Source organism: Heterocephalus glaber, unplaced genomic scaffold (genome assembly GCF_053883595.1).
Source record: "Heterocephalus glaber isolate CG9 unplaced genomic scaffold, H.glaber_assembly_v1.0 deba00001547, whole genome shotgun sequence".
Lineage (NCBI taxonomy): Eukaryota > Metazoa > Chordata > Mammalia > Rodentia > Bathyergidae > Heterocephalus > Heterocephalus glaber.
The window spans coordinates 3530232-3602320 of record NW_028258340.1 but is presented as its reverse complement, the minus strand read 5'-3'; the positions used below and the strand labels follow the sequence as shown (position 1 = coordinate 3602320).

Here is a 72089-nt window from a genome sequence, read left to right as displayed (position 1 = left end):
GCAGGCACCCGCGCAGCTAAGCTGGTCGCTGAGGGACAGGGCGTGGGGACAGAAGGGCGCTCCACTTGGCCGAGGTCCTCACTGTCCACCCGCTGGTTGCTGGGGGGTGGGGTGTCTATATAAAACTTTTATTTGTCAGTTATATTTCAATGAAGATAGGTGTATAATGGGTCTAACACAAAGATATCTTTTTTTTTCTTTTTAAGTTATTTATTGGTACATTTTAGGTATACAATACATTTACATTTATCATTGGGTGTTTGTACCTGTACATGATGTATCTTGGTTCTTATTATTTTCCCCATTACCTGTGTGCCCTTCACCCCCTCCGCCCTTCCCTATTTATACACACATCATTTACATTTTTTTTTCTTTTCTCATAATTTTTCCTTTCCCTCCTTTCCTTTCCCCTTCCCCTTCCTTCACCCCTTCGTCTTTGGACCTTTCTTCCTATTTCAAATTGTCAATTATTCATTTTAATCATTTTAACCCTTGTTTGCACTATTAGTTTCTCACACTAGCAAAACTATTCTGTATTTACACGTGTGTCCTATTTATTTCACTTAAGAGTATGGCCTCAATATGCATCCATTTAGCTATAAATGACTAGTTTTTCATTCTTTGTGGCTGAGTAGTACTCCATTTTATAAAAAAAACACATCTTCTTTATCCAGTTTCCAGTTGATGGGCACTTGGGCTGCTTCCAAGTTTTAGCTACTACAAACTGTGATACTATGAACATGGGTACACATATATTGCTGTGGTATGATTCTTATTTTGGGGGGGGAGGGGTACCGGGAATCAAACTTGGGTACTTGCATTTATGCAACAGGCGATGAAACCACTGAGCTAAATCCCCGGCCCTGGTATGATTCTTTTAATTCTTTGGGGACGATATCCAGCAGGGGAATAGCTGGGTCAAATGGGACCTCTAGTCCTAGTTCTTTGAGGTATCTCCATACTGATTTCCATAGATTTGCACCAGTCTACACTTGCACCAGCAATGGAGAAGGGTTCCTTTCTTGCAACATCCCCACCAGCATTTGTTATTGGTTGGTTTCTTGAGAGCAGCCATTCTTTCTGGGGTGAGGTGGAATCTCAGTGTTGTTTTCATCTGCATCTCTCGAATGACCAGTGATGTTGAACATTTTTTCATATATTTGTTTGAACACAAAGATATCTTAACCTTTGTGTACATGGATTTTATTTTCCAATTTTTAACTATAGATAAACATACGGCTTTCGTGGGTTTCTGTTAGGATAGTGATTCTATTCTCACATACAGTGGGTTTTTTTTTTGCTTTAATGCAAATATGAAACTTTTAAAATGTATCATTTACTTAATTTTCTGTTGTAATAGATGGTTTTAGTTTTTTTTAAAAAAAAATGTTAGGGGACAGTTTGGTGATCAATTAAGAAAGTCATTCAAGTGGGATTAAATTGGGGGAATTCAAGATCCAAAAATGGATTGTCCCTAGAATATGTTGCAGCATTATGATCACATAAGTGGTAGTATTCAACATGTACAGAGAAATGAATGAATATCCTGGGCCATTGTATTTTTCGTTTTCCATTGAAGAGCTTTCTGTTGCCTATTCTGCTGTTATTGCGTGGAGTAGTCTATAAATATCAATCAGGTCAAGTTGGACCTTCTATATCAGTGATGGCAAACCTTTTAGAGCTTTCAATGATACAAACAGCACATGTGCCATAGGTTCACCACCACTGTTCTAAATCACTGCAGATTTTGTCTACATACTATAGTGATTACAGAGAGAGGATTGTTGATGTGTAAGTATAAATATATTAGTCCATGTTTTCTTTTTATTATATCAGGTTTTGCTTCATGTATTTGGGGGCTCTATAGTTAAGTACATAAACATTTAGGGTAGTTATGCCTTTTAAAAAAAGACCAAGAGAGGGCCAGGGATTTAGCTCAGTGGTTCTGGCACCTGCCTCACAAGTGCCAAAATCCCGAGTTCGATCCCCAGTACCAAAAAAAAAAAAAAAAAAGAGCAAGAGAATTTCTCCTATCCCATATAGGACCGTATTTCCAAATGCAGGGATAGTGGGTTGTTGAGGGAAGGGAGATTGGATGAGGTGGTGGAAGCAAGAAAGACAGGGCCAAGGCAGTCTTCCAGGGTCTTCCCACATGCAACACAACACAAAAAGAGCTAGGAAGTATTTTTTGTGCAGCTGTGTACAGTGTGGATGAGGCCCCAAGAGCTGGTGACAGTGGAATGACAGGTATGGTATCCAGGATGAAAAGTCTGTGTGGTCCAAGAATAGAAAACAAAGGGGAATACAGCATATTGGCACATGCTCGCATGGACAGTCTGACTTCCCCAAACCCCAAACTGTGGCGCCCCCTGCAGAACTGAAATGCAACAACGAGGATGGACTTTAACTCTGAGTTGACTGTGATAGTTTCTGCCAATCAGCGAATGGGGGCTCTAAATAGAAATTATAAGTTATATCTTTCCTGTGTGCATACCTTTCCGGGCCTTCAAGATGCATATCTACTACTACTACTACAACACACACACAAACATACACACTACAAACAGTAATCAAAAACAGCTGCTGTGGCTATGCTAATACCAGGAAGAGTTGATTTCATAACCAGGAAAGTTGTTAGCAATAAAAAGAGACATTACATAACAAAGATCTTTATTCAGATTTGCCAGTTCCTTACAATTTGCTACATTTGCTTTGTCTCCTTCCCTTTCTGTGTGTGTGTGTATTTGTGTTTTTCTGAATCATTTGAAACTAAAAAAATACTCATAGAAGCATCATTCATAACAGCCAAAAGTTGGACAAAACCAAATGCCCATCAGCTGATGAATGGGTAAATAAATAAATTTATACAATCAGTATTTGGCCATACAAAGGAATGAGGTACTAATAGCTTCCCACAGCATGGACGACCCTTGAAAACATCTTAAGTAAAAGAAGCCAATGACAAGAAACCATATATTGTATGATTCCTTTTATATGAAGTGTCCAAAATAGGTAACACTACAGAGACAGAAAATAGATTATTAGTTGTCTAGGGCAGGGGGAGGGAGGAACGAGGAAATTGGGTAACAGATAAAATGTTTCTTTTGGAACTGATGAAAATATTCTAAAATTGATTGTGGTAAGGGTTGGAGAGCTGTGACATGCAGCTTATCATGACTCAACTTAGAATTTTTTTTGAAACAAGGTTTCACTATGTAGTTCAAGTTGGCCTTGACCTCACTATGTAGCCCAGTCTGGCCTCGAACTCATGGTGATCCTCTTGCCTCAGCCACTCAAGTTCTGGGATGACAGCCATGTGCCACTATGCCTGGCAGAATATTTTTTAGAATGATACAAAAACTGCATTCAGAAATTGTACTTGGAATTTTGAATTTTGATTCTTTCCCACGCTAGCAGTATACCATATAATATTGTAAACAGCAGCTCCCAGTTAGCCACATAATCACAGTGGTAAACAACCAATATTCTATGATATATTGTGTTGCTAAGTTAGGATGTTTGGTAAGTTAGGTTTATTAATGCATTTTGACTTATGATATTTTTAACTTACAATGAATTTTTCAGGAAGTATCTCCATTGTAAGTAAAAGAGCATATGTGTATATAGAGAGATTCATTTTAAAGAATAGGTCCATGCAAATTTGGAGGCTTAGTGAGTTCAAAATATGATATGGTAGGCCAGCAGGCTGGACACTTGGGAAAGAGTTGAAGTTAGACTTCAAAGGCAGTCTGCTGGCAGAATTCCATCTTGCTTATGGGAGGGCAGCCTCTTTTCTACTAAGGCTTTCAACTGATTGGATGAGGCCCACTTCTATGAAGGACAATCTGCTTGACTCAAAGTCCATCAATTAAAATATCAACCTCACCCAAAAATATCTTAGAAATAGAATTATGTTTGACCAAACGTCTATGCACCATGGTACAGTCAAGTTGACACAAAAATATCACACAGCTTATTTTTAAAAACTAAAATTATTTAAAAGGTATATTTAAAGAGTACTGGTCAGGTGTTTTATAGAATGTTTCTCAAGTTGAGTTTATCTGATGTTTTCTCATAATTAGACTTGAGTTATGGATTTGGGGGAAGAACGCTATAGAAGTATAGTGCTCTTTTCATCATATCACAGGGCACATGATAACATAATTCTATCACTGCTGATTTTGTCCTTAATCATTTGTTTAAGGTGGTATCTACGTTTTTTCTACTGAAAAGTTACTATTTTCTCTTTTTATACTTTATTCTTTCCAAACAAGTCACTTAAGACTAGAATACACTCAAAAGGAGGGAGGTAAACTCTATCTCTAGAGAGGATGACATTTTTATCACCAGGAATTCTTCTATAAGGAATATTTATCCCTTTTCTATCATTTAATTTATTATTTTCAATCATATATATCAGTATGGCCTCGTGGATGTTTATTTGGGGGGTTATAATCCATACTATTGTTATTTATTGCTCAAATCATTCTACTTGCTCTTGGGTACTTTAAACATGTCGCCATCCATTGTTTGTTTTCTTTGCTTATTTGTTTTGAATACTTTCTAACTTTCTGGCACCACAAGATGTGCCAGTACCATCTTGTATTTTCTCTGTATTGACCCTAGACTTACCCATTTCTCCTAGGAAACCTGGTTCCTTTTATTGAAAGGTGGCTTTAGAAACCAAGATCTGGATGATGGATATTCTCATTGCTACTGGGATGACATTGCTTTTAGACCCTCTAAAAGGACTGAAGTAGGAAATAATATGTACCCTATGTATGCACATAGATGTATGCACAATTCTAACACATGTATGCACACATATTTATAATTGTTTCTATCTGCATATATATTAAAATAACATGGCCTCATTGACATTAAAATGTATGATATTGATGTAGAAAGTTAAAATTAAGCCTTGTCATCCCAGTCTTTCATAATTATTTCACCTATAACAAAAGCAAACATGTAATTACTTTTAAAAGAATAAAATAAATGAGTTCATATTTACAGCTCTTACTTGAATCCAGCACCAGTTCATTCTAGGTTTTTGTCCTTCCCCATTTGTTTGTATCTAACTACTTACTTTGTTATCATGACTCCTACTATCTACAATTTATTTACTTATTTGTTCAACCATAGACTACATATACAGTAGTTTCAGAACTGCTATACTGTAGTTCTGTGTCTTGCAATAGCTAATTAAAACACTTTTCCAAAGTTTCTTTAGTCAAGTCCTATTTCAATGAGGTGGGGAAGAAATCTCTCAATATGAAAAACATGACTTCATGACCTAATCTTCAACCAGCCTTATGAGAGATCAGAGAGATGACCTTTGTCTATAAATAGAGACCTTGCCAATTGGAGATGAATTGATAAGTGTAGCATTTCTCTTATATGACACTTAATTCAATTGGAAATATTCCATTTGGTATTGTACATCTCTAATTATTTGTGGCATTGGCTTATAGCTTTCATTTGTGTCTGTCTGTCTAGCTTGCTTGCTATTTTTGGCAGGTTTGGGCATAAGAATATTGTTTCTTTTGAAAAATACATTGAAATTAGAATTCTATAAAGACTATAAACTGGACCTCCATATGGCCTACTTCTGGGACTCAGAGGGTCAAATCAGGCTTTGAATTTCATTGGAATTCTACCAGGGAGAAATTGGGTCAAGCATTTTCCTATATGGACTAGCCAAGCATTTGAAACCAGAGTTGGAGAACTCCAGGGAGAGGATTAGAATGAGATAGATATTAGAAAAAGTTCAGGCCACCAATGTATAGATCCAAAGAGGAAGAAAGAGGACTTGAGATTTGATCCCTTATGTATTTTGATTATCTGATCTTGCAAGAGGTGAAAAGGAGCTGAACGAGTAGACAGTGTCCTTCCTATGCCCGAGTCTAGGGAAGTGTGAGTAGGCCTAGGAACAGAAAGGTTTCCTTCTGGGGCCCCAGTAGGGTGATGATAGCCCACTAGCTGCTGTGGGAAGATTATGAGGGGTTAGACAACTTTGTCTTCCACTCTTTTGGGGCCTACTTTCCCTGTACTTTAACAACTGAACCTCAACCACATATAGAACTAATTCATCAAAGGAGCCCAGAAGTTGGAGAAAGAAGTTCAAGGATAACACGTGTCTACCAAAACTTGCTCAAGATAAGCACTTACACAAGATCTGAGGTCAATCCTCATTACCACACCTCCCCCCCGAAAACACTTGAGTCAAAAAATACGAACACTTACAAAGAGTCATATGTAGTGTAAATATTTTCTGAGTCAGTATGCATCTTCATCTTTACCAGAATATGCTAAACTCTTCCAAAGTGATGGCGACAGTTTGTATACCCATCAAGAGTGTATGAGAGTAACTTTTGCTAGGCATCCTCTTCAACATTTAGTATTATCAGACTTCTATATGTTTGCCAATACAATATGTGTCTAATGGTAGATCATGGTTTTAATTTGTATTATGTCTTTAATAATGAGATCTACTTAGATTTTAATTTTTGTTTGTTTGAAATGGTTATTTCAGTGCTTTTCCCTTTTTTATGTTAAGTTGGTTTTTTTTTCCTCCTCACTTATATGTAGGTATTTTTTATATATGCTACATGTGAGTCCTTGGTCAATGAATGTGTTGCAAATATATTCACCCACTCTGTGACATGTCTCTTTATGGAGCCTTTCAATGAGTAAAATTTTTAATTTAGTGGTCAAATGTATCAGTCTTTTGCTTTAAGATTACTACTTTTTGTGCCTTAAGAAACTCCTTGGTCCCACACTGTGAAGATATTATCTTATATTCCATTCTGTCTTAGTTACTTTTCTCATTGCTGCAACAAAATACTTGCCACCTTTCAAAGTTAAAGGAGGAAAGGTTTATCTTGGCTAACAGTTTGTAGAGGTTTCAGTCCATAGTCAGCTGGCTCCAAGGCAAGGTGGCATGGCAGAGGGGCATTGCAGAGGAGAAACAGTTCATGGAATGGCAGGTAGAAGGCGGCAAGCCTACCTTCCCTCTCTCCATTTACATTCCATGCAGGCTATAAGCCTATTGATACCATCCAAACTGAGGATGGGGCTTCCATTATCCATACCTAGAACTATGCTAAACCTATTTAGTTCACACACGTGTAATACTACTCCCAATATCACACACCCTAGATCCAGCCGCCTCCAAAAAGCTCCACCTATGAGCACATAGGGCTTTGGGGGATATCTAAATAGAAGCCATAAGACATTCTAAATAGCTTCAATGTTTTGTCCACACTTAATTTCACAATCCCTTAGAAGAGTGATGGCAAACCTTTTAGAGATTTCAATGATACAAACAGCCTGCACAGGTGTCATAGGTTCACTACCGCTGTCCTAGAGTATTTGTGTAAGATGTGAGGTAGGGATCCAGGTTGTTAGTGTCTTTCAAGCAGCCAAATCTTACATAAATGGTGATCTTTTGTTGTCTCCCCATAGGCCTAATTAAGGACTTCAACTGAGCATTTTCTTGCACTTTTCCACCCTCCCACATTATCATTAAATCAACATAATTCAGATCTTGCCTTTCATGCAGCGTGATTTGTCTGCCTCATGCAAACCACTCTTCATCACAATACCATCAGTCACCTATTCCCAGAGTTCAGAATTCATTATATTAGCCCATTTTTCCTGCCTTACCTATATGCTTCCTATGGCCTTAAGGACAGAATTTTAGCACACTATTGTGTCACTAAGCTCTTGGCAAGCTGGGCTCTTTCCACATTTCTTGCCTCTCTGTCCTTTCACAACCTAATGCCTTTCTATTCTACATAATAGCTTTGACCTTTCTGTCATATTGATCTTTGAATTTCTGATGCTTAGCATTTATTAGGTGCCCCAAAAATGTCTTTTAAAATACAATTATATCCAATCCACACAAAATACAGCCTTTAGTTAGTGGTGCATGATAAATGCTTAATAAATATTTGTCTGTTGAATGAATGAATAGCTCTCCATTTAGTGTCTATATCATTCATTTTCGTATCTAACATGCTGAAGTGAAGTGTCCTTTATTTTGATTTACATATCTCATGTATTTATGTGCTCCACTCCTTGGAGAAATGAAGTTAAGGGTAGTCATATATGACATGTTTTGTAGAGACAGTGAACAAAATAGTGAACGTAGGGCTGATTGTATAATCTGGATAATAAATATAAGAATTTCTTAAAAAGAAACTACTGTTGGAGCAATGCTAACAGCAGAGACCTTTAAGGGAGGATAGATTTTGCTATATTTAGAAGAATACATAGGTCTAAAAATTCCCAAGCAAGCAAAAGAGCAAATGTTGAAGTGGGCTTGGCACGGGGTCTGGTGGGACATTTGAGTTAGTAGCCACTTCTGTAATCTGAGCTTGTGGCTTGGCATGTGAGGATTTGCCTGGGTAGTTCTGGGGCTGGGATCCATCCTGGGAGTTGGTGATAGAACAAGAGCATGAACAAAAATTCTGATACAGTGCCATCTAAGCAGTATAGCATGGTGGTTAAACCCATGGACTCTAGAGTCAGACCTAGGGTCAAATGCCAGATCTACTGGTTACTAGCTATGTGACTACAGGCAAGTTACTGCTATGAACTGAATTATGTCCCCCCAAATTCATACATTGAAACCCTAACCCCTAACATGATGGCATTTGGAGATGGGGCCTGTGGGAAGTAATTAGATAAAGTTTTGAGGGTAGGGCCCACATGAATGGGATTCATGCTAATATATAAAGAGACACCAGAGAGATTGCTTCCTCTCTACCCTGTAAGGACACAGCAATAAGATGGCCTTCTGCAAGCCACAAAAAAGATCCCAACCATGCTGCATCCTGATTTCAGATATCCAGTCTCTAGGACTATGAGAAAATAAATTTCTGTTGCATAAGCCACTTAATTTATAGCATTTTTAAAATGGTAGCCCAAGCTCACTAAGCCACTTACCTTCTGTAAACCTCAGCTTACTCACCACGAAAAGAATCTAATATTTACATACAAGGGCTTATGTGAGTAGTGAATGCAGGCAAAAAACAAGGAGATAAACAAAAGTCAGAACAGTTCCTGGTACACAGTATATACTCAATAAATCTGTTGTGGGAGGCCAGGTGGAGTTTCTCTTAGGGACTGGAATTGAAGGGCAGGGGAAACACCCAGGCATCATTGTGACTGAAGGATACTAAAAGGTCACAATCTCTGTAGTATCATAGATTTTGTGAAGGAGAAGAAATTTGATCTACGTGTTATAGGGAGTAATCAGTAGTCTTTACTCCATGCCCATTACTAAAAGTCCCACCTGAGTTCCATAGGGTAGCTGAGAGATGGCATAAGACAGAGTCATCCATGAAGAGATTGGTTCAAACCCACAGAAGATGTCCAGATTATTCACACTAGACTTGTTAGGCGAGAGTTTAAAGAACCTCAGCCAAACAAAATTGTAATTAAAAATTAAAAACTTGAGCACAATCACCACTCTCCTTGCCATTAAATTTCATTGCCATCAGACCCAGCTGCCTGTGAACTGTTAGAAGCATTAGACAGCTTAATTGACTGGGGCAAAGCAAGGGAACTTCCTTGACATTCTATCCATGAGCTGGGCCACTAGAGATAAGGCCATCCATTCCATGTTCTGTTGCTCTTGAAGTTCTCAGACCCAGACCTCAATGCCTCAGTCTTCCCTAGGAAAAACAGATTCTTCCATAAAATAGGAGAGTGCATGTGTCACACAAAGACCCAGGCAAACACATTTATAATAGCTTTATTCATAACAGCTCCAAACTAGCAGCAACCCAAAAGTCCCTAAATGGATGAATATATAAACAATATATAACCTCTCTGTACAACAGAATTCTACTCAGCTAAATAAATACATAAAATGAAGAGATACACACAAGATGGATAAACCTCAAAAACTTGCTATGTGAAGGGGGCTAGATCCCAAAGAGGAATACTGTACAATGTCATGAAGTTCAAGAACAGGCAAAAATTGATCTGTGGTGAGAATCCAGAATTATGGTTTGTGACAGGTTGAAAGGGGTGTTGACTGGAAGTTGTATGGAGGACACTCTTTTCGAAATAGAAATAGAAATGTTCTCTCTCAATGGTGCTCACATGGGTGTGTGTATATGAAAAAAATCAGATTGTACACTGAAGATGTGTGTCTTCTATGCCAAATTATATTGCAATTAAATACAAGGAAGCACAGGATTGGGAAGCGGGAAATGAAGCCATCAATAAATCCAACAAAACACAAACAAGGTTAACAGGGTCTGCCATGGAGGCATGTCCTTTGGAGGGGGATGCAGGCAGCTGTGACATGGCACCCCTGTGAATGGAGCCAGTGTTCTGGCCCAGCGATGCTGCCTGGCTGCTTCCTGTTGGTGCCTGCTGTGGAGTTGGCCCGAGGTTGGGGTTAGGGAGACTTGACTTGATTTGGAGGCAGAGAACGGTTCTACCAGGCGCAGGCTCCTCATCCTCCAGAAATGGTTATTACAGTCTTTCTGGGAAGACAGATAATTTTGTAAAAATAAAGTAAGTTTTTGCCAACCCATTTCAGCCTCTTAACCTCTTGGCACCTGCTTTAGGAGCATCACAGAGATGGCTAAAACAGTTTCCAGAGTACAACAGAGTGAGCGACAGGCTGCCAAACAGGAAAGAAAAATGACAACTTTGAAAAGGCAAAGAAATTGTAGTTGAAGGCCAAGGCTGCTTTAATAAAGGGCCAGAGTATCTTCCCAAAGCCACAGCTAAATTCCATGTTGGGTGCAGCATCCTTCTGTTCTCAGTGTACTTGGCTCTTACGATTTTCTATACTATAGAACAAGGAAAAAATGATTGTGAACTTAGCTCCTACTCTTTCCCCCCTTCTGCTTCCTCCATCCCTCCACATCCCTAGCTCTCAACAACACTGTTGTGTTAGTTGGAGGTTCTGTGTACACTGAGCTACATTTTCAATTAGCACAGGCCATTGGCTCTCTTTCCATCAGCCTAGAGTTGTCCCTGCTTCTGTTTGATTCCTCCCGCTGTTTCTACCTAGATTTCTCTCTCACTCTCTTTCCTTAGCTCCCATTTTGTGTGTTTCATATATATTTTTTTCATCTGGATGAACAATTACTCTTAATATAACAGAAACCAAATATTAAGCATGTGCAAACTAGACACAATTTTTTTGTTGTTGTTTTTTTGGTACCAGGGATGGAACTCCGGTCCTTATGCTTGCAGGACAGGCAGCAGAACCACTGAGCTAAATCCCTGGTCCTAGACAAAAATTTAAAAATGAATAAGCCTTACCAGTCTTGTCCTCTCACTCCTTTTCTCTGAGTACATGAAGGTACTAGAAACTATGGCTCCCCATACAAGTCATGACTTTAAGAATCAGCACACCATCAAGAAGAAATCCAGAAGAAGCAGGCTGCAGATTTAGGATGGAAGCCAATGGAGCAAAAGGAATGATAAATGTTAAAATCAAGTTTTCCAACTTTCATTGTTTAGTCACTCCATTTCTGGAATTCTTCTGGAACTTCATGTTGGTTTTCTTGAGTTACTTAGACTTAACTTGAAAATAAGCATCAAAACTAGCTTTCTTTCTTTCTTTCTTTCTTTCTTTCTTTCTTTCTTTCTTTCTTTCTTTTTTCACATTTACTTATCACAAAGGCATCCAAAACTCTTCAATCAGGTTTTATCAGTTTTAAAAAATAATGATCTTGGTGCCTCAGATGGACACTGAGTCAAACTCAAAACTAAAGCTCCTGAGCCTTAGTCAAGGGATTCCAGTTGGCTACACTGTCACAGTCATGCCTATTCCCAGGCCACTGAGCATGCATAGGGAGACATTTCCACATTTTCAAAATGTCTGAGTTTTAAAAAATAAATACAGCAATATATCTGGGCCATTTTTATTTTTTCATAGTCCATGTTAAAACTTTCAATTTTTCTATAATGAACATATTAATATTATTGAAAGCACTTTTAAATTACAAAAGAATACATACTAAGTACAGAAAAATAAAAAATATTTTAAAAGAATCTAAAGACATATGATCTTAATCCAACCACTGCTAATATTTTTTAATCTTATTTTTATACATTTTATTAGAAAGAAAAAAAGCCAAACACAAGAAAAAAAAAACCAAGAAAGCCTCAACAAATATAGAATATTTTTTTACCTGTTAATTTCGCTTAACATTGGGTTATAAGTGTTTTCTCATGGCATTATAACTCCTCTCTAAACAGTATTTTAATTTAATTGCACATATACTTGTAACTGTGAGTGTGGCCCAAATTACTTAGCTATTTCTCTACTTTTGTTTATTTAAACAATTCTTTTTCTCTAGAACCATTCCTGGTAACAAAATCTGTGTCAGTCAGTGCTTACTAGAGAAACAGATTTAGTATAAGAGAGATAGATAGATAGATAGATAGATAGATAGATAGATAGATAGACAGATGTGGATTTACAAGGTAGGCTTACAATGGCCACCTGCGGAGTCAGGTGGCAGAGGGCAAAAGGGGTGTCTGTGTGCGGGAGATCCAAAAGATCCAGTCAAAAGTTGAAGGCCTGGAGCTCACTGTAGAGTCCTGTGAAGCTGAAGAGTGTGCTGGAAGCCAGGAGATGACACCCAACGCCAAGACTGAAGCTCCTCCAAAGAAACAGAAGCAAGCCTTCCTTCTCTCTTTTTTATTTCACTCAGGCTACAAGCCTATTGGTTGGTGCCACTCACACCCAGTATGGGTCTTCCATCTTCAGTGGGTCTTCCATCCATTCAGTCACACCCAGAACTATGCTAAGCCAATCAGTTCGGCATTTCTTACTCAAGCTGACACAACAATTAACTATCACAGTCGTCATATGTTAATTTTCTGATTCTGTTATTTCTTCTACATTTATTAGTTGACATCCTTTTGTTAAAAAAAAGAGCTTTTCTTTTTCCCTACTATTTTATTAATACATTTATATGTGTGAACTAATGGATTCTTATTTTAGCCAATGACTTATAATTTATTATCATTTAGTTTAATGCACTGGCATCCCTGAGGAGTCCTGTTATGCTCTTCTCGGTATCCTGGACCTTACAGTGAGGAACTGTGGCTACTCAACAGGGAAACTTAAAGGCAGTGGGTTTAATTGGATCCCAGAGTGGTCCAGTGGCAGCACTAAATTGGCAAATGTGAGATGCACACCCTTCCTGTAATGGACAGCAGAAGCAAAACAATGATTGGAATGGTCTGACATATGAAGATATACGGCATTGGCTGATTAGACACAGTGTTCCCAAAAGTGGAATAGACAGGAAGCCTACTAAATTTTTACTAGATTTATATAATAAAAAAATTAAGGGCAAATTAACAGAAACCAAACTCAAATTGTTAGTAACAGAGAATCACAGCCTGTCAACTAGTTTCTAGATTTGAGCCAGTTTATAGGCCCAGAATCCCTTGAATGAAGAGGAGGCTGGATCCCCTTGAGGAAGGACCCTGGTGCACTGTCAAAAATTTATATGGTCAATCTTTCTCCCACCCTTCTCCAAAGGGACCTAAGGCCTTTTACCAGGGTAACTGCACACTGGGAGAAGGGGGAAATCAGATATTTTGGGGACTACTGAACACTGTTTCTGAACTAATGTTGACTCCAGGGGATTGAAACCATCAATGTGGCTCTTCAGTAAGAGTAGGGGACTACAGAGGTCCGGTAATTAATAGAGTTTTAGCAAAGGCCCAACTCATAATGGGTCTAGTAGTTCTCTGAGTCCATTTTGTAGTTATTTCCCCTGTTCCAAAATGCATAATTTGGATAGATATACTTGGTAGAATCCTCATATTGGTTCCCTAACCTGTAGTGTGAGGGCTATTACAGTTGGAAAGGCAAAATGAAAGCTATTAGAGTTGCCTTTATCTGGGAAAATAGTAAACTAAATACAATACTGCACCCCTGGAGGGATTGCAGAGATTAGTACTATTAAAAGGCTTGAAGGATACAGGGGTGGTGGTTCCCTCCATGTCCCCACTTAATTCTTCCATTTGGCCTGTGCAGAAGATGGATGGGTCTTGGAGAATGACAGTGGATTACCACAAAGTGAATCATGTGGTGGCTCCAATTGCAACTGCTGTACCAGATATATTTCCTTGTTTGAGCAGATTAACACATCTCCTGGTACTTGATATGCAGCTATTGATTTGGCAAATGCCTTCTTCTTCATACCTATCCCTAAGGCCGATAAGAAACAATTTGCTTTCAGCTGGCAAGGCCAGAAATACACCTGCACTGTCCTGCCTCAGGATTATATTAATGCTCTTGCCCTGTGTCTCAACTTAGTTTGCAGGGATCTTGGTCACCTATCTTTCCTACAAGATAGCACACTGATTCATTACATTGATGATATATTGTTGATTGGACCAAGTGAGCAGGAGGTAGCAACCACTGTAGACATATCAGCACAGCATTTGTGAGCCAGAGATTGGGAAATAAATCCAACTGAAATTCAAGGTACTTCTACCTCAGTGAAATATCTTGGAGTCCAGTGTTGTGGGGCACACAGAGATATCCTTTCTAAGGTGAAATATACATTGTTGCATCTGGCTTCTCTTACAACCATACAAGACACAACACCTAGTGGGCCTATTTGGATTTTGGAGGCAACACATTCCTCACTTAGGTGTCTTAATCTGACCCATTTACCAAGTGATTTGGAAAGCTACTAGTTTTCTTTTTTTTTTTTCCTTAAATTCTTTTATTGGTACATTTTAGGTATACAATACATTTACATTTATCATTGGGTGCTTGTACCTGTACATGATGTATCTTGGTTTTCATTTTTTCCCCCATTATCTGTGTGCCCCTCACCCCTTCCACCCTTCCCTATTTACATAGACTTTGTTTCTATTTTTTTTCTTTTCTCATAATTTTTCCTTTCCCTTCTATCCTTTCCTATCCCCTCCCAATTCCCCTACCCCTTTGGAACTTTTCCTATTTCAAAGTATCACTTATTCGTTACTAATCCTTTTAATCCTTATTTACACTTTCAGTTTCTCACACTAGAGAAATTATTCAGTATTTACTCATGTGTGTCCTATTTATTTCACTTAAGAGTATGGCCTCAATACGCATCCATTTGGCTATAAATGACTCTAGTTTCTCATTTGTTATGGCTGAGTAGCACTCCATTTTATAAAAAAACCCCACATCTTCTTTATCCAGTTTCCAGTTGATGGGCACTTGGGCTGTTTCCAAGCTTTAGCTATTACAAACTGTGCCGCTATAAACATGGATGCACATATATCACTGTGGTACGATTCTTTTAATTCTTTTGGGAAGATACCCAACAGGAGAGTAGCTGGGTCAAATGGCACCTCCAGCCGTAGTTCTTTGAGGTATCTCCACACTGATTTCCATAGTGGTTGCACCAGTCTGCACTCCCACCAATAATGAAGAAGGGTTTCTTTCTCTCCACAGCCCCGCCAGCATTTGTTATTGGTTGATTACCTTGAGAGCAGCCCCTCTTTCTGGGGTGAGGTGGAATCTCAGCATTGTTTTCATCTGCGTCTCTTGAATGATGAGTGATGTTGAACATTTTTTCATATGTTTAGTTGCTGCTTTTACTTCTTTGTCTGAGAAATGTCTGTTCATTTCAGATGCCCATTTTTGAATAGGGTCTTTGAATTTGGGGGGTCTGATATTTTTCAATTCTTTATATATTCTAGATAGTAGTACTTCGTCTGAGGTACAGCTGCTAAAATTTTTTTCCCACATTGTAGGTTGTCTGTTATCTCTGTTGGTGGTTTCTTTTGCAGTGCAGAAGCTTTCTAATAAGATGAGATCCCAGTTGTTGATTCTTTCTGCTAGTTCCCATACTATTGAGGTTTTGTTCATGAAGTCTTTTCCTATGCCAATATCTTCAAGAGTTCTACCTAATTTATCTTCAAGCAAGTTTAGTGTTTCTGTCTTAATATTTATATCTTTAATCCACTTCGATCTTAGTTTAGTGCATGGTGATAGGTATGGGTCTAGTTTTAATCTCTGGGAGATTGAAAGCCAGTTTTTCCAACACCATTTATTAAATAGGCTATCTTTCCTCCAATGATGGTGGTTGGCTCCTTTGTCAAAGATGAGGTGGCTGAGCATGTCTGGAGTTGTGTCTGCATCTTCTAATCTATTCCACTGATCCTCAGGTCTGTTCCTTTGCCAATACCATGCTGATTTTATCACAGTAGCTTTGTAGTATAGTTTCAAGTTGGGGATTGTGACACCCCCAGCCATGTCTCTGTCGGTTAGAATTGCTTTAGCTATTCTAGGTCTCTTATGGTTCCAAATGAATTTTTGGATTGTTTTCTCTAGTTCTGTGAAGTATATTGTTGGAATTTCAATTGGCATTGCATTGAATCTATATAGCAGTTTTGGAAGTATGGCCATTTTCACTGTATTGGTTCTTCCTACCCAGGAGCAAGGGATGTCTTTCCATTTTCTTGTACCCTCTTCGATCTCTTTTTTTCAGAGAGCTGTAGTTTTCAGTGTAGAGGTCTTTTGCTTCCTTTGTTAGATTGATTCCTAGATATTTCATTTTTTTGGATGCTATTGTAAACAGAATTGTTTCCCTAATTTCTCTCTCAGTGAGTCTGTTATTTGTGTACAAGAAGGCTCTTGTTTTTTGAGTGTTGACCTTATATCCAGCCACTCTACTGAATCTGTCAATTAAGTCTAGAAGTCTTTTGGCAGAGTTTTTTGGGTTTTCTATGTAAAGTATCATATCATGAGCAAATAATGACAGTTTAACTTCTTCCTTTCCTATCTTTATTCCTTTTATTTCTTTCTCTTTTCTACTTGCTGTGGCTAATGTTTCCAGAACTATATTGAACAGGAGTGGTGATAGTGGGCATCCTTGTCTTGTTCCTGATTTTAGCATGAAGGATTTCAGTTTTTGACCATTTAGTATGATGTTGGTTGTTGGTTTTTCATAGATAGCCTTAATCAGGTTAAGATAAAGACCTTCTATTCCAATTTTCTGCAGGGTTTTTATCATGAATGGGTGCTGGATTTTGTTGAATGCTATTTCTGCATCTATTGAGATGATCATATGGTTTCTGTCCTTGAATCTGTTAATATGGTGTATTACATTTATTGATTTACAAATGTTGAACCATACTTGCATCCCTGTGATAAATCCAACTTGGTCAGCTTGTATGATCTTCTTGATGACACTCTGTATTCTGTTTGCCAGTATCTTGTTGAGGATTTTTGCATCTATGTTCCTTAGGGAGCTTGGCCTGTAGTTCTCTTTTTGAGTTGGGTCTTTCCCTGGTTTTGGAATCAAAGTAACATTTGCTTCCAGGAATGAATTTGGAAGTATTGCTTCCCTTTCAATTTCCTTGATGAGTTTAAAGAGTAATGGCATTAGTTCTTCTTTCAATGTCTTGTAAAATTCAGCAGTGAAGCCATCCGGACCTGGGCTTTTCTTTGTTGGTAAATATTTTATTACATTTTCAATTTCACTCATTGTAATTGGGGTGTTTAGAATTTATATATCTTCTTCATTTAACTTTGGCAATTTGTATGTATCTAGGAATCTGTCCGTTTCTTCCGTGTTTTCCACTTTATTGGAGTACAGGTTCTCGAAGTAGCTACTGATGATCCTCAGGATTTCTGTTGGCTCTGTTGTGACTTCCCCTTTTTCATTCTTAATTGCATGGATTTGTGCCCTTTCTTTCCTTTTTTTGATAAGGTTGGCTAAAGGTTTACCGATTTTATTTATTCTTTCAAAAAACCAACTCTTTGATTCATTGATTTTTTTTGGATTGTTCTCTTAGTCTCCATCGCATTGATTTCTGCTCTGATCTTTATAATTTCCTCTCTTATAAAGCTTTGGGTTTGTTATCCTCTTCTTTTTCTAGGACCTTGAGGTTCTGCATTAGGTTATTTATCTGAGTTCTCTCATTTTCCTAATATGGGCATTCACTGCTATGAATTTCCCGTGTAGAACTGCTGTCATTGTGTCCCATAGATTCCTGTATGTTTTACTTGCATTAACATTTACTTGTAGAAACTGTCTAATTTCTTCTTTGATTTCCTGTGACCCATTGGTTGTTCAGCAGAGTGTTATTCAATTTCCGTGTGTTTCTGGGAGTTTTGTGGTTTCTTATGTTATTGATCTCCAATTGTATTGCACTATGGTCTGATAATATACAGGGAGTAATTTCAATTCTTTTACATTTACTTAGATTTGTCCTATGAGCTAGCATGTGGTCTATTTTGGAGAATGACCCGTGTGCAGCTGAAAAGAATGTGTATTCTGATTTTCTGGGGTGAAATACTCTGTAAATATCTATTAAGTCCATCTGTTCAATAGCTTGGTTCAGTTCTAGAATTTTGTTTTTGACTTTTTGTCTAGATGATCTGTCTATTTGTGATAGTAGGGTATTGAGTTCCCTGACTATAACTGTATTAGTGCTTATTTGGTTTTTCATGTCCATTAATATTTGTTTGGTATAGTTGGGGACATTTGTATTTGGTGTACATATATTTATGAGTGTCATCTCTTCCTCTTGGATTGTTCTATTCACAAGGATGTAGTGACCATCTTTGTTTCTCTTAATTACTGTTGGTTTGAAATTTACATTGTCCATAAATAAGATTGCTACCCCTGCTTTTTTCTGGGGTCCAGTGGTGTGCAGAACTGTTTTCCATTCTTTTACTTTCAGTCTATGAATTTCTGTTTGAGTTAGGTGTGTTTCTTGTATACAGCATATTGCTGGATTTTGCTTCTTTATCCATTCTTTCAGTCTATTTTTTTTGATTGGTGAATTGAGGCCATTAACATTGATAGTTATAATTGATAGATACTGACGCATGCTTGCATGATGTTTTACTGTTGTTGGCTCTTTTATTTCTTGTTTATTTTCCCCCCTTTCCCTTTAGTTTGTTACCTTGTATGGTGGCTTCCCTCTGTTGAGCCTGATGGAGTTGTGACCTTCGTTGCCTTTTGCTAGGATATTGCTTAGAATTGTTTGGAGTGCTGGTTTGGTGTTCATGAAATTTCTCAGGTGTTCTTTGTCATGGCAGTATCTAATTTCCCCATCGGTTTTGAAAGATAATTTTGCAGGATACAATAGTCTAGGTTGGAAGTTATTTTCTTTTAGGGCTTGAAATACTTCACTCCAGGCTCTCCTTGAGTTGAGGGTTTGTGTTGAGAAGTCTGCTGTGATTCTGATGGGCTTTCCTTTGTAGGAGATTTATTTCTTTTCTCTAACTGCTTGTAGGATTTTTTTTTCTTCTGTTGGGTTTCTGGGGTCTTGACTATTATATGTGTAGGTGTAGATTTTTTTGATCATGGGTAGGTGGAGTTCTATATGCCTCACTTATTGGTATGTTCAATTTTCTACCTCTGTCTGGGAAGTTTTCTAATATTACTTCTGTGAACAGTTTTTTATGTCAATTGTACTTTCTCCTTTTTTTTGTGGACTCCTATCAGTCTTATGTTATTCTTCTTTGCATCATCTAGCAGCTGCTGGATTGATTTCTTATGGTCCCTTACTATTTTTAAGAAATCTCTGTTTTCATGGTCCTTCACTGCAATCCTATCTTCTATATCTGATATTCTATCTTCAGATTCTCTTAATTTGCTCTGCATGCTTTCAGTGGAGTTTTTAATCTCCTGAATATCTGTTTGAATCTGTCTCATGGATTCCATTTCTTTCCTATTTTGGCCGATCGTGGTTTCCATTTCTTTCTTATGCTGGGAATTCATGGCTTCCAGCATGTTTCTAAGCTCATCTATTTTTTTTTTTTTATCTGTTTCTGTTCTAGAGCCTCTAATCATGTCTTTCACTCTGCTCACCATCTCCGTAGTTATCTGGGAGATTATTTCTGCTTTGAACTTTTCTAAAGCCTCATGTATCTGTTTTGTTTCTTCCTGTGCTATCAGTTCAGGGTGTCCAGGTGCTTGATTATCTGACTTTTCCACCTCATTTCCCCCAGAATTTGCCTTTTTGGGGTGGAAGTCTGAGTTTGTGCCTTGCTTAAATGTCTTCTCATTTTTGTTTTTGGTACTGTCTTTGGTTTAGTTCCTGGGTTGATAATTTGAAGTTGCTTATTGTAAGTATCTTTGTAGATGTATTTAGAACACGGATGGAATGATTGCTTCTCAGAGGTGTTTTCCAGATATAGCTAGTCTTTAGGATTTGAGTCTATAATGGCTCTAAGGCTATCTCCTTTTCATTATACCAGGAAGGACAACTGATTAGATCAATCACAACACCTTAGCCCAAGTCATACAATCAGTAACACCATAGCATCAAGTATATCTTTAATAATTTGTGGTAGTTATTAATCTATCATCTTTAAAAATGAAGGGCCTCCTTCAGGGTATGTCTCTGCTGTCACAATAGACAACGTGGGTAGCAGTGTGCAGTTATAAGTCAATGAGTCTCAGTAAGCTAGTCCCAGAACTGTGAGATTCTGGCAGATTTCTGGCTGTAAGTCCCAAGTTGAGCTCCCTGTTCTCCCGCAGGGTTGCACTCTGCAAGGTTCTATTGAAGGTTTCAGCTGCCTTTCCCTGAAGGAAGTCCAGGTTCTGATGGGAGTTGATGATCCCTCCAACTTACCAAGCATGGTGGTCTGGTGTGCCTTTATTGCGGAGATTCTCTTCGCCTTTCCAGTGGGCTTGTTTTCTTCAGGGAGCCTGACAGAGGACCTCTTTCTGTATTTCACTTCTGCAGCTCAGTACAATGGCTTTTATGTCCCTCTGTGCCTCTGTGGTGTGGAACCAAGTAGCCTGTCTTGGTTGCAAGCTGGTGGAGCAAGGCATAGAAGCAGGTCCCAGCCAGCCTGCAACCACTTGGCCCTACTTGGCCCCGCTCGGCCAAGCTGGTGGCTGGTTGCTGCTAATTTTCAATGAGCCCCGGAATAAGAGAAGGCTCTGCAACTGGTCCAGGCTGCTGGGCAGGCTGCTCTGCCACTTAGACCATATGATCCAACAGATCTAATGGTACTTGAAGTGTGAGTGGCAGGTAGGGATGCTGTTTGGAGTCTTTAGTAGACCCCCATAGATAAACTGCAGCAGAGGCCTTTAGGATTATGGAGCAAGGCTCTGTCATCATCTGTACACAACTATTTTCCTTTTGGAAAACAGCTCCTGGTGCTCTACCCAAGCGAGTTAGAGCAATAGAGTTGCACCACACTGCATCAGATTTGAGTTTGTTTATTTAAGCCGGCGACGGAGAGCAGGCTAGTGCCTGGAAAGTTCTCTCAGTACTGGGAAGCTGTTTGGTTTCTCCTTTTAAACCATGCTTTCAGTTGGGGAGGGCTCAAGGGAAGAGAAAGCAGAATTTTACAGAAGCCGAACCATGCCAGGTTAGTTGGGGGGGGGGGCACAAGGAAGTTTCACACACTAGGTGAGCTACAAAACATCCTGCAACTGCAGCAAGTTTATTGCCAAACAGGATGTGGGTTTTGGGTGCTTTGTCCAAGTGCAAGCACACAATGGTGGTAAGGCTCAAGATGGAGTTGGGTTGGTTAGCACACTGGCCTGCTACTGGGCCTTACTGGAAACTGATCATTTGACCATGGGACACCAGGTTACCATGTGAACTGAGTTGCCTATCATGAGTTGGGTATTATCTGACCCACCAAGTCATAAAGTTGAACAAGCACAACAACAGTCCATCATTAAATGGAAATGTTATATACATGATAGAGCCAAAGCAGGTCCAGAGACCATGAATAAGTTGCAGAACAAATTGCTCAAATTCTCATGGCTCCTACTCCTTCTATATTGTTTTCTGTCTCCCGTCAAGCACCTATAGCCTTATGAGGTGTACCATATGATCAACTGACAGAGGAAGAGATGGCTGGGGCCAGGTTTACAGATGGCTCTGAACATTATGCAGGCACCACCTGCAAGTGGACAGCTGCAGCATTACAATCCCTTTCTAGGACATCCCTGAAGGGTGGTTGTGAAGGGAAATCTTCATGGTGGGGAGAACTTTGGGCAGTTCACCTGGTAGTACATTCTTCCTGGAAGGAAACATGGCCAGATGTGTGACTATATTGATTCATGGGATGTAGCCAATAGTCTGGCCAATAGTCAGGAACTTGGAAGAAACATGACCGAAAAATAGGTGACAAAGATATCTGGGGAAGAGGTATGTGGATAGACCTCCAGATATGGGCAAAGGACGTAAAGATATTTGTATCCCATGTAAATGCTCACCAAAAAGTGACCTCAGCAGAAGAGGACTTTAATAATCAAGGGGATAGGATGACCCATTCTGTAGATAGCAGTCAACCCTTTTCTTCAGCCACCCCTGAAGCCTACTGGGGCTCATAAACAAAGTGGTCATGGTAGCAGAGATGGAGGTTATGCATGGGCTCAGCAACATGAACTCCAACTTATCAAGGCTGATCTGTCTACAGTCTCTGCTGAATGCCTAGTATGACAGCAGCAGAGACCAACACTGAGTCTCTGATATAGCACCATTCCCCAGGGCAATCTGCCTGTGATCTGGTGGCAGGTTGATTATATTGGGCTACTTTCATCATGGAAAGGGAAATGTTTTATCCTTACTGTCATAGACACTTATAGTGGCTATAGATTTGTCTTCCCTGCATGTAATGCTTCTGTCAAAACTACCATCCATGAACTTATAGAAAGTCTTATCCACTTTCATGAAATTCCATACGGTATAGTCTCTGGCCAAGGGACATATTTTATAGCCAAAGAAGTGAGGCAATAGGCTCATACACGTGGAATTCACTGGTCTTACCATGTTCCTCGCCATCCAGAAGCAGCTGTATTGATAGAAAGGTGGAATGGCTTTTTGAAGATGCAGTTACAATACCAGCTAGGTGTCAATAGTTTGCAGGGCTAGGGCAAAATTCTTCAAAAGTCTATATATGCTTTGAATCAGCATCCACTGTATGATACTGTGTCTCCCATAGCCAGGATTCATGGGTCCAGGAATCAAGGGGTGGAAGTGGGAATGGTACCACTCATCATTACCCCTAGTGATTGACTAGCAAAATTTTTCTTTCCTGTTCCCAAGACCTTATGCTCTGCTGGCCTAGAAGTCTTAGTTCCAGAGGGAGAAGGCTTGTACCAGGAAGCACAACAATGATTCCAACTGAACTGAAAACTAAGACTTCTCCCTAATCATGTTGGGCTCCTCGTACCTCTGAGTAAGCAATCTAAAAAGGGAGTTATGGTGTTGCCAGGGGTGATCGATCCAGACTGTCAAGGGGAAATTGGACTATTACTCTACAATGGAGAAAAGGAAGAATAAACTTGGAGTGCAAAGAGATCCCTTAGAATGCCTCCTTGTATTACCATACCTTGTTATTAAGGCCAATGGGAAACTACAACAACCCAATCCAGGCAGGATTACAAATAGCCCAGAACCTTCAAGAATGAAGATATGAGTCGTCTCACCAGGGAAAGAACCAAGACCTGCTGGGGTGCTTGCTGAAGGCCAAGGGAATACAGAATGGGTAAAGGAAGAAGGTAGTTATAAATACCAGCTAGGATCCCATGCTTCCTATGTAACATAATGTTGATAGACTTAATATTGGCCCTTAAGTATTGTTAAACCTATGTTATAATGTTCAAGTTATGAATTGTTAGGAATAAGTATCATCCAAACAAAAACTTGCCTTCTATTCTGGGGAAGGAATTAGTGCATTTCCACTTGTATGCAGGGTAGTTGTACAGTGTTAAGCATAATTATGTGTTTGTCTTTGTAGCTAGAGACTAATTACAGTGATACCTCAGTTCACAAACTTAGTTCTTTCCATGATTGTGGTCACAGAATTTGTTCCATGATTCTAGTTGCAACTGAATTTCAATGCTTGCAACCAGAATCATGGAAAAAATTGAGTGATTGTCAAGTTGACAAGGGGTAGATTGTGATCATTAACTGTGTGTCAACTTGAGTAAGAAACACCCAGATGACTGGCTTAGCATAGTGCTGAATGTGACTGAATGGATTTACTGAAGATGGAAGGCTCACCCTGGGTGTGAGATGCACTAACCAATAGGCTTGTAGCTTGAATGGAATAAAAAAAGTGAAAGAAGAAGGAAGGCTCACTTCTGTTTCTTTGGAGAGGCTTCAGTCTTTGCCTTCACCTTGGATGTCATCTCCTGGTTTCTAGCACAGACCCTTCAGCCTTCCAATGCAGAACCTTCTTGGCTTCCTGATACGAGCTTGCATGGGACTCTACAGTGAGCTCCAGGCCTTTAACTTTTGACTGGATCCTTTGGATCTCCATCACACAGACAGCCCTTTTGCCCTCTTCCACACCTGACTCTATAGGCCACCATTGTGAGCCTACTATGTCAAATCAAATCTGTTTCTCTAGTGAGCACTGACTGATACAACAATCATCATCATAACAGCTGATTCAGGTAAGAACTACACATAAGTGGATGTTAAAATGAGTAGGTGGAGATTTGATGACTAGAGAATATTTACATAGTTTCTAATTTATTCCTCTTCAGTTATGTATTAACTTTACAGCAGAGGTTTCCCAATAGCCTTCACCTTAACCAAGTACACATCACCAACAATGGAACAAACTGACTTCAGCTGTCCTCTGATAGAATGCAAGAAAGAGATCACACATTCCTACCCAAAATGAAAACCTTAAATTGAATCACAAGGAAATATCAGACAAACTCAAACTGAAGAACATTTTGCAAAATAAGTGGCCCTTTTACTTTGAGGACATCAAAGTGATAAAACACACACACAAACACACACACACACACACACACACACACAGAAGTTACTCCAAATTAAAGGAGACCAAAGAGATACAACAGCTAAATGTAATATGCAGTCCTGGAAATGTAAACATTATGTACTGTAAATGTGTACATGCTCATGGGATGGGTAGAGGAGGGGTGGAGGGAAGGGAAAGAGGATGAAAAAGGAATTAAGATGTGTTATGTACATGTATCAACTTCCCACAAGGAATGTAAACATTATGTACTACACTCATGCACTAATAAATTAAAACAAAAAGAATGTGAAGTCCTGAATTGAGTTCTAGGACAGAAAAAAATTTTGAAGAAAATTTTTGGGCAAATTGACAAAATTTGAATAAGGACTGTAGTTTGATAATAGCACTGCACCAGTGTTAATCTTCGCATCTTGATCATCATTCTATGGTCATGTAAATTTTTATTTGTTTTTAAGATATATATTCAAGTATTTAGGGGTAAATCTGTAACTTTCGTAAAATGGCTGAGAAAATGGGGGTGCAGAAGTGGGGGAGAGCACGAGGCATCAGAGTGACATGGGTGGGAGGAGTGGTGGAGAGGGAGGGAGAAAATGATAATGCAAACATGAGAAAAAACAAATAATTAGGAATACAGATGCAAAGTATGCGGGAGTTATTTGTACTTTTCTTTGAGCTTTTCTGAAGACTTGAGATAATTTCAAAATAATTTTAGAGAAAAAAACCCCACAGAAAATAATAGGAATGGGGAACTGAAAAAAATGACTGAACACTCTGAACAGCTAGTGGGGTTTGCCTAATGTGACCTTTGCTGTAGGAACCTGGCTGGGGTAGGGGCTGTTGAAAGACTCCAGATGTTAAGTCTTTTGATCTTTTCCCTTGGGGTTTCACTCATGCATTCATCTGCAGGAAAGGGTGGTGAGCTCACAGCCACTGTGCACATGAGCCCTTGATCCCTCTGTTTTCAGTGTGACTTGCCACTTTAGTCTTGGCACACTGTCCCTGAAGTTCCTTTGATTGCCTGTCTCCAGGGAAGGGACTTCCGGTCTTAGGTTGGTCTTGGAGGGCCATTTCTTGGCTGTGAAGGGTGGAGAGGATCAGACATCCAATTGCTTCTGAAAACAGTCATTTAAACCTCATCCGTATTTCAGCTACTCTCCTCCCCTCACTTCCTGAAGGATCTAGTGCCATCAATTCCTTCACCTTTTGAAGGATTTTGTGGTATAAATTGGGTTAGTTCTTGGCAGTTTGCTGCCAGTTTAGGATTCAGTTCTTTGGGTCCTAAGTTATTTGCTTTCCAGCTTTCAAAATTGTGTTTTTATTTTTTTCCTGTCTCATTTTTCCTTGTCTTATAATTTATGCCTATTAAAAATCTCACTCTTGTTCAGTAGGGGGTTACAAATGTTCAACGCATGATTTTTAATAGCCAATCTTCTCATAAATCTCTCTGCATTCTTGATTACTTCCTTTGGATAGTGTCCCAGAGGTGGAATTGCTGGGTAGAATGTGCCATCCTTTTTGAGGCTCTTGATGAACTTTGCCAAGTTGCTTTTCAATAGGATTATGTTCTCATCAAGTTTCCATGACTTGCCTCTTTTCCTGAATTTTTGCCTGCCTTGAGTAGGATCATTAAAAAATAAAATATTAAAATATTTGTTATTTTGACAAATGGAATACTAACTCACTTTTGGCACAATTCTCAAAGAATGATTTTTCAGGAAAGACATATAAAAAGAATTAAGATGTGTTATGTACATGTCCCAACTTCCCTTGATGAATGTAAATAATCATTAGGTACTGCAAATATGTACTAATAAAAATTTTGAAAAGAAAAATTTCAGACTGAAGCTCTAAATAGTGACAGGAAGCAGAAAGACGGACTCAGCTTAATGGAGACAGGGTGGGGATGGCAGGATGGGGAGACGAGGTGAGTGGACTTCAGCCCATGCTCAGTGCCTGCTCTTCAAGAAGCACTGTGGTTTGTGGGTTGAAGGGAAGAAATTAGATCTGAGCATGGGGAAGCCCCAGGTCTCTGCTGCCTTCCTGGGCAGTAGAAGCAGCCATGGCCCTGATATGGGCACATTTGCCTTAGAAAAGTAAATAAGAGAGAGGAAGAGAAGATTGGTAACAATGGATATAGTGCAGGCATGCTTCAACTCAATGAGCATTACCTTAGAGTACATCTCAAATGGAGACCTGAATCTTCTTTTGAATTCAAGTCAGTGTCCATGGGTCTCTCGTAATCAAGACCATCTTGTGTAGGCAATGCTTTGATGTTTTGAGATATGTATTTTGTTTTATACAGCACAGTCCCAATATGCAAGCCATCCTGTTCATATGGTGCTAAACTTATGCTCTGTGCAATGAGGGTTTTTTTAAAAAGAAATTTTTATTTTTGGAATAAAGTTCCAAAATAGTAAACAGAATTCCTCTATGCCTTCACCCAACTTTCCTTACATAACTATCGTACAATTATAAATATTAAGAAATGAACACTGATAAAATGCTATTTACTAATCTATAGGCCTTATTTGAATTTCACTAGTTCTCCTACTGAGAAAGAAAAGCAACCCATGACAGCTGGGAACGGCTTGGCATTGTCAGTTAGTCCTGACCCTTGCTGTTGTTCCCAGCTGGGCTGGCCTTCACAGCTCAGCCTTGGTGTTCTCCTTGAACATAAACAATTTCTCAGAATTCCAACATCAAACAAGGCCACTCTGTACTCATGTCTGAGTACAAACAACAACATAAAAATTATTCAAATAAAATGACCAAACAAGCTGGGCGTGGTGGTGCACGCCTATAATCTCAACACTCTGGAAGCCTGAAGCAGGAGAATCATAAGTTTGAGCCCAACCTGGGCAATTGAGCAACTTAGTGAGACCCTATCTCAAAACAAGAAACTAAAAAGCTCTGGGGATGTATCTCAATGCGAGGGGCCTGAGTTCAAAACCCAGTACCACCACCAAAAAAAAAGAGAGAAACAAAGATCATCCTGGGTAATAGGAGGGTATGAGTGACTGCCACTGCTTTACTAACTGTAGCTTTAACCACTCCTCATTCCTCTTGGGCTTTAGTTAAAATTTATTGAGAGAGGTAATTACAGAATTACTCCCTAGTTATTGACAGCATCCAATTCAGAGCAGCCTCATCCTATAAGTATCCTTTGGTGCTTTGCTTCATTCTCACTTACTATATCCTGCCAGTCACTCCGTATCAGTTCATAGAGTGTTTCTTCATTCACTTGTACAGTGGCATGGCACTCCAATGTAGTTTATCCAACCTTTGTCCTATGTACAGACATTTAGATAGTTTCCAATATTTTGAAATGACAATGAATAACTTTGCTTATCCATAGTAAATTATTGGCTTATTCATTACTGAATTGCAGTGAATACTATTACTGCAATGAATCACTCTGAAGCACTGACTTTTGCAAGAAGGACTGTGCAGTGCCCAAAAGTAGACATGTGTGCTTCCAGAGCTTATGTTCCCTCTGCAATGACACACTGACCCTCGGGTCGTGGTCCAGGCCTCAGGCTATTACCTGGTCACACAGTGCGACAGAGGTGCTCCTGTCTCTATCTGACCCTTCAGAGAGCTCTAATGAGTGAGCCACTTGCATAGGTTGAAGCCCATCTTTGTTGGTCAATTCCTTTTGCCTCCTTGGTATTTGCAAATGCAGGAGCCCCTACATGTGTGTTGATCCTCCCACGTGGCCTAAAACTGTCCTAATGCCATCAAGAGCTGCAGACATGTTATCTAAACAGGATGACATCCCTGCAAGGGTTAATCTTTTTCGTCCCATTTAGTGGATGTGGGAAGCAAGGCTCAGAAAGGTTAGTTAACCTGTCAAAGGTCCCACAGTAACCAGCACAGCCATGATTTGAATCAAGTCTGTCTGATTCCAGAGCTCTAGACCTTTCTGAAAATAATGGGATAACCATTATGGAAAGCAGTATAGAGATTCCTCAAAAAACTAAAACTAGAGGTTCCATTTGACCCAGCTATTCCTCTTCTAGTTATCTTCTTGAAAGAGTTAAAGGCATCATATTACAGTGACACATGCATATTCATATTTATAGCAGAACAATTTATAATAGCTAAATCTTGGAAGCAGCCTATATGCCCATCAACAGATGAATGGATAAAGAAAATGTGGTATTTATATACAATGAAGTACTACTCTGCCATAAAGAAGGATAGACTTGAGATAATTTTAGGTAAATGGGTGCACCTTGAGACTATAATCTTAAGTGAAATAAATCAGACACAGAAGTTTAAATATTGCATTATTTTTATTGTGTGAGAAACCCAAAGTATAAATAAGGAACAAAATGGAGGATAGATATTAGGACATAGGAAGAACTTTTGCAAATGGGAAGGGGGAACAAGTGGTGGGGGAGGAGAGGGGAGGAAGGGAAAAGAGATTTAAAGAAAAAAAGAATTGAAGGAAAAAATGTAAATAAAGCTTTTGTAAATGCAGAGGGGAAAAAGGGTTGGAGGGAGGGAAGGGGAAGGGAAAAAAAAGAATTAAGATGTGGTATGCACATGTACACATTCCTTATGATGATGTACTCATTATGTACTGCAAACATGTACTGATAAAAACATTTTTTCAAACAAAACAAAAAAAGAATACAAATCCAACAAAGTATTTGTTTAAATTTCCCGAAGAGGAAATGTTCATGGAATCGCTTATAGGCAGAAGTCAGATGCTACAGGGGAGGACTGAGAAAGCAAGAAACCTAAAAATTGTCACTTTAAGCACATCACTGAAACTAGCTTCCTCCTGTGAAAAGGCAGATTTGCCCATGGGGCTGTGGTTTGACCTTTCTGATAGTCGTAGCCACCAGAGTCTGTTCTCATAGGTCTTTGCCACGGTGGTTATTAAATATTTTATATATCACCCCTGGTCCCACACCTGCTACCCTTGGGCACAGAGGTCAAATAAGACACCAGAAAATGCCAAGAACATTCAATACCAAGTGCTGGCTGTGTGGGCTGCGACCTACGCAGTTGCATAGGGCTACTTAGCTCCGTGCAAATCTTAATAATTTTGAGTAGGAGACTTACATTGTTATTTTGCTCTGAGCCCCATAGGTCATGTAGTCAGTCCTGCAGGCTAAAAGGCAGTAGCTGATGTAACTCAGCAAAATAGTCTACACGCTGGGAGGCTGAGGTAAGAGGATTACAACTTCAACCTCAGCCTGTGCAACTTAGTGACAGTGAGATCCTCTCACAGACTAATAAATAAAGAGGACTGGGGATGCATCTCAGTGCAAAGGCCCTGGGGTTCAATCCCCAGGGCTGTTAGAGAGAGAGAGAGAGAGAGAGAGGGAAGGAGGGAGGGAAGAAGGGAGGGAGGGAGGGAAAAATGATAACTCTAAGCTAGGCTTAGTGGAGCTTGCCTATAATCTCAGCTATTTGGAAGGCTAAGGCAGGACTGCAAGTTTGAGGCCAGACTGGGTAACTTAGCAAGACTGTGCTTCAAAATTTAAAAAAAATTTTTTAAAGCTGAGGCTGTTGCTTAGGGGTAGAGTGTCCAAGGGTTCAGTCCTCAGTATTGTACTGAAAAGAAAGAAAGAAAACAGAAAGAAAGAAATTTTAATGCCTCCAATCAAATTCTAGGGGACTGAGAATACATGACAATAATTTTGTTCTGGCTGAAGTCACTGGAGTGTTCACTCCCCTGTCTCCTGGCTGGTGACAGGCAGGCACTATTTTTGGGGAAGTGGCGCTGTCCTTCCTACACATGGCCAGTATGGTGTATGAACAGCACTAAGTGAAAAGGGCTGAAGAATAGTTATTGTCCTCAGTAAGAACATTTTCCTAGCATCTGCTTTGTGTCCTGCCCTGCATTACTATGGGAATACAAAGAGCCCCATGTCACCACCACATTTGAGAAGTTTCCAACTGGATGGGAGGGTGGGACATGGATCTTTCTGGGTTACCCTTGGGATTAGCTTCAAATGGGATACAGACCTGTGGCCCAGGAATTCAGAGAAAAGATTCAGAAAGTGATCTCTGAGGGTTGGCCTGTTAAGCAAAACTTAGGATCAGGATAGGACCCAGTCAGGGTCTTCAATGGTGCATGGAACCTTGTCAATGCAGGAAAGAAACTCAGCTCTGGATATGGATGCATCTTGTACTCTCCCATGTGAATGAAACACAGTAGACTGGAGTTGAGAAGTGTTGCAGGTTGGGTTCTCCAGAAGAGGATACTAAGATGGACATTGGGGTATGTATCAATTTCTTGTGAGTGCTATAACAAATTATAACAAAGTGTGTGGCTCAAAACAGTAGAAGTTTATTTTCTCACAGTTCTGGAGGCCAAAAGTCTGAAGTTAGTTTCAGTGGGCTGAAATCAAAGTGTTGTGAAATCCAGCTGGAAAGACAGAGGATATACTGCATTCAGGGCCACATTCCTCTGGGGGCTCTGGAGGAGACTCTGTACCTTGCCTCTCCCAGCTTCTGGTGGCTGTCAGGGTTCCCTGGCTTGTGGGCACATCACCCTAATCTTGGCCTCCACCTTTACATCACTCCTCTTCTGTCTTCAAACTCCCTCTGCCTCTCTCTTGTAAGGACACATGAGATGGCATTGAGGGTCTACCTGGTCTGCTCAAGGCAAATTCCCTCCCTTATAATCGTTGAGTTAGTCACATCTCTTCCCATGTCAGGTAATCGTCACAGGTTCTGGGGAGTAGGATGTGGACATATCTTTCTGTAGGAGGGTCACCATTCAGCTCGCTACAGGACATAAGATGCTTAAGAGGGATCAACACCTGTAAGAAGAACACAGAGGAAGTAGAATGGGCAGGGGAAGGTTAGACTCTGGTATAGGCCCAGCAGAGTCCTGATTGGCTCAATGGGAATTTCTGGAATGAGAACTGCCTGTCAGAGTTGTAACTTCGTGGGCCAAACAGCCCCTGGCCAAGCCCAATCACTAGATATGGGTATGTCCTAGGAAGGGTGTGACCTTGAGCCAAGGCCACAGAATGGCTGAGGCAGAGGCTCAAGGGGCTGACAGCTGCCTACTGACTGCAGCCCCATGCTGGAGAGAGAGTTGTTACTTAAAGAGGGATCTGAATGGCTCTGCTCTGGGTCTACCACAGGGAGGGAGTGTCAGAGAGAGTCAGCAGATGGTGGGGTTTGGGGAGAAGGTCCCCTGAAGACAGTACCTGAATGGGGCCTGTGATTTTCAGCCATGCTGACAAGAGCAACACATCTGCTCTGACGTGAAAGTGTATGAGAAAAGGGACTCTGTGCCCTTCATAGTCCATGAAAAGCCACTAGCTGGGGAGCCATTTTTAGACCATTTCTAAGCGTATGTGGGCCCTGCCTGACATCTATCTGGCCTTCCTTAACTCTTGGCCTGCACTGCGGATGTGAACACAGCTGTGCAAATAGAATTTGATTATAATTTATACTAAAAACAAATCTCTTAGCAGCCCCCTGGGGGTTGCTTGGGTGGTTTTCTTCTTTGCTTTCTCCCAGGACTCTGGCAAGCGGAACATAAGATCTCTTTGTCCTGACTCAGGAGGGGCCTGGAGCTGCATTTCCTGTCTAGATGGAGCAGCTCCAGGTTACATGATGGTTTTGAAAGAACATTCCTCAGAGTCTCAGGGGACCAGTCTGGAGTAGAGGTCTGGAGGTCTATGCAGGTGTACAGACAGTGGGGGGTTTAGAGGAGGGTTAGCTCAAGTCCCATGAAAGGACCATTTCTGGACTCCCCAGGGTGGGACCTCACTCAAAAGTCACTCACTGTATGGAAGCATCCTGCAATGGAAAAACACCCAAACCTATAGAGATGCACTGGGGCCCGGCTCAACCCTCATTCCCCTGTGGAGCTCTGGAAGGTCTGCAGGCTGTGACCTACTTCCTTTGGCCAGCTGGAAGGCCTGAGGACACACTACATTCAGGCCAAAGGAAAGACTGTGACTGTGCAGGTGGGAAGGGTGGTCAAACCAAACCAGAAGGCAGCCATTTCAATGATTCACAGGGAACTGAAACCTGCTCTTCCACAAGCTTGACCTGTCATCCTCACTGTCACTGATGCCATAGGGCAGTGTCTGGAGCAATCAAAAGGCAAACCCAAAAGGCAACCCAGTACACCACAAAATAAGACTTTTGGGGGGAGGGGTGTCCATCTTTAAATGTGAGTGAAGAAACTAGAACTGGACAATAGAGGGTGAGAGTCAGAGGCTGATGGAGAAGAAAAGAAGAGCATGGTCTGGTAGTGGGAGTTCTTGGACTATCCCAGGAAATCTCTACCTCCCTGGGTCTTGGTTTTCTCATCTGCATAATGAGGTCTGTTAAGCCAGGTGTTCTGACCTTAAAGATGCTGATTCAGAGGTAGAAAAGAGGAGGTAGACTGAAAGGTTCCTGGGAGTAGAGGGCTGGCAGGGAGGCTGGCGAAAGACCTAGAAGAGTCCCCCACTGCTGCTCACAGAGCAGATAAGAGCATGCATGGAGGCCCACAGCCCATGTGGCCACATACTTAATATAAAAGGTATAAAGCAAACTAACTATTGAGTAGCATATGTTCTATTGGCTGACCTTGAAAAAATATTTTTACAGTGACCTGTGAGGCCAAATTTGAATGAAAATTCTCACAGACTCTAAGGAGTTGTGCACTGCAGCATATGGTGTGGGCAGAGCCGAGCCCTGGTCCAAGTCTGTGGCTACAACGAGAGTGTTCTGCCACTCAGGGAGCAGAACTGACTGTGTCCTAGGGGCTGGGCTCTGAAATCCATCTCTGTGAGGCCACATTTCCCACAGCCTGGTCCCACTGATGACTGAGTGCAGCCAGTACACTAAGAGGAGTCCTCTGGTGGCAGGCTTTGCCTCGAAGACACCCTGGAAACCTCTCTTCCACAGCCTCCTCCCCTTCCCTGGAGTCAGATTGCAGCATGCTTTGGTAGTCCCCCGGGCCTTTGCTTGCCTGCTCTTTGTCTTTCTTATAGTTGTTTCCCCTAAGAACACTCATACATGTGCACACCTGGCTTGACACCCACTTTGTAGATGACCTGGACTAACAACCTGGCTCTTGCTGACTCCTCTTCTCTTAGCTCTGGCTCTTTCCTGCGCCCTGAGGGGTCTCCTACCTTGGCAGGGGGTAGAGAGCCTGTGTGCTAGGCCCCTCACATTGCTCTCTTCTTTCACCATCCTGAGAGTCTGGTGGCAAACAGGAGAAACAGAGGCTCAAAGACATAAGTGAGTGTTCATACAGGGTCTTCTGATACCCAGCCTTGGGCTCTGCCATGAAGTTCCCGGCCAATGGGGGAAATCATGTAATGTCACACAATTTCTCTTCCTAGTTCAAGTGTTCCTCAGTCCCTGAGAAATGAATGTGCTTCTCCTAATGTTTGGAATGGAACTGCTGCTTTTAAACTGGTGTGTGGGGGTTAGGGGGAGGAAGGATCAAGGGCATTATCCTCTCAGGTCAGCTAGGGCTCCAGACCCTCAGAACCTATCATTGTACTTGCAGTCTGGGTAGCGGTAGGCAAATCTTGGGTCACAGGTTCTCAGGGGCCTCAAGATGTCCTTCAGTTGGCTAGCAGCCTGGAGAACCTCTGGGTCTGGGCGGGAGCTCTCACCACAGTGAGTGAGAGCTGAGTCTATTTCCTCTTGCACTGGGGAAGGGAACCTCCCCTGGAGAAGTCGAGGCAGCAACTGCTGACATACCAACACCAGGCTATGCTTCTCGGGGATGGTGTCACAGGAGGGCAGCTGGGCCTGGCAACCAGAAACCAGGCAACTGAAAACATCTTGGTTCTCTCTGGTCGTGGTGGCTGTTTGGCTGCCTGGAAAAGAAATGGAAAATATCACACACCCTATAACCTGTTCTCCTTAGGAAAAGGCACCACTAATTAGACTTGCTAGGGGAAGCAGATCGGTCTCCTCACATTTCTTTGTCACCAGGAGATTAAGGGTCCAAGGACACAACAGTCCCTTCTGACAGCAACATGGAAAGAACTCTCTCTGCTGTAATAGGTTGAGGCCTGAACTTGGAAAATCCACTTATTCCTACTAGAAGCCAGGCATATAATTATAGGAATCATATTCATATTGTTATTCGGCCATCATTACTAAATTAGGGAACTCAGGAAATTATTAGGACTAATTTCATTTGCCCATTTAAAATATAAAATCAGGAAAAAAACCCCCAGGTAATCCAGAATATGCATTTAGCAGGTTGGCATAAATACTCATTTAGCTATAAATGTCTCTAGTTTCTCATTCTTTATGGCCGAGTAATACTCCATTTTATAAAAAACTCCCACATATTCTTTATCCAGTCTCCAGTTGATGGGCAATTGGGCTGTTTCCAAGTTTAGCTATCACAAATTGTGCTGCTATGAACATGGGTGCACATATATTACTGTGGTATGATTCGTTTAATTATTTGGGGAAGATACCCAGTAGGGGAATAGCTGTGTCAAATGGGACTTCCAGTCCTAGTTCTTCGAGGTATCTCCATACTGATTTCCACAGTGGTTGCACCAGTCTATGTTCCCACCAGCAATGGAGTAGGGGTCCTCTTTCCCCACAGCCCCCCTAGCATTTGTTATTGGTTGATTTCTGGATGCACATTGAGGCAATACTCTTAAGTGAAATAAATAGGACACACATGTGTAAATACCGAATCGTTTTCTAGTGTGAGAAACTGAAAGTGTAAATAAGGACTAAAAGGTATAATAGATAATGTGAAATAGGAAGAAAAGGGGCAAAGGGGAAGGGGAAATAGGAGGGGTAGGGGAAAAGAAAAAAGGAAATGGTATTAATATGAGAAAAAGAAAAAATAGAAACAAAGTCTTTGTAGATAGGGAGAGGTAGAGGGGTTGAAGGGAGGGCAGGGGAATGGGGAAAAATAAGAACAAAGATGGATTATGTTAAGGTTCTAATTTCCATTGATGAATGTCATTATATTGTATACCTTAAATGTACCAATATAATTAATAAAAAAATAAAAATCACAAAGCCTGGTTTAAAAACAAAACAAAACAGGGCCAGCGATATAGCTCAGTGACACTGCACCTGCCTCGTAAACACAAGGTCCTGAGTTTGATCCCTGGTACCAAAAACAAAACAAAACAAACCTGATACTCAGTGATTTATATAGCCTGAATGTTCTGGAATCAGCCTGATATTTTTCTTACTTGATTCTTCTTAATAAAGGAAAAATCAGGAAATGAGTAAGTGTGGTTTAATTTTTCTATCTTTGTGGACTTCCTTATATAAACAAAATCAGAAATAGGAAAAGAAAATCCTTTGTCCTATTATTGAGCCTAGAAAATTTGATCACCATGAGAAATGGGGATGTTTAAAGGGTTCTAAATGCTGGATAAGCCTTTGCACATAGCAAGAAACATGATTCACACACCTCATTTGGTTCCATGTTTTTACACAACAGCACTGCCTTGGGAGGGTGCAGTGGGGGATGAGCCACTACGGACAATGCCCTTTGTGGAAAAGGACAAATTCACTTCTCCTTTGGAGCTGGAGCTGGAGCTAGAGCAGAAATTCAGATGGGGATGAGGGATATTTTAAAGGGCATCGAACACTCCCTGAATTTGGGTTGTTCTCATGGTGAGATACAGAAACTGGAAAGGCCCTATAGTGTGACCCCATGTCACCCTGACATCCCCCTTGACAGCTAAGCCAGGCCCATGCTGGGTACCTTCCTGCTTGTCGATGACACCCAGTGCGCTGGCATCCCGGATGAACAGATGCCCGTTGTTAAAGATGCCAAACATGCCTGCATTGACATGGGTGAAGTAGAAGAAATAGTTCAAATCGTTGCTCCTCAGGGACTCCAGGACACCAAGGAGTTGGTAGGCGAGATCAGCTGCCTGGTCTGGAGGTGCACCGAAGAATTCCTGCAGAGGCCTGGTGCTGGTGCTGATGAGGAGTCTGCCACAGGAGCCCAGGTACTTGGGCAGTGGCCAGCCCTCTACCCCGGGGAAGATCTGCCAAGCCAGAAGGAGCAGGCATTAGAGAATATGTAAGAAAAATCTCAGGGAGACAGCTCTCCCTCTACCTCTCCTGGAATGCGCACAGGAAAATCAGCATTCACTGGCATCCTGGTTTCAAAAAAACATTGGCAAATACCTTTTGGAACATGGCAATACCCGCCCCCCTCTTCCCCATATTTTTATTGTTGTGGATGGAAAGATTCAGGAGGAGACTGCTCTCATTTCTATGCACTGGATTGTATTTCAACATTTTCAAGAAGGGTATGAAAATATTAACGGACCTGCTATGATTTTCAATGATATCCAGGCTTCAGGGAAATATGTTTATTTAAGTGTTGAACCATTGAACAAAACAGCACTAGTCTTTTCGATTTCACAGACATCACTGCTTAGGAAGAAACTAAGGGAAAAACTTACTGATTGAAAGAAAAAATACTTTTAAAGAATAATAGTGCAAGCTGGGTGCAGTGGCATGTGCCTGTGGTCCAAGGTGCTCAGGAGGCTGAGACAGAAGGATCCCTTGAGCCCAGGAGTTTGAGACCAGTCTGGGCAGCATAGCAAGACCTCCCTTCCTCAGTCTCAAAAAAAAAAAAAATTAAAGTAACAGTGCAGTTTTTTGGTTCTTGGATAGGACAAAAATCATGAAGGTGACCCTTGGGCAATTCAAGGCTCTAAATCTCTAAATCTTTCTCCTGCCAGCCTTGGGCAAACCTGTCTGGCTGGGGCAACTACATATTCACAGATTGGAACCTCGCAGAGGGCCCAACACTGCTGGCCTAGGGAAGCACAGCCTGGCTTGACTCCTTGTCAGAGCCCCAAACTTTTGAGTTTGTGACACCAAAAAGGGGGTAGGGAATCCTGACTGGTCTTTTCTTGGCCACTGATTAAAGTAGCTGTATCTAGTATAGTGTTTCTTTCAACTATGGGGAAAATAGCAAAATCTATAAATACCCGGCAGTCTCCCTTGTTCTCCTTCTTATAGAAAGAAAGTTGGGCTGAGGGTGTAGTTCAGTGGTAGAGTGCTTGCCTATCATGAAAAAGGCACTGTGTTCCATACCTAGCACTGTGAAAACAAAGCAAAACAAAACAAAGTCATCTTTCTTTGATAATTTTCTGTGGTCTTCTGCCCATTTTAACTTCCATTATGAAGAACCCATGCCCATTTGCTCTTTGAGTTTCCCCTGACCAGAGGAGAACCTTTCCTGCTATGTGCCTTGAAGGGAGATCCCACACCTGCTGTCACTGTCTAAATGTGCAGCCTCAGCTGAGTGTGGTGGTGCATGCCTGTGATTCCCATACTCTTTGAGGCTGAGGCAAGAAGATTGCAAGTTCGAGCACAGCCTGGACACCTTAGCAACTTGGTGAAACCCTGTCACAAAATCAATCAATAAAACAGGCTGGGGATGAAGCTCAGAGAAAGGCCCAGGTTCAATCCTCAGTACCTCAAAAGTAAATAAATGAATAAATAAACAGATATGCAATTGCTCCACACTATGCCCTTTGTGGGTGGAGCCCAGGGTTGAGTGTAGTATCCCAGCCCCCTGGTCCTAGCCCAGGACTCTCAGGAGCTGTAGCCATGATCTGCTACTGCCAAACAAAGTTACAACAACTGGAAAAAGACTTCCGTGAAAGCTGGGGATTTGGCTCAGTGGTTCTGCTGCCTGCCTCAAAAGCACAAGAGCCGGAGTTCTATTCCCGGCACCAAAAACCAAACAAACAAAAAATGCAAACAAAAAAACACCTCTGTGAGTGCAGGACAAAGAGTAATTCCTTCTCTGCTGCTAGTATTGCAAATGCCAATGTTCCAGGCAGGATTTAGCATGTATAGCTCGGACATCGGACAGTTCTGGCTTTGGGTTCCATCCATAACATTAAGTGACTTTAGCCAAGTCATTTCATATCTCTTGAGTCCCATTTAACCTCTAGAAAAGGGGACAATAATATTTCCAGAGGGTCACTGTGAGCGTTAACTGACATAATGGTATCAGCACTCAACACAATACCAGGCACATAGCCAGTGCTCAATAAATGAGAGTCATTGCTTACGTATTCAGCTATCATCCCTTAGGCCAATATTTATGAACTGTCTTTGGTGGCTCCTTTCTCCTCTACCTGCACCATTCCCCTTCTCCTTCTGTCTCTTCTCCTCCTTCCTCTCCCTCTCCTTTCTCTTCTTCTTTTTCTGTTTCCTGCATCTCCTTCCTACTTCATAGTTTCCTTTGTGTCCATTATGTGATCTCTGTGTCCTGAGTGTTGGGGTCAGGGGGATTGGGTTCTTATCTTACACCAATGTTTGTTTACATGTTAAGTGTCTGTCTCTGACACTAACTTCCACCCTAGTGGAAGACAGGACCACCATGCCTGTATCCCCGGGCCCTAACACATACTCATTTGTTTGACCATTCCCCTATTGATAGACATTTAGATTACTTCCATTTTTTTCTCCTTTCCAAGCACAGCTATCGGCACAGCTCTGAGTGAGTCATTCTTTGGCTATTTTCCCATTTCCTGAGCTTGCTCAAATTTGATATTTGAGCCACTGACCAAAGTTGCCTTCCTTCACACCTTTCTGCTACCACAGGGAGTGAAGGTGAACCTTTCTACATTGTTGATGGGAGTGTAAACTGGTACAACCACTATGGAAATCAGTATGGAAATTCTGCAAAAAACCAAAACTAGAGGTTCCATTTGACCCAGCTATTCCCCTTCTAGGTATCATCCCAAAAGAGTAAAGGTATTATATTACAGTGATACATGCATACCCATGTTTATAGCAGCACAATTCACAATAGTTAAATCTTGGAAGCAGCATGTGTCCATCAACAGATGAATGGATAAAGAGAAGGTGGTATTTATACATAGTGGAGTACTACTCAGCCTTAAAGAAAGATAAATTTGAGTCACTTGTAGGACAATGGATGCATTTTGAGACCATCATGATATGCAAAATAAATTAGATATAGCATGTTAAATATTGCATGGTTTCTCTTATATGAAAAACTCAAAGTATACATTTATAATTTAAAGACTAAAATAAAAGATAGATGATCAGAAACAGGGAGACAGACTTTGTGGAGATGGGAAGGGGATCTGGGAATGGGGAAGATGGGATGAAGTGCAGGAGAGTGGAAGGAGAAGTAAAAAGGTTTAAGATGCAGAAATACCAATCCTCCAAGATTTATTATGCTTGGCAAACAGATACTAATAAAAATATTTTTTAAAAAGCAGTAAAGGTGGCTATGATCTCTTCCTACCCACAACCTCATCTTTTTGCTTCCACATCTCTTTCCTCTGCAGCAGCCATAGCGCTTTCACATAGCAGAAACCAACAAATACTCACTGAATGCCATAAGGTACCAACACAGGCCAGTGGCCTCAAGGTGTGCAGTAAAGAGGGGGACAGAAACGGCCAGAAATGGCCAGCCCCTGGGAACCCGAGATGAGCCCTCAACCTGGAGGGCTTGCAGGGTCTCTGTACCTGTAGGAGGATTGGGTGCGTGTTGACAGCCAGGGTGTAGAGCAGACGCAACTTGTCTCGGTCGGTGAAGTGGTCCATGAAGATGCTGCCAGCGTCAGCCACCTCAGCGTAGCGCCGGACTACGCGGTCCAGAAGTCTCTGTGTTGGGCAGCGCAGGAGGGGGCTGGGCAGGCCCTGTGAGCACGTGGGAGAGAACCCGGAGAGGAAATGGGTGCTGAGCGATAGTAGGCTCTCCTGTTGGGTGGAGACCTCGGGACCGGAGGAGCCCTTCGGTGCGGGGGAAAGACGCTGGAGATGGGGGAATGTGTTGAGCAGGAGGAGGAGGAGCAGGGACCCCTGAGTAGGGACAGGGGACTGAGCAGAGAGTTTTTTTGGGGGGGGGGCAGGAAAGGAAAGAGCAGGCTATGGCTGGAATGTGTGTAGGGGTGACGGGTGGAGGTGAGGAGGTGGGGTGAAGGGGTGAGGTGTTTGGAGAGAAAGGAGTCCAGAAGGAGAAAATGGCACATCTAAGGCACCACAGTGTGACAAGAGAGTGGAGGCTTTGGAGCTGATTACTGTGATGGGAAGTAGCCAACTGCCCATGGTCTTAGGGTTGGTAAGTTCTGTAGGGTGGCAGGAACTGCATGTACAGGGCAGGCACAGAAGCCTCTGTAGGGATTACTATGTGACACAGTTGGGAGAAGGAGGTGGCTAACACTTTCTGAAAGTTCCCAGCCCCAGGCCCTCTGCTAGGCCTTTGCCTAAGCATTATCTCTCACAGAGACTTGCAGCCCTTACTTCTCACTTGCCCCGGGGACTCTCCTGAAAAAAGGCTTCAAAAATGGTGGAACATATTGTCACAATTAATTTTCAGGGCCCATGCTGCCAAATGCAAATGGTAGACTGTATTATCAAGTGATCTAGTAAAACACTTCAATTTTCCAGATGAGAATAAGGACCCAAACAGGAAGTGGCTTGATTAACATCATATTGTTTACTGGGGCCCAAGCTTGTCTACATACTGAAACCCTAGGAGGTAGAGAGAGATTTAATTGGCAGAGAAAGAGGGGGGGATCAATGATTTTAAAATGGGCAGTGTGTCCCAAACTTGAATGGTGATCAAAGTTTTCAGAGTGCTATAAAAATATAGGTCCTTAGGCCCCTGTCTAAAAATTCTGGATAGGCAAGTCTAGTAGGGACCTAGGACTATGCATTTTTGGCAGGTGTCCTGGGTCATTCTTGTTATCAGACAAGTATGAGGAACATAGGCAAGGAGCACGGAGATAAGGAACTGGATGCGATTCAGCCTTCCTATCTTAGGAGCAAACTGCTTCCTTCATTTTGGACAAACACAATAGGTTGTACATTTTCAATGGTTGAGTAAGGACACTTGGTAGAATAAAGACATCATTCCTCAGATAGTTATCATCTTTCCCTGAAAGGTTTTGACTGATGAAACCCAATGAATTATCCTTTAGAAAGGGGTATGCACCTTATGATAAGGTTGATCTAGAAACACAGACAACCTGGGGGGAATGGTGCGCACCTATAGTCTAGCAACTTAGGAGCCCGAGATGAGAGGATTGCTTGAGTTTTATTTGCTTGATTTGCACAAGTTTGAGGCCAGCCTAGACAACATAGTGAGGCACCATCTCAAAACTCAACCAACCAATAAATCAATCAATCAAACAAACAACCTAAAGAACAAAGAATGAATCTCTCAGAAGGGAGAGATGGGGTTGCTGATCCCTAAAATCACATCAGGGAGCTAGCTCCGCTTTCTCAGAAGGCTTAAACTCTATTCCAGACTGCAAGAATAGTTTCAAGAAGAATCAAGAGTACAGACGGCCTTTGTCTGGGCATTGACAATCCAAGGACCACATACGGAGTCCATTTGGGCATATTCCTTTCTATCCTTCAGGGTGACAAGAACAAAGGAGAGCTGAATCCTTGCTGCCTCCCTATAGACTTCTTATTTTGGGTCAGGGATGGGAGAGGATACTATGATTACTCTTTTGGTTATTTTAGCTAGGAAAAGATGCAAGAAGTTATGCTACTGAATTTTAGCATGGTGGATGGACGGGAGAAGTTGTTGGAATTTTCTACTACTGCCTGTCTTGCTACCTCTTCAGAATTGAACAGATTTAGTTCACAAGCCTTGCAGAACATGCATGCAAAAGGCTTGGCAAGGTAGGAGGCACATGCTTTGCACTCAGTATATTGCATAGGTCATTGTCTCCATCATGATCAACAGCATCCCTGCTATTACTGATGACCCTGCTATAACGAGCCCTCTGTAACTTTCTAGCTGAAGCTCCCACGTGCTTAGGGATGGATGAGGGTGCTGGGTGTGAAAGGCTCTACCCAATGGGCTGGTAGTGAAGAATTAAGCCAAGTATTCTGACTTCTTTTGGAATTTAGATTTGGGATCTAAATCCCAAATTAGAAATTGGGATTCCCAAATTGGGATCTAATCCCAAATTAGATTTTGGGATCTAGCTGGGAAAAGAGGATAAAGAAGAAACACTGAAAGAAGTAGAGTTACTATGAGCCATGGTGGTTGGGGGCCCATGAAAGAGAGGCAGAAGCAACTGATTTAGCTCAGTGGCGCCACTCCTGTCTCGCAAGTGCAAGGTCCTGAGTTCAATCCTAGGTATAAAGAATAAAAAAGGGAGAGAGGCAGAAGCAACAGATATATCTTTGCTGAATACTAGACTTCAGGTCCTGGAAGGTTTCATACCAAGTTTTGGACCAGGGATGGTGCTATGGTTTTAAAGTGTCCCTCAAAAGTTCATGGTTGGGCCAAGCATGGTGGCATATATCTGTAATCCCAACTACTTTGGAGGCTGAGACAAGAGGATCACAAATTCAAGGCCAGCCTGGGCAATTTAGCAAGATCCTATTGCAAAACCAAAAGGGATAGGAATGTAGTTCAGTAGTAGAGTGCCCCTGGGATCAATCCCCAGTACCACCAAAACAAAAACAAAAGAAAGAAAGAGAGAAAGAAAGAAAGAAAGAAAGAAAGAAAGAAAAGTTCATGGTTGAAAATTTAATACCTACATTCATGTTAATGGTATTTGGGGGTGGAGCCTTTAGGAAGTAAGTAGGATTAGATGAGATCATGAGGGTGGGGCCCCCATGATGGCATTAGTGGCTTTACAATAAGAGAGAGACTCAAGTTAGCAGCTTGCCTGTCTTGTCATATGATGCCTCCCACCATATCATGATGCAGCAGAAATACCCTCACCAGATGCCACCGCCAGGCTTTTTCGACTTCCCAGACTCTAGAACTGTGAGCTAAATAAACCTCTATTCTTTATACATTGGTCTGCAGTATTCAGGGATAGCAACAGAACACAGACTAAGATAGATGACATAACCACAAATTCCTTTCCCAGAAAGTGGGCTCATGGAGTCTTTGCTCTTTGTCCCCCCAGAAGTAAAGCAGCCCCCCAAACCAGACAAATGTAGCTTTATTGAGGCATGAGGGAAGGGTAGTAGGTTAGAATTAGAAGTCCTGGACCTACTGAAACTCAACTTCTGACTCTGCAATGTATGTGTCCCCCTGCCCTTTTTGTAAAGCATTCAACATCCCAGGACCCTGTATATGCATATTTTATTCAAGCTCATTCCTCATATTAATCATCCAACTTTCCTCTGAATGACTTTTGGTTGTTTCCAAAAGAAAATATTACTCAAAACACAAAGATTTATCACTGCTGAACATATTTGAACATTTGCTCTGAAGGACATATAAGTGTGTGGAAGAAAAGAGCATGAACTGCTCTTAGAAAGAAAACCTAGAAAGAATTGAGGCCTTTCCCTCTATTACGGCTTGTATCTAGATGTGCCCCCAGAGCCTCACATGCTCATAGGTAGTGCTTTTCAGAGGTGGCTGGATCTAGGATGTGTGATGCTGGGATTGATTCATGGTGCTATGCTAGGATTAAGGGTGCCCCACCCTGGGTGTGAGTGCTGCCTGCCCTAAGGGCGGATAGCCTGAATAAAATATAAGGGACAGAAAGAGGCCTGCTGTTGTCACTTGGTGCTTGGCTGGCTGCTTCCATACTTTGTTGCTTTGCTGCCTTCTGCCTGCCCTGCTTTGTCACAAACTGTCTGTCCTTTGCAATGTCCCTCTTCCATGCCACCTTGCCTTGGAGCCAGCTGACTATGGATTGAAACCTCTACAAACTGTGAGCTGAAATAAGCCTTTCCTCTGGTAGCTTTGGGTGACAGGTATTTTGTCTCAGCAATGAGAAAAGTAACTAAGACACCCTCTAAGATTGGAAGTCAGCTTCCAATCAGTAGGAAGGTCATCCTCACCAGCTAGATTTGGAAAGCTGAGGGAAATTTTGAACAAATAGTTTTACTTTGAGTGAACTTGACTCTTCTGAAGCTCTCCTTGCACCCAGGGAAAAGAAGAGAAAGTTCTAGTGCTAATAAAATTACTTCCAGGTCACATATCCAAACACCTTTTACATGATTTAGTTGTTAAATATGCTTGTGAAACAAGGCTGAGGTTCATCATGTATCACAATTAATCAAAATTAATTAAAACAATGACAATTCAATAACTGTCTCAGTTGTTATGGATAATTAAGCCAAAAGTTACTGAACATTTCTTCAAACCTTGTATTCAAAACCGTGAAAACTCCCATTCAATTTGTTGTTCACAGAAACATCTCACAGTTCTTTCCTACTCTAATAGGAGATTTTTTTTCCTTTTAGTAAAGTTCTTTCTGATTATTTTTTCCTCTGAAATTCAGACACAATGCAAGACATTTTGGTATGTTGGATTCTATTCTACAAGTGTCTGCCATCACTGTGATTATTTTGGAGAAAGCACTTGGATGGTTTTAATAGTTTAGACATCCCAAAATGTCCTTGTATCTTGCAGTCATGTTACTTTACAGCCAGAACTCCTCTTTTAGCTCACCATTGCAGGTACTAGTGGAGGGAGGGGAAGCTACAGATAGTTCCTAAATCACTTCAAATTTGCTTTGAAATCTGTAATTATGGCAGGTTTAGGATAGATTCCTTCTCCCTTTAGGAAGTTTCTCTCTGCTACCATTTGTCTGGGCCGATCAACTCAGGTTTCCTAAAACTCAGTCACTGAGAAACTCACTGATAGAAAGTCAGGCACAAAGGGTAGAAGTAGATAGAGAAAAATGAGCCAAGGGAGAGAATAGCATTTGGAGTTTTCCTTGGATCACATCACAGTGAATTAGCATACCCACACTAAATTGAAAACTGAACAGACTCGTTGGGATTGGGCAAGAGATATGGAAGGTTTCCCTTGCACCAGAAGTTCTGTCTCTCACAGAGCTAGTTTCTGTGTAAGACAGGTCTTCTAGCTTTCAGTGACATCCTTTCCTCAGGCAGGGCTTCTGTTTGTTTAGATTTTGATACTCTGCAGAGGTTCTGGATTGAGCCCTGATGGAATATTCTCTCAGGAGCAGAGGGGCTGAGAAAAGCTCTGTTTCAACTTGAAAGAGGGGTTCCCTGTAGAGGAGTAATGAAGAGGCACCCCGAGTGCATGGTTTTCCATAGGTGGCCTTAGCCATTCTTCTGCGTCTACTGGTGCCGCTGACATACCTCTGTGTCTCACCTTTCAAAGCCAACTTCTTGCTTCCCTTTTCTCTTTTCTTTTCTTTTTTTTATGGGGGGACGGAGTCTTGCTTTGTAGTGCAGGCTGGCCTTGAGGTCACTATGTAGCCCAGCATGGCCAAGCTTGTGGTGATCCTCCTGCTTCAGCCTCTCGAGTGCTGGGATTACAGGCATGCACCACCACACCTGGCACCTTTCCCTTTTTTCTACCTTGTATTCCATTGGCTGAAGGAGTGGTCTCTGCCTGAATGGATGGACAGCTTTCATCCCAAAGTCTGATGGGAGAAAAAATTCTCTTTCACACTCTCTTCAGCCAGCAGTATGATGAAGTAGTTCCAAGTATGTCCTTCACATTCAAGCTGCCAATTCTAGCTCTATCATAGGACAAGTGCATAACTTGGGGTAAGTTCTTTAATTTCTCTATGCCTCAGTTTCCCCATGTATAATCAAGGGATAATAATAATTATTATTAATAATGATTAAGGGAATCCTATCACTGGTTATCACTTAATCCAAGATATTTCTGAGAGTAAAAGGAGTAGTTTCAATAATCAAATCAACAGAGCAGGCATACACTGGGACTACATCAGGCAAACCTGAATAGATTGCTACCCTCATAATCATGGTGCTTGCTCATAAGAGTGTTGAGAAGGTCAAATGTGTGAAAAGTTGCTACGTATTATGAACTTTGATATGATGATAACGAAAACAAGAACTAATATTGTTGTCTGCTTGCTCTGTTGGGGTATGGTGCTCTGTGGCATGTGATGCCTTGTTAATTCTCACACTTTCAAGGGGGCCATAGTCCACAATCAAGATTCTGCATGCCATGGGCTGAGGAACACGTTCAGGGCATTGTACAGAGTGGTAGATTCAAGATATGAACCCAGATTTACTTGAGTCCCAACCAGGCCACCCTACCTCCTTACATCGATCTCCCAGCCTTCTTAATGGGCCTTCTTTCTCTCCAGTACTGATAGGTTGTTGTGCCTCAAGTATAGGAAGTGGATCCCATGTGGTCTCATTTCTCTGGCCATCGTCTGGTCTACAACAGATGCCATACCTCTTAGATGGGCCCTTCTCTTCCTACATTCTCCATTGGCCTGTGTCAGCGTGGCTTTGCCCTACTTTTGCTACAAACCCTCCTGGACCCCTCTGTGGAGCCTTGCCTGTCTACCCTGCATACTACTTTTAGACCTGTTGCAGACAGATCCACTGTTCTCAAGTCATTTAGAAATACAAATTCTCAGACTCTGCCCCAGACCAGCTGAATGAGAACTTCTGAGGCTCAGGCCCCGTGATGTGTGGGTTAAGAAGTCCACCTGGGAATCAAGTTTGAGAATCATTGTCTTGCAGAATGCAGTTTAGCTTTCACTCTGAGCTCCAGTCCTGCCATTTCAAACTTTACCCGATCGCTCTCTGACACCATAATCACATCTCATGACACTACTTCCTACAACCCCACCTTATTCTTACTTCCATGTCTATGGTTGCCTGTGGAAGATCCACCATTGACATCCTTCCTCTCCCGGTGCAGGTTCCATATCCTCCAAGGAGCTCTTGTGGCCCTTCCAGCCCTCATTTGTTCCCCTTTCCTGCAGTCTGCCACACAGGCCTTATGCTGTGTGCATCAGATCTCTCCTCTATTCTGTGCCTGTGAACAGCAACTCTGAAACACCACACTTCTGTAATCCACAGCAACTACTAGGGGTGGGCCCCTGGGAGGTGCTTAAGAAGCAAATCCTTGTCCACAGACTAAATGATGTGCTGCAGCACACTTGGGATGTGTGACCCAAGCCCCAGTTCCTGAGAGGTGGAGTCAGGCAGCTGGTGGTATGCCCAGGAACTGCAATATCAGGTAGTGTTGGAGGAACGGGGAGCAAAACTAACTAGAGACATCCAGTCTGCCCAGAAATGTGGAGGAGACTTCCAGAAGGAGCAGAGCTGAGAAACAAAGGGGCCCTGGAGACAAAGGTAGACTGAGGAGGTGTCTCCTAGTCTCCTAGTTGCCAGGGTAGATGTACTTCTGGCAATGCCCACTCTCCGCCCTAGATTTTAATTGGTCTGATGAGGTTTCTGATCCTTGCAACTACTGAACCCTGATTAAGACCCAAGCACATGGTTGCTTTTGGAGACATGCCTTGACATAGCTATGCAGGTAGCTATCCTAGCTAAACACCCCATAATGACTTGTATATTGTCTATGTAGCAGCATCCTGGTCAGACCTACTTCTTGTTGCCTTTCTGTGCCCTTGCTGTCAGACCTTTGGCACCCAGAGACTCACTTGGTGGCAATCATGTTCCCCTCTTCCATGGGGTAGCTGACATCTTGAATAAGCCTGCTGGTGGAAGCAGAAACTGGCTTTCTCTTCCTATTGGAGGCTCCTTCTTTCCTCCTATCTCCAACTTTGCTTTACATTTTCCTCTTTTCCAAGACCCCTGGAACTTTGCCACTAAAGCATTTGTGGGTTGCTCAAAGATTTTCACCTTGGCAGATGAAATAATTATTGTGGCAGGCAATTCAGCTGATAGTTGGAGCAGGCAGGGCAGCTGATGCAGAGTAAAACACATTATTTCATGGTCTGTTATTTTGATTCAGGTATGCTAAGGCTGGTCACAATTCTCTACTGGCCATTTATTTCTATGGGCTGCTGGTTCTCTCTCTCTCTCTCTCTCTCTCTCTCTCTCTCTCTCTCTCACTTCTGACAGCTAATTTGTGTATCCAAGCTTGTAGAAATATCCACAGGAGCTCAATGACTTCTGCTGTGCAAAGGTCCTGTGGTCCAGGAGGCTCAGAGAGAATTTTGATTGTCAGGAGAACCCTCATGCTGGCCTGGGAGAGGGGCTGCTGGGATTCTTCTTCCCCCTGGTCTTTCCATTGAGGTTGTACTATGTGTATCCGTCAGGTTTCAAAGAAGTAGAATCACAAGATTTTGTTTTTGTGTCGATGTTGGAGATTGAAAGCAGGGCCTCGCTCATGCTAATCACATGCTCTAACACAGAACTACATCCGCAGCCCAGGATATTTAAAAAATTCCATGGGGTCTTGACTTCCTACAGCTGTGGGAGCTGGCTATGCAGTCTCCATAAGGCTGCTCTCCTCCCACTTGATGCTGGAGCTTAAGTCCACAGGACAGACAATGGGAAAGAGAAGGTGGACACAAACTGGGGTAAGAGCAAGGACAAGATTGAACCCACAAGCACAAGCTGGAGCCTATGAGGACTGACTGAAGTCCAGCTCAGTTCTTTAGGGCTCTTGATTTGTATGGTGCACTGTCCTGTAGCCGGCCTCTTTGGGTATGGTGCTCACTCTGGTCCAATAGATTAGAGAAGAAAAAGGAGGAGCCAGAGGAAAAGAGAATAGCTGCAGGCCAAGCCACAGCTTCCTGGCAAGGTGAGCCAGCAGGTAAGCTACAATGTGTGTGAGCTAACAAAGGATTGTAGTTTCACTTCCGCCTTCCTGAGCCTACAAGAGAATATCTCTGTGGTCTACTGGAGGGGGAAACACACAGGAAAGGGAATTCTGGGAAATGTAGTTTGGCCTGGCCAAGTTTACATATCAGGAAGCCACAGCATCATTTTTGGCTTTCTTTGCATCTCTCATGGTGGCTTTTCTCTTCTTTGACCTGACTGAGATACCTCACTAGAGCCTAAATGCCCTCAGTGTTTATTTGTGGCATGGAGGTTTACTGTCCTGAGAAAAGCCTGGATGGAAGAACAGACCTGTATAGACAATTTCTGGGCCAGGGTTGCAGGTGTGGAGCTCCAAGCAGACAGACATAGTGCAGACAAAGCTCACAGAGGAGCCAGTGATGCATTCTCTAGATACTTGAGAAGAGCTCCTGGTGGTCTGAATCTCCTTTCTTCTTCTCTTTGTTCTTTTTTTCATGGTGCTGGGAATGAACCTCCAGGCCTTGTGCATGCTAGGGAAGCTCTCTACCACTAAGCTACATCCCCACCCAGGACCTCCTTTCTATATCTTAACCATATTCTACTCTTCTTTGTAGTTCCCAACTCTACTGCATCCTGGGTGGCTTCACATCTACTTGATCCTTTCTGTGGTAGAGGGAATGTAAATGTATTTCAAGCTGAAATGTCAGAATTGAGCAGAGACAAGAAGCAGAGTTAAAGACCGTCTGGCCTACGGGATATAGACTAGCCTATGGATGCACTAGAGGAGAAGACTGGAAGAAGTAAATTGGAACCAAATTCTGGGACTCTTGAATACCATATTTAGGAATTTAGCTTTTATTCTCTAGAGACAAAATTATTACTCACAAGGATGCCATAAGCATCCTCCAAACTTTCTGATGAAAGTTAAATTCATTTTGGCAATATGTATTCAAAGATGTAAAAACCTTTATATCCTTTTATCTAGTCGTTTCACCGTAGGAAAGTAAGGAAGCAACAAACATGGTATGTAAGAATGTGATTTCAGGAGGCAGGAGACAGGCCTGTGTTCAAATCTCAGTTTCAAAATTTAGTAGTTGCATGACCTACAGCAAGGTATGTTCATCTCTCTAAGCCTAAGATTCCCCATCAGCAAAATGGAAGCAAGACTATCTCACAGGGTTCTGAAGATGAGCTGTGATAAATGTGTATGAAGCATGCCTGGCCCATAGCAAGTAGTAAGTAGGTGGTATTTTTGAAAAGGAAATTTGTCTCAAGGACATAATATAAAATTCAGAGAGACCTTTTTTCAAAAAAATGTTAGTCAAAGCATTATTTATGATAATTGAAAATCAAACAACATATTCAAGAATAGCGAATAAAATTGTGTTATATCCATGAAATGAAACATTGCTTATGAAGATTTCAATGATATGGGAGATAGTATGAGATATGATATTAAGCCACAGAGAAATATGCAACATTACATATACAACTTATTTGTAACAAGTGAAGTATAACTAGAAAAAAACTAGAAGGAAAAACTTCAGTTTATTAACAGCAATTTTCTCATTATAAGTGATTTCTCTTCCTTTTCTTTTTTTTTCTTTTCTTTCTCCTCCAACCCCCATGCTGGAGATGGAACCCAGGGCCTCATGCTTGCTAGGAGAGTGCTCTATCATCATGTCCCTTAGTATCCACGGGGATTGGTTCCAGATCCCCCCAGCAGACAGTATTTACATAGAACCTATAAATGGCACAGCATTTGCATAGAACCTACAGACATCCTGCTGTATAATTTAAATCCTCTCTAGATGACTTATACTACTTAATACAATGTAAATGCTATGTAAATAGTTATTATACTCTATTGTTTATGACAAGAATGAACAAGAAACAAGTTAATGAAAAGAAACAAGTCTCTACGTGTTCAGTACAGATACAACTTTTTTAGAATGTTTTCAGTCTGTGCTTGATTGAATTCACGATGTAGGACTTATGGATACAGAAGGCAGACTGTATATGTTACTTTGATAACAAAAAAAAACAACAGAAGAAAAGAGTTTTTGAACTGGAAAGAGAAAAGATTTGTTTGGGGGGAGGGTAGTAGGTGACCAGGTTGAGGATATGTTTGAGAAAGGAAAGGTGAGAGGCAAGGAGATGAGTCACAGGCTCTTTGAAGTGGTCCAGAAATGGGCAATGAGGGTGCTTTGTAAGAGCAGCACATGATTGGATGAATTCTCTGTGCATGTCAAGGTGGTTTACACAGAGGGAAGGAGGTCTGCAATGGGGACTGGGAGAAGATCTTTGTAATAAGTGTATCTGACAAAGAACATATATCCAGAAGATAAATATAACTTGTACAAATCAATAATAAAGACAGACAAACCAATAAGACATGGACAAACTTCAGATAGCACTTTCCCAAAGATGAGATCAAAGAAGCCAATAAGTACTGTATATGGAAAAAGACTCTACATTATTAATTATCAGAAAAATGTAAATGAGACCACACAATGAGATTGCCAGCCACCCATTAAAATAAAACTTATTACCAATAACTTATTAACAATAATAAGTATTGATGGAGATAGGAAACCACAGAATTCTCTCTTCCACTGCATATGAGAGAAAATCAGAACAAGTACTCTGTAAAACTGTTTGGTAGTGTCTACTAAACCTCTCTCTATATACATGCCATAATCCAGAAGTTACTCTTTGGTGTGCTTATGTTCAGAAACAGATATGAGCAAGAATGTTTGTGGCAATTTCGATTCACAGTAGCCCAAACTAAACATGACTCAAATGATCATTAACAATAGAATGTATAAACTGTGGCAGCATTACACACTGGAATATTATATGGCCATGAAAAGAAAACTAACTACCGATTAATGCAACAACATGGCATGGCAACATAGCAACAACAAATGCCATGACTTGTTGATGATATAGTATTACAATATTATAATATTGTATGATTCAATTTAAGTGAAGTTCAAAAGAAGCAAAGTACTCTGTGATGATTTAGCCTAGAATACCTTTAGGAGATAGGCTGACTTATTACTTTGATTGGCCTGGGACTGAGAGATTTCTTGTGATGTGGGACTTTCTGTGCTAAAACTGTGATAGTCTCAAGAACATTAGGAGGTGCCTTCTTTGAGAGGGGACTGAAAGAGCATTCTGAAGGGCCAGAAATGTTCAGGATCTTGATATAGGTGGTAGCTATGAATGAATGCATGTGTGAAATTTTATCCAGCTATACATTTCAGATTTATGTATTTAAGGATATAATTTACATTTGCCAAAGTAAGAAGACAAAGAAAGCAAAGACTTGTCTAATAGGGTCATAGAGAAAATTTTGGCGCATAACAAAATGAAAACCCATTAATCTTTTCTATTGCTTGCTTGTCTTATTTATCAGGGGTTGGGACTTTGATCTGAAAAGGGAAGAGCAAAATGCGGTGAACAGAAATGGAAATCAAGATGTATAAAGGAAAGGTTCATTTTTCAGAGTGAGTTCCCCAGCCGGTAAGATTCACAAAGACCTTGCACACGCTACTGCTGAACCACAGGGCGTGAGCGTAGAGAACAGAAAAGAATGAGAATCCATTTGTGACATTCAAAAGGAGCAAGAGAGTAGATCAGACAAATTGGTGATTAATGGGTTGATCCTGAATCATAGAAAATATTCTGAAACAGGTTATTAGTAGGATGATTTTTGAACCTCTAGAAGGAGAACTGATGATCCTTTGGAGCCACTAAGGATTCTTTTAATCAAATCATTCCAGACGAACTTAATTTTTTCTTTGACCTGGCTATTTTATTTTTATTCAGAAAAATGCAATAGACTCAGAATATATGGATTTTAGTGAGGTATTCAGCAGTCATTCTCAGGACAAACCTGTAAAGGAGACTGGGGAAGCAAGATTTTGGCTGCTAGAAAATTAAGATGATTAGTAATTGGTTAACTGAGTTTGCCTAACAATTAATGGATTCACCCTCATAGAGAAATAAGGCTTTCTCTTTGGCCCTGTTCTGTTTAACATTTTTATTAACAACTAGGGCACTGATAAAATTTTTGTTTATCAAAACTGAAGATGATATGTATAGAGTAATAGTGGTTATGATTCATATTATTTGATAGGCTAGAGTAAAAGATTTAATCTAATATCATATTTAATGGGATAAATCAAAGGTTCTGTTCTGTAAACTAAAATCTAGCCATAGAGGGGGTTTCAGTTAACATAATGTTTAGTATGTTTCAATAGGAAGGGAATGACCAGGTGGGAAAGAGAACTGGGGATGTGGAGGGGGTACAAATATTTTGAAAGTTTGAATTGGTGAGGTTTCAAGTTTATTTCAAGGCTCTATAACATATGTATGGTTTGGTTAGTAGAAATCTAATTTAATCTTTAGCAAGTTGATATATTGCTCTGTGGTCAGTGCTCATATATAAACTAGGAATATATGTACTATATACTTAATTCAAGGAAAGGGTTTATAAATCATATTTTCCATAAAACTGTTGATAATCCTTTGAGAGATGAGCTAACACAATGTGAAAAATTATAACTACTATAAATGACCCCAAGTTAGGGCCAAATTAATATGCATTTTAATATTTTTGTATTATTTTTCCACATTGTTGACTGAACTTTATTGATGGTGGCTTAATACATTGGATTGCTTTCCATGTTTCCTCTGAGCAGTGATTTGGCAAAAGCTAAATCACAGATTGGGGGAAATGTAAGTTTTCATCCTTGTTATTTTCTTGGTGTATTATTACAATGTCAGTTATTTCTCTGTTATTCAAAAAACAATCTTTTAAAATTCCTGGTTTGGTAATTTTTTCCTTTGCTTCAGTTATTATTAATATCCAATATTATTGCCTTCTGATTAGAGAAAAATAGTCTTTACTATTTCCAAATTAAAATATTTGTTGGGGTGTTTATGGCCTAACTAAATAAATTTTGGAACATAACACATAAATTAGTTCTATCATTAATTCTTACATGTGATGTTCTTTAGAGATAAATATTATATAATTATATAGTTTAACCTCAGATTATTTCACATTATGTGGACATATGGAAAGGCATAGCCAATCCAGGCCTCTGAGCCAAGCCATATTTACAGCAGAAGCATTTGTCCCAGAGTACAGTAGCCCCCCCTTATATGAAGGGGATATATTCCAAGATCTTCTGCAAATGCCTGAAACCACGGAGAGTATGAAATTCTATACATGCTATGTTTTTCCTATACATAACTATGAGAAAGTTTAACTTATGAACTAGGCACAGTAAAAAATTAGCAGCAATAACTAATAATAAAATAAAACATTTATAATATACTATAATAAAAGTTATTTAAAATTTATGAATCGATATTTATTAAATTTTCCATTTAATATTTTTGTACCATATTTGACTGTGGATAACTAAAAGTATGTTAAGTGAAAGTAGAGAAAAGGGGGGCGGACTGTTGTACATCATAATAGGGATAGTGAGATTTTTTTTTTTTTTTTGTACCGGGGATCGAACTGGGGACCTTGCGCTTGGGAAGCAGGCGGCAGAACCACTGAACCAAATCCCTGGCATGGGATAGTAAGATATTAAAGGTATAATTTCACAGCAAGAACAATGGAGGGTTTGATTCTTTAAAAGGTGCTCTGTTGACTAACATCTAAGTTCAGGGCAAGCTGAGAGCCCTATAAAAATGAAGACTGCATTGGATGGTCTGTCTTGATGACTGTTTAGGCTACAGTTACATTTTGGCTGGGGTTCATTTCTTATTCTGTATTTGAGCATATCCTCTGGATTGGGTCCCTGGTGGCCCATCCCATGCCTGCATTTCCCCTAGTCTTCTCTCGCCTCCTTTTTCTTTCTCAACTTGACTTTATCAAGACTGGGGAAGCCTTTAACTGTCTCCTTTTCATTTATGAGGTCTATCAAGAATGATTTAGGAGTCAGTTTAGTGGACAGACTAAGTGGCTTGACAGTCTTTTTTCTATGAGTCTATGATGATACAATGGAGGCCAGGAAATCAATAGGTAAAGTTCCTGTCTTTCCAAATAACCATGTTGCCACAAATGGAGAGGTAAAATGTCTCAGTGATTCTACCTCTAAACAAATTCCAGTACTTAAAATCTTAGTTGCTTCAACTCTTCCAAGTTCTATGATTAGAAAGAGAAAGCAGAGTTGTGGGGACACTGGCATCCATCTCATACCATCTCTCCAGTTGGTTCTCGAAATTCCTATGGACAGCAGGCACTGCACAGTGACTACTTCCCAAGGGGCATAGGAAGCAAGGTCTCATGATCTCATAGCTACCATATATCTGTGATGGGGCTGTGATCCCTAAGACTGTTCACCAGAGGACATGAAAGGAATATTGCCCTATGTGGTACTGGCCAGGCAATTTTGATTGCTTAAATTTCCTTTTCCACTATTACTCATATCATCTTTGACTCCCATGTTATATAAGCAGAAAAATGATACAGTCATCAATCAGCTGTTTTTCTTTGACAGCATCAATACACTCATGTTATTTTCTAAAAATTTAATGCAATATTTTTGGATGGTTGGTAGCTTGTGAGGGATTAAAATATTTATAGCCTGAAACATAGCTATGAATCCAATATACAATTTCTATCTTCATTAAGCACTTTATCATAACCTGTCTTCTGTCAGATTGAGTCTGGGAAGGTCTCTCTCCTCACTGGGATGTCATCTTCCAGAGGGCACAGACCTTGTTTTAGTACCCTTCTGCCCTCCTTGAAGTGCCAAGAATAGGTCCAATAAAAGCCCTTTACATATTTTCGAGTTACATTTAAGCAAAAATGAATTTCCCTTGGTTAGTAGCTACATATATACCTATATTTTGATTGCATTATTGAGTGAATTTTGGTTAATTTGCTTACTTCTCCGATTCTATATATTTAAAAAATAATGGAGATTTAGGAAGTAAAATTTCCAGCTGTCCTTGTTTAAACAAAGCTGCTGGAGTACTCTATATCGCCATCTAGTGGGAGGAAAGGCTCCGCGGCCACCTAGTTCATTCCTTTGGGAGGAATAGGATCTGTGTTTAGGACAAAGTCAGAATCAGGTGGGATTGTACTACAGGGGACAAGAGGAGTACGCCATGGAGGATATATGTTTTCCTCTCATTAGCCACGAGCTGACTTGGCTGCTCACGCCTTTGTGCTTGGCATAACAGCGGAGGAAGCCCTCTTTGTGGTTTTGCAAACAAGCACATCATGAGAAACTCTGAGTGGTGCTTTTGGCTGTGGTACTATTTGTGGAGTAGTAATTTAGGCTGTGGGGTATTCCCAGCCGTAACAACGCAGCTTTCTGGGGAGACAAAGCATGGTTTTATTAGCATAAGTGCTACCCCTCACCCCCCAACGCACACTGTGTACACACACTGCATTGTTTTTTCCTCTTCTTCCTGTCCTCCTTTTTGGCAGCTCCTGCTGTAGCCTCCTGTCTATGGCTCAAGAGGGAGTGTCCTTAAGACAAAGCCACACTTGGCCCTGCAGGAGAGGGGGGGTCCCAGACAGCCACTGATGACGACTACTGGGGCTTTTGTCCAAGCTGACTTTATTTATTCATAAACAGGACGATAGTCAAGGTTCCAAGGCCCCTGAACCACTCAAACCCCTCCTCCCTTCAGTTTACTTTCATTTCTTTGATATTTTTTTCCTCTCATCTTGGCCCTGTCAGTTCTCTGAGCAAAGCATGTTAGTTCATGGTGGCTTCTTTTTCTTCCCCAAACAAAAGCCCCCCCCCCACCACAGATGCACACAATTGGGGGCTCTGTCCTAGATCTCTGTTGGAAAGTGGCTCTTGAGAAAATCAGGGAAAACATACTTCAGTCAGACACTGAGAAAATCCCCAGGGGCTGGCCTGACTGGTCGACTGGGCTGGCATGGGGCCATTTGGTATAAGTGGAAGGAAGAGGCATGTCTTCGTACCATTTGTCCATCCTATAATAGCTCTCCAGTTGGCACCTGAAACTACCATATAAGTATAAAAAGATCATGATTTCCAAACTAGAAATTAGGACTCATGTCTGATTAATTATCAGAAAAATAGGGCAGAGCTGTTCAGCCAAAGCTAGGATAAATGGTCAGTCTTATTCCAGCTGAGATCAAAGACAGAGGCTGCTTGCTTGGAAAATAACTGCAGGATTCTGGGGCCACATCTGGGTTTAGTAGGAGAAGAACACAGGGCTGTGCAGTTGTTTCTCAGTAACCACAGGGGACTGGTTTCAGTGTCCTCCGGGGATACCAAAATACACATATGACCGAGTCCCTTGTGTATAATAGTATCCTATTTGCATAGAACCCATGTACATCCATCTACATACTTGAAATCATCTCTAGATTACTTATAATAACCTGAATGCTATGCAAATAGTTGTTATACTGTATTGTTCAGGGAATAGTGACAGGGGAAAAAAGTCTGTACATGTTAGGTACAGACACAGTTTTTTAAAGAATATTTTTGATTGGTTGTTGGTTGAATTCACAGTTGCAGAGCCCATGCATGCAGAGACGGCAGTATTGGGAAGGTCCAAGACAATCATTGATGTGCTAGTGGAAACTTTGCAATATTGGCTTTATATTCAGATGGTTTCTTAGAGAGCCAATGGTTAAATGCTACTAGTTCTTGGCATCTTGGCATAAACTAAATTATTAGGTTAGCTGCTCATCACATGGCTCTAAGAGAATAGAGTCACAGGATAGGTTGTTTTTCAAATGACTTATTCTTTGTTTTTTTATTGAGCTAAAATTCATATAACACAACATTCACCACTTTTACCATTTTAAAGTGCACAATTTAGTGACTTTTAGTACATTCATAATGCTGCGCAACCAGCATCACTCTCTAATTCCAGATCTTTTTCATCACCCCCTGAAGGAACCCTGCACCAATTCTCCCTTCTCCTCCACTCCTAGAAAGCACTAATCTATTTTTTGTCTCTGTGAATTTGTCTATTCTGGATATTTCCTGTAAATGGGATCATGTGTGGCTGTTTTGTGTCTGGCTTATTTTGCTGAGCATGTTTGCAAGTTTCATCCATGTTGTAGCATGAATCAATATGTATTTTCTTTTTTATGGCTGAATAATATTCCATCATCTGGATACAATCCATTTTGTTTATGCACTCATTATTTGATGGACGTTTGGGTTGTTGCCACCTTTTGGCTATTATGAATAATGCTGGTTTGATTATTCAGTTAAAACGTTTTTCTTGAACACTTGTTTCCAGTCCCCTTGGGTGGATAAAGGAGGGGTTTTTTCCTGCTTTTGGCAAAGACAGATCCATTTGAAACTGTTTAATGGGTGAGCTTTGTTAAGAAGAAAAGAGCAGAAGTTTGGGTGCTGCTAGATGAGGCCTGGTGGGGATGAAAAGATGGGTTAATGATTATAGATTGGGCTGTCTTCACAGGCTGTTTTTAATGGATGCTGTTTGGGCAGGAAGAAGGAGACTTGTTTAGCTGGATGTAAAGCAAGATGCTAAAATAGGTAGAATGCATTTTAGCACAATAAAGAAAGGGGCTCACTTATTACAAGCATGCTGCTTGCTGTGCATTTCTATTATACATCTTCATATCTATACACTCATTAGGATGAATGAATTAGGCAAAGCAGTTACCATTTGCTACCAGTTGAGAAACAAGCAAATCCAAGGGCCTAGCACAGCATCTGGTGACAGGGGACATTCAGTCAGAATTTGCTATATAAATGAAGCACAGTCATATCCAGTGAAAGAATGTCAGAGCTAAGAGAGTCTTTGAGATTATCCCTAGGCCAGTAATGATGAACCTATTAGAGACTGAGTGACAAAACTGCAACCCACCCACTTACTTGTCACAAAGTGCCAACACTGCAATTAAACCTGAATACTGAGGTTTCATTTTAGAAAAAACAACTTTTATCTGATGCTCAGCTGTTGGGGGAACTTGGCTCATGTGCCGACAGAGAGGGCTTTATGTGCCCACTGCAGCTTGCTTGCCATAGGTTCGCCACCACTGTCCTAGGCCCTCTTCCTAAGACACTTTTGGAACAGGAATCTGTCAGAGCAGAGTAGGGAAGTCCTGGGCTTAAATTCAAGGTCAACTGGTCAGTAAATGAAAGACCCAAGTCAGTAGTCTGTTCTTTGTCCCCATATGGACTGTCATAACATCAACTACATTGCTTTGTGGTAATGTGTACTCTTGCCTGTTTCTACACTGAGCCATAAGCTCCTGGGAGTGGAGCTTGTGTCTGACTCATCATCGAGTCCCCAGGATGCAGCACAGTTGTTGAAACTTGTTGAATAGATGAACAGGAATGAGAAGTTCTCTGTTCTTCCTGATCTTTGCTCCTTCTCATTTTGCCGCAGCTTTCAGTGGCAGATCTAGAATTTAACCATAGTTCCCAGGCCCCAAGGATCTTTTCCCTACACTCTAATATTTATATCCACCAAGATAAATGACATTAGATGTATCTGGCAGGTTCTTTTGGACTTGTCAGGTCCCTTGGAATAATTCCTACTCTATTTTATTACGGAAGTGTCTAGAAGGCAAGTCAAACATTTTTCCTTATTTCAAAGCCTAAGGCCATCTTATGTAGAATCATAAGAATATCTTGGGCAGCAGGAAGTTCCTTTCTTTGCTATGTTGTCCAGGTCCCAGGTGGAGGTAGTCTTTTCTTGGGGATTGTATTTGCCATATGAGACTTGACAACATGGAGGCAGGAACAGGGAAAGATATTTTCAAGAAGTTCTGAAACAAGAAGTTCTCTGTTCTTCCCAGATTCCTTTTCTATCTTCTTATAGTCCTCAGCACATATTGTGGCAAACAGTCTCATGGAAACAGTCTCATGGTGGAAACAGTGGAAACAGTCTCATGGTGGTCTTTCCAAAGCCTCAGAACTAGCTGTGGAATGGCATATGGCCTTCACGGGAACACTGAGAATACTGTTTGACTCAGGACACTGGGCATTCTATGTTCACATCAAGTTAACACATAAAAGTGCCCACCATGCCACACAACCTAAGAGCAAAGCCAGTCTTGTTACATGGGTGAGATATCCAGGAACCAGCGAATCTTCTTGCTGTATGTCCTTCATCTTGAAGGAGCCAGGGGAGGGTCTGTTAATGCTCAGAACCCATCCACTCAGGCAGCTTTAGGTGTCCATGTGAAGGAGGTACTGGGCCAGGGACTGTGGGAAGCAGTCAGTGTCCCCATGACAAGGTCAGTTCAAGTCCTCTAGCCTTGTCATGGCAGGGAGGTTTCGGCCAGCCTCTTGTGTCCCATCTTTGCTGAAGGTGAGCCATTGCTCAATCTTTAGAGGTGGCGTGTTCCAACCGAAGGTCTCAACTGGATGTGTGTGGAGGTCCATGGCTATGCTGGTCTGAACAAAGAAGACAATAGTGCAGGCGGGAACTGATGTAGAATATGATGGCACCAGCCATTTGCTGAAGTTCACAGGGCTCCAGGAGTAGATTAATGGGAATGTGTGGAGAGCACTCAAGAGGGAAGAGGGTGCTGTATTACCAGAGTCTGCCTCTGTGATGACAGAGGTTTGGTTCTTCCTTATAGTGGGAGATAGAAGAGGAAGCTGATTTTTAAAGTGGTCTCTGTACTGTGAAAGAGGATATATATGGGAACTTCTGTGGGAGGATGATCACCCATCCTGGGGTTTGGTGGAGGCTGCCAGGGGACTGCTGCAGGTGAGTTATACCCTGTCTGGGAGGTGGGCTGCTAAAAGTCATCCTGTGAGATCTTCAGCCTGGAGGTGGTAGCTGGGAACTATTTCTCAATCTCTGAGGGTCACATCAAAAAGAATGGTGGATGACAATGGGACAGAGCCTTAGAAATAAATCTTGTTACCTTTCTGTATTGTCACAAGCCACTCTGTTTTATTATAGTTTAGACAAGCCAGAATGCCTCCTTTTCTTCAGATGAGATGTGAGATTGGAATGGATCTCTCCCTCCCTCCCTCCCTCCCTCTCTTTCTCTGTCTCTGCCTCTGCCCACCCACACACCTATAGCCTACACACTCACCTGCACCAGGTCCGGCGTGAGGCGCTTGGCCTGCAGCCATTTCTGGAACCTCTGTGTTTTCCTCAGGACACGCTCAATGCTGCAGGTCTTTGGGGCTGATATGGAGGCACAGATTCTCCTGTCTGAGACCTCATTTTGGTATTTGCTGATCAGCCTAGAGATCTCCACAGTGCGCCAGGTTTTAGAATCATCTGAGTAATTTGCGGGGTAAGAAGGCAAGTAGTGAGAAGGCAATTCAAGGTTGGAAGCCAGCAAGTCGTCAAACCTGTTGGAAAAAAATAGCCCTTTTAGGATTAACTTGTGAACTGGAGGCCAGTAGAGCCCAGGGTCAGGGAGACAGGGAACAACAGCCCATCTGATCCATTTCTCTTAGACTAAAGTATCCAAACTCTTCTTATGAGAGGAATCTTTTCATTTCCTCAAACTCTAAGAAGTGTTTATATGATGTCAGAAAAGATGAGAGAGGTATGGGTGAGACAGAAATTATCCTCTTCACTCGACTGATATAGAAGGGCTAGCTGCAGTCTCCTGAATTTCTACTCCATGTAAAGATAGTAACTTTACACATGCTGACACTTTCGCTTCTTCTCACACCCCACCCTCACTTTACAGGTTTGGAAATCAAAGCTCATAGGGCCTGAGCACCTTGCCAAAGGTCAGACAGTATATTGCAGGAGTACAAACCCCGGGCTGCCGGTCAGCAAACTCCACCATCTTTTCCCTACCTTCTTTTGGTTGCCCAAACTACCCATCCTCTGACCAATGCCTGGATCTTGGAAACATTGTTCTTGAAGAGGCTCTTGGGCCTGCACTAGGGAGACCAGTGCCTCCCCGCATCCAACTTGAAGGAGCCCCTTCAATTTTTCTTTCAGTACAAAGATTTAAGTCATCAACACCAATTAAGTCTCAGACAACCATGGTTGCTAAGTGGTCACCAAAACTGCAAGTTATCTGGCCTCCAGGAGATATTCAATTGTACACAATGCTCTGGTCAGTCTTTAATCCTCCTCAGGGTAGAGGCACAGGCTTATTATCATTTGCTAATTTTCTCAGCCTCATGGGCACATTTTTTCCCTACTCATTTCTTCAACTGTGTGCTAGCATTTCCATTAGAGTAGAATTTCAAATCTCCTTTTGATTTATGTATAAAAAACTACCCCAAAAAGTTTACCTTCATTATTATTAATAACTGAGGGTCATACAGTAAGTGAAAATTGGGCTATATAATACATTAATTTAATGTAAATGAGAATCTTTAAATTCTTATTATTAGGCATTATTGAGTAACCCCATGATAATGAGATTTGGATAATACGTTTTGGAAGAGAGAGCATTTTAATGAGCCCCAAACCCTACATTGTTTTGTTTTCTCACTTGTATGATGCAGCCTTACCTCAGAGACCACAAGATTTTCCTATTGTTTTGATGGCAAAGAAAGGCACACAGAAAAACTTGCAAGGGCAAAGAGGTCATGGGACTTGTCCAGGGAGCTGGAGAGCACAGACCTCTGAGTCCCTGGAGAATGCACGAGAGCTCTGGACCTCTCACATTTGGGAAGGCAGGCATCCAACAGAAATGGTCAGGGAGCAACTTCGACAGTGCAAATCACAAAGGAAATAGGCACCAGGAATTCTATTTAAGAACATTGCCACAAGGATATTTAAAAAGATGAAACATGGTAAACTTGTGACAAGTTGATTTTACTGAAAGTTTCAGGACTATCATGGGAATTGACCCACCCAACTGGGAGAATCAACTAGGGCCCAAGCCCCCAAGGCAGGCCTATCTGCCTGCGTTCTGCAGCTGCTCTTGCTTGTGGAATTTCAACCTTACCATAGGTCCTGGGTTTAAGTATTTACAACTGGGTGTGTCTTTTGGTTAATGATAATAGTAACATACATTTATGAAATACTTAAGCATGCCGGTCACTTTGCTAAGCACTTTATGTGTGTGAATTAATTTAATTCTTTCAATAAACCTATAAGGTTGATATTATTATTAACCATACAGATGAAGAAACTGAGGCACAGAATGATTACATCATTTGTCCAAGGTTATATGACCAGGAGTCAGAGGAAGTGGCATTCAAGGCTGCAGAGCTTGCAGTCTTCACCACTTCACCACGCTGCTTATTTCTCTTTCATCCATTTTCTGAATTAGCTCATGGAAATAGATTGATAACATTGCTAAGGCTTAGAGCTGGCAGGGTCCTGAAAGTTTGTTTTGTCCTTGCTCTCATTCCTATTTTGTTTTTTGGATGAGAAAACTGAAGCCAGAATGTACAAATATATGTGACTTGTGTGAAGAGCTGCAGATAATTAATAGGGAGGGAGCTCTCAGGCTTCTGTTCACCCATTTGGTGGGTTGGGGAGAGAGACTTTTCTGTCCTTTTCTTTTGTTCCCTCCTCCTGAGGAGCCTCTGTTGAGACGATGGCAGTGACTTGGTAGGGGACCTGCAGTGAGTGCCTGTGCAGATTCAGCAATGGCTCAGGGCATTCCACGAGGACTGAGACAGATAGGTTTCCAAGCCTCACTTCCATCAAATGGGAAAAATGTATATTCTTCCAATACTGATCACCTACTTTACTGAGCAAAAGAATGTCAGTGAAAAAATGGGTCCTACTTTTTATTCACTAAGTTGTTAATGTCCTGGAATTTGGAAAACCACAAAACAGAGGCAGCTTCCTAATTTTTCTTCTGCATTGAGATCATGGACATAATTGATGTGAGGCTGGCCAGGTTCCTTACTGGGCTAAAAGATAGACAAGCAGAGCCAGGTATGGTGGTGCATACCTATAATCCTAGCACTCTGTGAGGCTGAGGCAGGAGGATTGAAAGTTCAAGCCCAGCCTGTAGAGACTTAGCAAGCTCTGTCTCAAAATTTAAAAAAAATACAAAAAGGGCTGGGAATGTAGCTCATTGTAAAGGTCCTGGGTTCAGTTGCCAGTACCATAAAAAAGAAAGAAAAAGAAAAGAAAATGGACAAGCAGGATTATAGTTTCATAGTTTCTCAGAGCTGGAAGGAAGCACCAAGGCCAATCCCCTGATCTTTTCAACGTGGAGAGTAGGGGGGATATGTGTGAAGGAGGGGCAGCATTGGAATTACAGTGAAATGCCCTCTTCACTTGCACATAGACATGCCTTCCTAAATATTTCTTTCTTCTCTTCTCCATCCCTCAATTCTGAACTGAAACCTTAAACCATCTAGCATTTTTCCAAAGCTCTTGGGGTACAGTCACATTCCTCAGCACAGTTCACAATGCTCTTTCTAGGCCTGTTACATGCTGTTCCACTTATAAGCTTGCTTTGGTCTCCCAAACCACTGGCTACCCTTGGCTAAGCCACATTCTTTTGGGCCTCTGAATCTCTACTCATCTGCCATGTGCTGATCCCTTTGCATAAGACACTTTCTTCCTCCTGTTTGTCTGGATAACACCTACCTAACCCTTTATATCCTAGACAGGGGATCTTCTGATGGCCACTCCCTTATCTCCTAATTGGGATCCATTCCTTCCCGTATGCTCCCATAACACTCTGTGTAGGACATTTTGTATGTATATTCCTAACACTTTGATTTAACCATTGATTTACTTCTCTATCTTCCTGGTTGAAAGCAAACTCCTTCAGGGCAAGGGTAGGATCTCTTTCACCTTTGTAACTCAGTGTCCAGCAGAGTGCTTGGTACTAAGTTAATGCTCAATACCTTATAGTTGGGTGGACAGACAGATGGATAAGTGTTTGGATGTACAGGTGGATAAGTGGTGGGAATTTAGATGTATAGAAAGAGAAATGAGTGGAGATGTACATGGGGGGATGGATGCTGGAATGCACAAAGTGATGGTCAGTGAGAGAATACACAGAGGGATGACTGAATGTGTAGATGGGCACTTTTCCATAAGCTCCAGGCCCCTGCAGCTCTCAAGGCCTCTGAATTGGTGTCAGGAAATGAGTTAAAGGAATAATCACTATCATCTTTTGAGGTGAAGAAGAAAGGCAAGAGGCAAGGGAGAAGGGAAGGCAGTACTCAGCTGAACGATTTCTTCTTTTACTGTCAGCTCTCTGCTTCTCTGTTGGAAATGTTTAAACATTAAGACTTTGAGGGTAGGGGTTTGGGGATGTTAGGCCAAATACATGTAGTCAGGAAGGTGAGGTAAAGCATCTACCCATTATCTACCAAGCACAAGTCTCCAGCTACCCACCAGCTTGAGAGGCCTATCTGTTGTTTGCTGTTGAACAGATACAAGCATCATGTAGTCCTTAGTGAGGACCACAGCTGGAGTCCGCACACTGGCCTTGGTAGAGTATTGCAGAAAAATGTCTCAGAGTTTAGTTGGGCTTTCTCCTGAGGTTTGATGGTGATCATTTTTAAAAGTGGAGAAATGTTTGGAGATCAATAAGATGGACAAACATCTTATTAGAGAGAGAGAAAGAGAAGTTGAGTGTGCAGCTCAGTGGTGGTAGAGCACATTCTAAGCATGCACAAGGTCTTGGGTTCAACCCCCAGTACCCCAACAAACAAATAAATAATGAGTAATTTGAGGAAGAGTGGGAGCAAAGAAGTATGGACTTATAGACAAGCAAAGAAGAAACACAGATGACTGATAAACCTGAAAAAATGCTCAACTCAGAATAGAGGAAATGCAAATAAAAGTATAGCAATATAAAATATTTGTGAGTGAGAACTGAACTCTACGTAGAAGTCTCTGTTTGGATACACACACACACACACACACACATACACACATATGCCATATTTTTTGAAACAGGAATCCTACTTCTAAGAGTTTTCACATGGAATTAATCAGGGATATGCACAAAATCTCAGCACATGAATTTTCAACATAACACTTTATAATACTGAATTAGAGGAGGAGGGAGAGAGCAAGGAGGGAAGGGGAAGGGGATTTTTAAAAAAGGAAGCAAGTTGTACTATGTGCATGTACCCATTCCCCAAGATGACGTAAAATGTGTGTACTGCAAACATGTACTAATAAAAACCACTTTATAGTACTGAAAAGTGAAAAAAATCCTAGGCCATCTCATGGTAGTGAATTAAATACATTATGGTTAATTGATGTAATTGAACATGACAAAAGCATTAAGAATCCAGTAGTGAAGAATATTTAATCGTATGGAAAGAGGTTCCTATTATGTTTTTAAATAAAAATTCCCAAAGAGTAAACATAATATGACCACATTTTTGTTGCAAATATTTGTTAATCCTTATTTAGAATAAGGTGGAAGAGCTGTACAACTAAATGTTTGCTTTAAGGTATGCTCATGGCCCTGAGGATAAATATTCTCAGTGTGGAGAGCTATAACCCTGTCCCCACCTTGCCTGCTGTTTTCCTGTGTATATCTGTACCCTTTCCTTTCAGTCACACATGGAAAATGAATTCTAAGGGAGGTGAAGTAATATCCTGAACGCTAATAGAGCACAAGCCTACTTAGGAAAATGCTTTCTGAGTTTGGCCAGTACCTGCCTGAGGAGGGGAAAATACTTAGTTTATTGCCACTTGGTGAATAAGGAGGAAGGGAACCAAGAGCTCTTCTTCAGTTGAAACCCTTAATTTCTCTCCCTATTATCTTAAACTATCTTAAGATATACCCATGGTCTCATTGCCTCTTTCCTCTGAGGAGTCAGCACTACTTCACCTGTGTTCTTGGTCCTCTTTATCCCTTTCCTAGATGGGAAATCTCAAATTCGTGTTCAACATCTCTATCTTCATTTCACCTCATATCCAGTTAGTCAACAAAGTGACTCTATAGTTGTATCAACTTGTATGCTTCCTGCCCTCCTTTGCCCCAGATGACCTGTCTTCCAAACCATGAGAACTGGTCTCGCAAGCCCTGGCAGCAACTCCAGTCCATTCTCCATGCTGCTTTCTGAGGTATCTTTCTCAAAATCCAGGCCTCATCTTCCCCTTCCCAAGTTAACGCCATCAGCATTGCCTGCAATGACGCTGCCCCAGTTGAGCTTCTTTTGACCTTTAAAATACCTTAAAGAAGGCTTAATAGGAAATGTTCACATATCTGTGATCTCTCAAAAGAAGTTTAACATTTTTGATGGGTACTTTCTATTTATGATTTCTATTTACTAATTTAGATGAATAATCAATGATGTCTTTAGATAGTACAGATTGGTAATAAAATCATTGTTTATACTTTTTGTGTTGTCACTGAATCTTAAAATCATGATAGGGCCTTGAGGCTGTGCAGAGGAGGAGTGTGTGACAAAGTGTCTTTGGTACCTAAAACTCCAGGAGTCGCTGGCCTGCAGGTTAAAGTCTCAGTCCTTGGCACAGCATTCAAGGCTCCCTGGCCCATCTATTCTTCCCACTTCTCTGCCACGCCAGCCCACCAAGCACCTCTCAACATTTCCTACACCTTTTGGTTTTTGCTTCAGCTACTTCACCTGCCTTAAGCCCTTCCTTCCCACAAAATGTCAGCTCAGTTTTGAAGACCTCGCTCAGAATTATTCTCCTGAGGAAACCCTTTCACTGTCTCCAGTTTGAATTCAGGTCACCTCTTTGGAGCGTCTTACCTTGGTCTGCATCAGACCAAGCCTTATTATCTGTGACATGGCTCCCTCTGTCTGCCTCCCTATCCCTGGAATACAATGACCAGTTATAGTGGCTGTCACCACAGCACCTGCTGGGCCCTGGCCTTGGTTAAATCTCCTTGACTGCGTGTTGATCAGCTTAAATTCCAGAGCATGATACCATTCCTTGGTGAGAGTTTTCCTCTGACCAGGGCAACATCTCACAAAACATAATTGGCTCTGAAACTTTGGAGTAAACTGTCCCAGTTTGAATTACAGATCTGCCACTTACTAGGTGGTACCCTTGAGCGAGTCACTTAATCTCCCTATGTAGTTCACCAGCTGAATAACGGGTATAAAACTGTTAACACCCAAGATGGTTTCAAATGTCCATACATAGTAGGCTTTCTATGAATTTTGTTGCCCTCATCATGACAAATAAACTTGGAAAATGCAATAGCTCCAGGCTGTGCCATTCATAGAAAAGAAAATTTCAAACTTTCATTTCAAAAGGGACCTTTGGATTTAGCATTTAGGGCTGGAGTTTGGCTTCAGCCACTGCCCTTCTACCCACCCCAACCATTACTGCTATCATGAAATAGCTCTGATTCAACTCCCACCCATAAATTACATCCCGACTCATTTTTAACAAACTTCTGGACATCTTCAATGAAGAGAACAGAATTTTGCCCCTTAGAGTTATTTGATTGAGATTCTGACCTTATTTCTTCTTTAAAGAACTTCTTGCAAATAGATGTCCCAATGCAGGCATTGCATTTATCAAGACCGAGGAAAGTCCGTCCCAAATTGTAGGTGGTTCTGACTCGGGGCACCAGAGAAGGAGGGGGAGAAGCTGGCAAGGAGAGAAAAGAGCTCAGGGCTGAGAGCCCCAATAGCAACATGGCCAGCCAACGTGGGTGGAGGGCGACAGCTTCAGGCCCCAGCCGGGGCTCCATCCTGGGCTCAGGGCTGCGCCTTTAGCTGCCACACAGGACTGCACGGAGGCTCAGCTGGAGAGGAAGGCGACCAAGCAGCGGGCTGGGCTTCAGGCTGCTGACCTCATACCGACCTCGCAGGTTTCTGCTTGAGGATGCTGATCTGCTTGGGGCTAAGGAGGCCAGGGAGGAGGTGAGGAAGTTTGTGGAGGATGCTGATAATGTGTTTCCAGAGTCACTCTTCCTCTGCCTGGGGCGGCTGCCTCAGCCTGGGGAACAGTTCACTGACAAATTTTAGAAAGAACAATGGTCACAGCTTTCCCATGTGGTCCTCTGGACAATCACAGGATATCCCAGCTGGGCAGGAAAGGTCCAGGCAGGATGTGTGTCGGACCTAGGTTCCACCTGGGAGTTTCAAAGAATCCTGAAGGTCTCCGCCCTCCACTGTTTTCATTCTGTGTATATCTGTCCTTATGGATTACACACACACACACACACACATACACACACACACACACACGCACCCCACTATCCCCCTTCTGCATTGGGTACTCTGTCCTTTAGCCATACTTTCCCCCATTTTATCATATCGGGCTGTGAAATAAGTATTGGATAATTTGCTGGCTGTTAAGTGCCACATTTAACATTGATTTGAAAGGAGAAGGCCTTTTGCTATTTAGGGAATAGAGAACCTTGGGTTCATCCATTTTCCCTTGCTGATCTGAGGACAAGAGAGGGAAAAGAATCTGGTGGCCTCTGTGGCATGATAAGGAGAGCACCAGAAAGAGCCTCCTGCCAGTGCCCAACTGTGTCTGTCTCTATCCCCCAGGCCTGAAAATCCCTCTTTTCTTTCACCTCACCTCACTTCTCAGCAGCTGGTCTGATTTGGGAAGACCAAAATGCCCCAGGATTGCCTTCCTCTGGATACTGAGAGAAGGGTGACTGTGTGGAGTAGATGGGAGCACTAATTTGGGAATAGAGAGAGCCTATGAAGACTAAATTAGGGAAGGCAGCTTGTCTGACTTTCTGCAGGGGGCCGGGGCTAGGTTGTTTGGCCAGATTGAGAATATAAGAGAGTTCATGAGAAGATGGGGTTGGGAGAGAGAAAATAGGACGTGAGAGGGGATGGGAATGGCCTCAGAAGTAATGAGTTTTGGTAAACCTTGGCGGGAAGAGCAGTGTAAAGCAGTTCTCTGATGATTAATTATGTGCTTATTAGCCATCTGTATATTTTCATATTTTTCTTGGCAGAATGTCTGGTGACATTTGTTTTTTATCATTGAGTTTTGAGAATTTTTTTTGGTATATTCTAGATCCTAGGCATTTGTTGGGTATGTGATGTTATAGTTTGAATCTGGAATGCCCTTCAAAAGCCTATGTATTGAAGGCTTGCTTCCCAGCCCATGGTGCTTTTGGAAGATGGTAAAAACTAAGAGGTAGAGCTTAGTGGGAAGTTGTTAGGTCATTGAGGGCTTGCCCTTGGAGGGGATTCTGGGTCCACAGGTCTCTTGCTCTTCCTCTCTCTTTTCTTCCCCGACTATGCACTTTTGCTCCATCACACATTCTTCCACGAAGTGCTTGTCTTGCCACAAGCCCCAAAGCAACAAACAGGGCCAACTGACTGAAACCTTTAAAACTGTGAGCCAAAATAACCATTTTCTCTTTATATGTTGATTAGTTGAGGTATTTGTTACAGTAATAGGAAGCTGATTAACACATACTGCTTATATGTATTTTCTCCCAGACAGCAGCTTATCTTTCATCCTCTTAACAGACTCTTGTAGAGTAAAAGTTAAGAATTTTGTTGAAGTACAGTTTGTCAAATTTTCCTTTTATGCATCATGCTTTTGGTTTCAAGTGTGATAAAAGGAAAAGTTAAACACATTTAAATTTTAAAGAGTCTACTTGAGTCTTCAGCAATTCATAAATCAAGGCAACATCAGATGCCAAACGCCAAACAATTTCCTGGGAGAGACAAAAGGGGAAATTATTATTTTATAAAGTGTTTGCAGAAGCAACACAAATAAAACAATTTTGGTTAGAGTGGAAAATCTCTAGTTAGAGATTAGTTGATTCTGATTAGCACAGTTTCTAATTTCAGTTTACTGTTTACATTGGGCTTTGGTTTCTTCTTTTTTTTATTACTTAAATTATTTTATTGGTACATTTTAGGTATACAACACATTTACATTTCTCATTGGGAACTTGTACCTTTACATGATGTAATGTACCTTATTTTTTCCCTATTCCTAGCCCTCCCTTCACCCCCTCCACCCTTCCCTATTTACAAAGACTTTATTTCCATTTTTTCCATTTCTCATCATTTTTCTTTCCCTTCTTTCCTTTCCCCTGCCCCTCCCACTTCCCCTACCCCTTTGGACCTTTGCAACCCACTTTGCATTATTGATTATTCATTCTAATCATTGGTACATTTTAGGTATACAATGTAAGACATTCATCATTGGAAATTTGCACCTTTACATAATCTCTGTTGGTTCTTATTTTTCACCCTTGCCCAGCCCTCCCTTCAACCCCTCCATCCCTCCCTATTTACAAAGATTTTGTTTCCATTTTCTCATATTAATTCCATTCCTTTCTTTCCTTTCCCCTCCCCCTCCCACTTCCCCTTTGCCCCTTTTCTTCCTATTTCAGATTATCTATTATACCTTTTAGTCTTTATTTACACTTTCAGTTTCGCACACTGGAGAAACTATTTGGTATTTATACATATGTGTCCTATTTATTTCACTTAAGAGTATTGCCTCAAGGTGCATCCATTTAGCTATAAATGTCTCTAATTTCTCATTTTTTATGGCTGAGTAGTACTCCATTTATAAAAACTCCCCACATTTTCTTTATCCAGTCTCCAGTTGATGGGCATTTGGGCTCTTTCCAAGTTTTAGCTATTACAAATTGTGCTGCTATGAACATGGATGCACATATTTCATTGTGGTATGATTCTTTTAATTCTTTGGGGAAGATCCCCAGCAGTGGAATAGCTGGGTCAAATGGGACTTCCAGTCCTAGTTCTTTGAGGTATCTTCATAGTGATTTCCACAGTGCTTGCACCAGTCTACACTCCCACCAGCAGTGGAGCAGGGTTCCTCTTTCCCCACAGCCCCGCCAGCATTTGGTATTGGTTGATTTCATGATAGCAGCCATTCTTTCTGGAGTGAGGTGGAATCTCAGCGTTGTTTTCATTTGCATCACTCGAATGGCCAGTGACATTGAACATTTTTTCATGTATTTATTTGCTATTTCTACTTCTTTGAGAAATGTCTGTTCATTTCAGATGCCCATTTTTGAATTGGGTCTTTAAACTTGGGAGGTCTGATCTTTTTAAGTCCTTTATAGATTTGAGATAGCAGACCTTTGCCTGAGGAACAGCAGGTGAAGATT

At 41.4% G+C, this 72089-nt stretch overlaps 1 protein-coding gene across 10 annotated transcripts; it reads right to left on the bottom strand.

The window, feature by feature from the left end:
* Window positions 1-31012: 31012 nt before the first annotated feature.
* On the bottom strand, window positions 31013-68908 carry Dipk2b (divergent protein kinase domain 2B). Of its 10 annotated transcripts, none has more exons than XR_015442424.1 (6): window positions 68476-68900; window positions 61215-61479; window positions 40181-40354; window positions 36408-36696; window positions 33832-34530; window positions 31013-31509 (listed from the first exon to the last, which is right to left on the bottom strand). XR_015442424.1 is itself a non-coding variant. In XM_087189826.1 (6 exons), exons 1-6 carry the CDS (start codon window positions 68709-68711, stop codon window positions 31503-31505), a joined length of 1086 nt encoding a protein of 361 aa, XP_087045952.1. In that variant the 5' UTR covers window positions 68712-68901; the 3' UTR covers window positions 31013-31502. The 10 variants fall into 10 exon arrangements, 9 of the variants coding, with proteins under 9 accessions (XP_087045952.1, XP_087045946.1, XP_087045951.1 ...); XM_087189826.1 differs by having other exon boundaries at window positions 34412-34526; window positions 68476-68901; XM_087189820.1 differs by having other exon boundaries at window positions 34324-34530.
* Between the last annotated feature and the right edge of the window lie 3181 nt (window positions 68909-72089).

Excerpts from the sequence above, each read along its gene's own strand:
- Dipk2b (XM_004871539.3), bottom strand. The coding sequence starts at position 68,711 with ATGGAGCCCCGGCTGGGGCCTGAAGCTGTCGCCCTCCACCCACGTTGG. Across the intron at positions 61,480-68,475 it reads TTCTTTAAAGAAGAAATAAG|GTTTGACGACTTGCTGGCTT; the intron begins GTCAGAATCTCA and ends TTTTTCCAACAG. Across the intron at positions 36,697-40,180 it reads CGCACCCAATCCTCCTACAG|ATCTTCCCCGGGGTAGAGGG; the intron begins GTACAGAGACCC and ends CTGGCTTGGCAG.